Below are 72,089 nucleotides of genomic sequence, written 5' to 3'. Positions count from 1 at the left end.
TTATACTGATTTGCTTGAAAGTGGTGGCTCTGAATCTATTTTGAAGTTGCTAAAAGAAGAATTAAGAGCAAGTATCCTGGTGTTATATTGTTTAGAGACTAATACATGGAGGACCAAGCCTGATCATGCTTTGGAACTAGCACTACATGATATTTTCACCTCTGTAATTCCTGTGAAACCGTGTCCATGTGCATTTGTGCATCTGTCCAGTCTATTTTTACACAAGCAGATATCTGTAGTCCTCTCTCTTGCCTCTGAAAGACCCAGATAAATTATTTCCTTTACTGAAATGCTATAAAAGCCATGACAAATTTCTTTGCATTTTGGGTTCAGATGAGAGTTTGCAGCCAATATTGAACCAACCAAAACCATTTTAAGATTGGCATATTTCAAGGAGGGAAAATGGGCTCTTTGAGACATCAGAGGACAATGTGCTCCTTTAAAATTGCCTTTCACTCTTGTTTTACAGCCAGCTCTTTGATTTATCTTTGATTCATTCACCAAAGCCCAACAGAGCAACCAGCAAAACACATTTTATTTGTGAGAGCCCTGGAATATTAGAGACTAAAATGTGTTCCTTCCATCTCTCCTTTACTTTCCTTTAGAGAACCTTAGATGAGGTACCCATCTAAAGCTTGTTTTCATGAAACGCATGGGTTCATTCCAGATTGAGACAGGTGCAACTGGCTGGTAGAAGCAGACTTTCTTGCTTCTTCAATACAGCAGCTTTTCCACTTCCCTAAAAGGGTGACAGAGAAGATACACTTTCCATCAGCCAAATACCACTCCTTTTTCTGCTGACAGATGCCTTCCTCAGTGAAAGGACACTATTGGGATACCATGCAAAAACTCAAAGTTCACAGCAGCAAAAGAGAAACTGCTTGATGTATGTGACAATTGATCAAAAGCATAAATATTCATTTAAAGCAAGGAATTAACTTGTTTATAGGAAATTCAGAAGTTTGACATAAGAGTAATGTCCTGATCATGTTCCCAAGCAAGTGATGGTCACCAATTTGGAGGGTTTTAAAAGGGAATTGTATACATTCATGGAAAAGAAGGCTATCCATGGCTACTTGTCCTGATGGCTATGTGCTACTTGCCTGTGTACACCAGTTCCTGGGGAACCTAAGCAAAGGGTGCTGTGGCACTCACAATCTGCCTGGGGGATCCCATGAGTAGCAAGTTGTCACTGTGTGAACTGGATGCTGGACTTATTTTGCATGGCTCTTCTTACGTTTTTATGATACATTCATTTTATTTATTTATTATTATATTGTGCCTTTTTCATCTTACAAGGAACCTAAGCTGGCTTATGTACTCCTTCTCTTCATTTTCATCCATTGTATACAAAGGCATTCTGTGTCTGATAGAGGAATGAGCATATAGCTACTAGGACTAGTAGCTCTTACGTGTTGCACCAACCTACCCTGGCAATAAGCCACAGCAGATTGGTTGTTGTGCAGAGAACCCAAAAGACAGTAGGGCTTACTGTGGGTTGTTCAATTTCCTCCCTCTCCTTTTCCCCACAGTCTTCCCTCTGATATTCCAGGTGACTCCACAACTGAGCTGGCTTGTCTGCTTTTCACCTCCATCTTGAGAGCCACTGATAGCCTCTTCAAAGTGCCCTAAGTGGCACAATGGAAAGATTCTCAGTGGCAACTGAAAAGAAATCATATCCCCACAATGTATGAAATATTTTCATTATCTTTAGGAAATAGTCGCACTTGCCAAGTGCAGCAGGTACCACCTGGACATTGACTGAAGGAGACTCCATTTCTCCCCTTTCCTTTTGCTTGACATGGTGAAAAAGTGAAATCTCAGGGGAAAGCAAGGACATGAGGGACTTTTGCTTCCAAAAAATGTGAGATTTACACTGCCTTTTTGCGATGGTGTGATTTATACTGCCTTAATGGTGAGATCCTAATCTTTTCATTATTTGCCTTGATTCTCCTTAGGAAACTGAACCTTTTACACTTTTCTCTGCAAAACTAGCCACTGGGGAAAGCACCAAAGTGCACTCCACTCCCATTTTGACAGTTAGCTGTTGAATGGCTGGCTGCATGTTAAATTGGGAAAAACATTGCCCTGTCAAATCTAGATTTAGAGATGACCAAGAGTTTTGATGGATAGGTCTAGTGACCAGAACTGTATACAGGATTCCAACTGTGGTGACACAATCAATCAGTTTAAAGGCATTTTATTTGCAATGACTTTCCTTATGATTCCTGCAATGAATTCTGCCTTTTTTTTTACAGCAGCCACACATTAAGACTGGCATTTTCATTGAGCAGCCCACCACAACCCCAAGATTTCTTTCTTGCTCCTTCACTACTAGCTCTGATCCTGTTAAAGTATATGTGTTGCTGGAATTTTCTGCCCCAGCATAAATCACATTACACTCACTTAAACTGGATGACTTGTACAGCATTTGGAGAGCTGAGAGGGAGGATTTGCCAGTTTGTTCAGAAGTGTTCAAATACCCATTCCCAATTAGGTGGGGCTGGTTTATATGCCTCCTCTACACTAATGGCTTCCTTGCTTTTGGTAATTCAGGCAGGCACATCTGTGACAACATCTCAATTTCTCCCTTTCACCAGTATTTCCTATTAGAGTACCTACCTCATTTTTTCCTCCTTGAGCCTTCCCCCTCTAAGGATTAGGTCCTCCTTCCTTCTTCCCTTCTCCCAACATCTTCATCATGTCTGTTCATTTTTCCTTCATCTGCTGTCCTCTTTAATTCCACCTCTTTTACCTTGCACTGCCTTCCTGCTAGTCTCTTGTCCCCTTTAAACCATAACTCTGTCTCCCAACTATCCTGTCTACAACGCCAACATTTAGCTACAAACTGACTTCTGGGTTGATCGGGCTGGTGTTCAAAATGCAAAAATTTGACCAGGTTTCAAGGACCTCCTTGGAGTGGCATCACTTCTGAGGGCTTCTCTACACAAGAATTTTATTCCAGATCATATATTGCATTATTGTACATGGGATATAATGCCAACCACTGCTTTCAATGTTTGTGTGTGGCTAGAGCTTCCTGAATGTATTACCACAGTTCATGGGTTGTGATGTCCATCCTTTGCCCCCCTCCCACCTGAGGAACCCAGCATCTGTGGCTGAGCTGAGGATGGCAGCAACTGCAGTATGGGATGCCTTTGGAAACCCAGCCAAGCATCCCTTTATTATACAACACATGCATCTTCTACAATGCCCTGTGCAAGTTTCTCCTCATTCCCATAGTCACCCAGCAGATATTCTAGGAAAGTTTAGCAGCTTCTCCCACCAATTTCCCATATGTATTTGTGTGAGGAAAGTTTTGTGTAAGATATTTCATGGTGATATTTCAATAATGTGCCATTTTTCAAGTGTAAGTTCTTACTCAGATGAACCTTCATGGGGTGGGAAGCATTTGGACTGTATCATTTGCTGGTGCTAACATTCCCTCTACTAAAAACCAGGAAGCACAGCTATCTCCCCTGAAGAATTCTCCCCACAAGTTGTCCAATTGGCATCAGTGTGATTTACTTGTGAACAAGGCTACTGAAGATGTCCTGCCTTACTTTAGAGTAGACAGGCTGTTGTTTCCTGACCAAGAGAACAAAGGAGGCACTCAGGCAGGGTTTAAAAGACTCCTCTTCCCTTTTTTTCAGAAGCTGGGGAGGGTCCATATGCAACTTAGACAGACACAGAAGGCTTAAAGGGCAGAAGCAGGAGGACAGTAAAACAAATGAAGAACCCCAACTTTGCCCAAACCAGTGCTCTTGTGTCCTTCCTCCCTGCTCCTTTCATCCCAAATGTCCAGTACACTGGGGAATTCCTATTGCTACCAAGAAACACACACCCATTGAGTGCTGCAGTGAGATCAGTCATGCAGGGGGAAAAAGGGAGAAGGACACTGGTCTACAAGGAGAAAGCCTCAGAAATTAAAGTAGCTAAATTTTACCAGAATTTGGTCACTATTAAAGGAAAGGAAAGTCCTGAGTATTAATTGGCTCCAGTTTCCAAGATACAGCTTCAGGTCAAAATTGCAACAAAATAATTCAAAATTAGGAGATGTACAATTATGGTCCATAACTTTTCTGCAAAATGTGATATAGCATTGAGAATGGTGCCACACCAGTCATTATAAATTTATCTTGTTATTGATACCAATAGCATAACTTTCCATCCATCTTTTGGTTTTTCATGTAACATTTTCATGTTTTTTGCATGAAAAACTGACAAGCTCATTGTCTTTGTCATCATCTGAGTCTAGAGAGTAGGATTCTGGTGAATCTGGAATTGGCAAGTCCTCAGAGATCCCTTTCACAATTGAGGGAACCATGCAAAAATTGCAGTCGCTAATATGATTGGTGGGTTCCCTCCACACCACTGGGACTGCGAAAGGCATGGACTTTTTCTTCCTGTTTAGCCAATGACGCAGATAAGTTGCACATGTAACGCAACAATAATGAGGCACCCAACTCTTGTCCTGATCCGCTATTTTGCATCCAAAATAGAGGTGGTATGCCTTTTTTTAACCACTGCCGTCATACTGCACTTTTGAGATGCAAATGTAACCTCACCACATATGTAGCAAGAGTTATCTGCACTGTTTACACAGGTTCGAGGCATCTTGGTGTCTGAGGGAAAATATCATGCAACCGTTCCTTGGAAATGTTAGGCAAGCCACCAGATGTAACTGCATGATGCGTTGGTCTGACCAAGACAAATGTACCTTGCAATAAAAGAACAATAAATTACAGTTTGGTAATAATTGTTAGTCTCAAAGTGAAGATAACTTTATACACTTCCATGTGGTACCATTTTCATTGTTCTACAGTATTTTGTCGAGAAGTTAGAAGGAATCATGATCATCAGACACCTCTCTCCTTTGTAGGCAAATATACTTGCCTATGTATAAATCCTTATTGTGAAATATCTTGAAAACTTTAGCCAACCAGCACCTTTACCACCTGTTTTCTAATTCATCTAATAAAAATATGTAAAAATTTGCATATTTTATCTCAGAGGTCAATAATTTCCCAAAATTTGTAGACTAGTGAAGTAAGGAAAAACTGCAGCCTGCTTCCAGCACATGGAGCAGCAGTGACAGAATGTGAACAGGAAATCCAAACCAAGGCAGAGTCTTGTTGTCATTATTACATCACATTTATATCCCAACTTTTTCCTCTTGTGAGCAACCAAGGCAGCTTACATGGCTCCACTGTATCCTTACAACTACAACCCTGTGAGGTTGGTTAGGCTGAGAGTGAGTTACTGGCTCAAAGTCACCCAGTGAGCTGTTTTACATTGCAATTTGGTGTGAAAGGTTAATATTCTGATTGAAAAAAGGCTGCCACTGCAAGTGAAATGGTTTTACATACAAGTATTGCCCTGAAATGGTCTTATGATCTATAAACCACCTTGAAAAATGTTTGTTTTGAAAGATGACATATATGACCCCTAAATATATAAACAAAGGAAAAGTTCAGGCGTTGGCAAGTCCCTACCTAGAATGTAAAACTAATTATAATGTTTTATCAGCATATGGACATCTTCTGAATTTGCTGTGCATGTGGAGCAGACAAGAAACCATTTTGATTCAGTCCTGAATAGATGAAAGATGATCTTTCCTGCTAGCACATATGTTGCCAGACAGGGTCACTGATGCAAAGAAAACAGTGCAAGCAAATGTTTTTCTACTCAATTTCCCATTTTACACTTCAAAATGTTACACACTTTATTTTCCCTATTCCATTCTCTTTCTCTCTCCCTTTTTCTAAGCAAAAGAATGGAGTTGCTTCTTTTTCATTATTATGTAATGGTATAATAGATTCCCTGTTCTGCATAACAAATATATAGATACATTTACATGGGTACCAAGCATCACAGCATTCTTATTCACAGTACCGAGAATGAATATATAATTTCAGATTTTTCAGAAATGAAAAACAATCTTGATTTCCTTAACAAAGTGAATCTACTTCTTTGTTTGTTTGCTTAGTCACAAAGTCATGCTTGACCCATCATAACCCCATGGACAACATTCCTCCAGGGTCTCCTGTCCTGCACAATCCCTTGGAGTCCACACAAGCCCACGCCCACTGAACAAGTGACTCCATCCAGCCACCTCATCCTCTGCCATCCCCTTCTCCTTTTGCCATCAATTGTTCCTAGCATTAGGCTCTTCTCCAGTGAGACCTTCCTTCTCATTAGGTGGCCATAGTATTTGAGTTTCATCTTCAGTATCTGGCCTTCTAAAGAGAAGTCAGGATTGCTCTCCTCTAGGACTGGTTGGTTTGATCTCCTTGAAGTCCAAGGGACTCGCAGGCGTCTTCTCCAGCCCCACAATTCAAAGACCTCAATTCTTTGGCACTCAGGCTTCCTTATGGTCCAACTTTCACAGCCATACATTGCAACTGGGAAAACCATAGCCTTGACTATATGCACTTTTTAGTATGCTGTCTAGATTTGGCATAGCTTTCCTCCCAAGGAGCAAGCATCTTTTAATTTCTTGGCTGCAGTCACTGTCTGCAGTGATCTTGGAGCCCAGAAAAATAAAATCTGTCTCTAGATCCAACTTCCCCATCTATTTGCCAGGAAGTGAGAGGACTGGATGCCATGATCTTAGTTTACTTAATGTTGAGTTTCAAACCAACTTTTGTGCTCTCCTCTTTCACTCGCATCAAGAGGCTCTTTAGTTCCTCTTCACTTTCTTCCATTAGAGTGGTATCGTCTGCATATCTGAGGTTGTTGATATTTCTCCCAGCAATCTTAATTCTGACTGGTGATTCATCTAGCCCCGCCTTTCTCTTGATGTGCTCGGCATATAAGTTAAATAGGCAGGGCAACAGTATACAGCCTTGCCAAACTCCTTTCCCAATTTTGAACCAGTCAGTTGTTCCATGTCTAGTTCTAACTGTTGCTTCTTGACCAACATAGAGGTGTCTCATGAGACAAAAAAGATGGTTTGGTACTCCCGTCTCTCTAAGAACCTGCCACAGTTTTTTGTGATACACATAATCAAAGGCTTTAGCATAGTCAATGAAGCAGAAATAAATGTTTTTCTGGAACTCCCTATCTTTCTCCATGATCCACCATATGTTAGCAGTTTGATCTCTAGTTCCTCTGCCCCCTCAAAACCTTGCCTATACTTCTGGTAGATCTTGGTCCACATACTGCTGGAGCCTAGCTTGTAGGATTTTGAGCATAATTTTGCTAGCATGTGAAATCAGTGCCATGGTATGGTTGTTCAGACATTCTTTGGTATTGCCCTTCTTTGGAATTGGAATGTAAACTGACCTTTTTCAATCCTGTGGCCTCTGTTGAGTTTTCCAAATTTACTGGCACATTGAGTGTAGCACTTTTACCACATTGTCTTTTAGGATTTTGAATAGCTCAGTCGGAATACTGTCACCTCCACTAGCTTTGTTGTTGTTCAGAGTTCCTAAGGTGCATTTGACTTCACATTCCAGGATGTCTGGCATGAGGTCAGAGACCACACCATTGTGGTTATCAGGGACATTAAGCTCTTTCTTATATAGTTCTTCTGTGTAATCTAGCCACCTCTTCTTAATGTCTTGTTCCTCTGTTAGGTTGAAATTTTTAGGTTGAAATTTTTTATTTAAATAAAAACATACTACAAAGGTACAAAAAGGCCCAAAATTGCAACATTACAAAAATAGAAAGTACCCCATCCGTTATTTACATGGTTTCAAAATGCCAAATGTACACACATTTACAAGATTCCCAGGCTTTACAAATCAAATGTACAAAAAGAACTTTGTATAGACTTCTCCTGATAGGTTCATGCCATGTGTCTGAGCAACATGTATGAGTGATTTACGGACATTACGTGATCGGGGCATGAGCCCCACTCAACCACGGCCACAATTTCCTCCACTGACTGGGCGGCATCCTCCCTTTTTCCTCGCGGCTCAACCAAAAAATCTTCTCTTGGACAAATTTGACTGAGCCGGCCACGTCAGCCACCTTTTGTGTCTTTATCTCTCTGTTAGGTCCCTGCCATCTTTGTTCTTTATCACCCCGATCTTTGCATGAAACGTTCCCTTCATATCTCCAATTTCCTTGAATTTTCTTTCCTATTCTATTGTTTTTTATTTATTATGTATTTATTATTTGCATTTATATACCACCCTAGAAGGCTCTCTGGGTGGTTTACAAACATTAAAACCTACCAATCCTAACTAATAAATAAATTGGCTATTCCACGACAGTATAAAATAACATAGTTAAAATGAAATAAATAAATAAATAAATAAAGCATTAAAATTAACTTTCCTCTATTTCTTTACACTGTTCATTTAAGAAGACCTTCTTATCTCTTCTAGCTATTCTCTGGAATTCTGCATTCAGTTGGGTGTATCTTTCTCTTTCTCCCTTGCCTTTCACTTCCATTCTTTCCTCAGCTATTTGCAAAGCTTCCTCATACAGCCATTTTGCTTTCTTGCATTTCTTTTTCTTTGGGATGGTTTTAGTTGATATCTTCCATACAATGTTGTGAACCTCCATCCATCGTTCTTCAGGCATGCTGTCTATCAGATCTAATTCCTTAAATCTATTTGTCACCTACACTTTATATTCAGAAGGAATATGATTTAGGTCATATCTGAGTGGCCTAGTGCTTTTCCCTACTTTCTTCAATTTAAGCATGAATTTTGCAAAAAGGAGTTCACGATCTGAGCCACAGTCAGCTCCTGGTCTAGTTTTTACTGACTGTATAGAGCTTCTCCATCTTTGGCTGCAGAGCACATAGTCAATCTGATTTCAGTGTTGACCATCTGCTGATGTCCATGTGTAGAGTCGTCTCTTGGGTTGTTGAAAAGGAGTGTTTGCTATGACAAGCATGTTCTCTTGACAAAATTCTGCCAGCCTGTGCCCTGATTCCTTTTGTACTCCAAGGCCAAACTTGCCTGTTATTCTGGTTATTTTTGGACTTCCTACTTTAGCATCCCAACCCCCCATGATGATAAGGACTTCAGTTTTTGGTGTTATTTCTACAAGGAGTTGTAGGTCTTCATAGAACTGGTCAACTTCAGCCTGTTTGGCATCAGTGGTTGGGGTACAGATTTGGACTACTGTGATGTTGAATGGTTTGCCTAGGATTCAAACTGAGATCATTCCATCATTTTGGAGATTGCACCTCAGTACTATTTTCCTACTCTTTTATTGACTATGAAGACTTCTCCATTTCTTCTGAGGGAAATTTCTTCTTACCCACAGTAGTATGCATGATGATCATCTATTAAATTCACCCATTCCTGTCTATTTTAGTTCACTGTTTCCTAAGATGTCAGAGTTCAGTCTTGTCATCTCTTGTTTGAACACATCCAGCTTACCTTGATTCATAGCTCTTACATTCCAGGTTTCTATGCACTATTGTTCTTTACAGCATCAGGCATCCACAACTGAATGTCCTTTCAACTTTGATCCAGTCACTTCATTCTTTCTGTCACTACTAGTACAAGCCCTCTGCTCTTCCCCAATAGCACACTGGACACCTTCCAACCTGAGAGGTTCATCTTCTGGTGTCATATCTCTTTGTCTTTTGGTACTGTCCATGGGCTTTTCATGGCAGGATACTGGAATGGGTTGCCATTTCCTTCTTCAGTGGATCACCTTTTGTCAGAGCTCTCTGCTATGATCTGCCCCACTTGCATGCCCCTGCACATCATAGCTCATAGCTTCATTGCGCTACAGAAGCCCCTTCACCACAGCAAGGCAGTGCATGAAGGAGCTAACTGTTGTACTTTCACTGAATCTGAGATCATCTGAAGTTCAATACTGGATCAGATCTTTGCTCTGATCTAACTCAGTAGTGGTGGCACTTTCAAATAGCCAGGTCAAATTTGCCATGCTGACCCATATTCCAAACTGCAGCCAAGTTATGGGCACAGAAGGGCAGGAAGCAACCAGGTTGAATGAGCCAGCACTTATGGCAATTGAGTTGATTCCAAGCCTGAACTTAAAAGTCTGGAGCTGCTAAGTATGAACACCATTGAAATAGGAGTGGCATTCCTTGAATTGCCAAACTCTTAGAAGAACCAAGGTTTTTTCTTCCAGGATGTCATGTGACCCTCTTTCTGCTCACTCAGAATGAGATCAGAATGAGAGGGGATGCTCACTTTCAGGATTGGGAGCAGCACACTGTGGGTTTCCTTTTGTAACCCAGGGAAACTGGAGAACATTAGGGGTAGTCTAAGTCAGATGTTCTCATTAGCTCTGATTAAATTTTGGAGCAAGCACAAGGATTCTTTTTTGAAACAGGATTGTAGCATGCAGAAAGTGGAGGCTTGTTTATTTATTATATTTCTATAGCACTCTCTAGGTGCATCACAAAGGAAATTTAGTAAAATATAATATGAAAACCGTAAGTTTAAAACCAAGTTAAGACATAGCAGCAATACAAATATCTAAAAATTCACTAATGTAACAGGTGTAAAAGATTACCTGTTAGTGCAAACGAGAGGGGAACGTTTTGGTCACTGATTGTCGTATGGGAGAATAAATTGTCAGGATTGTGATGGGGAATGGATTTCCCTTCCCAGCATGCTAATGTCCCAATTCAAAATACACACAAATGTACAATGTTGTGGCTGCTATTTAAAACTCTCTCACAAGCCTGGAGAAAGATTGAGTTTTCAGAACTATGGATAGATCACTGAGATCTATGGTCCCAATCTAACTGGACATACTAGCAAAAACCTTTGCTTTTGTTCATGGTGTAGGATCTAATCCATAGATTTGATTCTGCCTTCCCTGCTAATTACTGCTCAACATCTCTGTAAAATAGTGCTGACTGTAGCACTTGCCTCCTGTATGTTGTTCTTCATGACATGTATTTGTACTTCTGCATGTTGCACTTCTCAAGTTAGCTTAACTACCTGTTCTATTGACAGACATATGAGGGAATGAGCTTGTAATATTAAGCATGGGTTTACCACTCAGCTATGCTTTTGTCCTCAAAAGACAACTACAAATTAATTTGTACCCAAATTATAGGAAAGAATTGCTCATCACCTGTGAGCAGAGGTGGTATGGTGGCAACAAGGTCATACCCTTGTTCTTTGTTCTGTCATTTATGCAGAAACTCTACACAACATGCTTTTCTTGGAATTTGCATGAATATCCCTCCCAATGCAAACATACAATGATTGACATCAATAATGACAGCTTTCTCAGAAAGTCCCACTGTCTTTAAAATTTCTGACTATCCAGTGTTTCTTAAACATTTAATAGCAGCTGCAGAAATGTCTCTCACTTCTGGTAACTCAATCCTGCATTATCATCATATATACAGGGGAGTAGGATTGCACTCAAAGACCTTGTTGCCAGCTTCCACATACTCATCTGTTCTGTATTCACAAATCCGCATGCCTGTTGAGTTGGAGCCAAGATTAACATTCCACCAGCAAAAGGATCCCTCTTGGAGGACAGGACTGCCAGATCCCCTCCTCACCCCTGCAGTCTCCCCATACTGTCTCCAGATTGCCTTTGGAGCAGTCCTTAGACTTTCAGACCAGATGTTGAAGGTGCATAGATGAATGGAGGGCATTGAGATGAGGTGAAAGAACTGTTCCACAAGTGGTATCCTTCCACTGGTGGAGCAAAGATGCTGGATCTAGACCACTGTATGTGCATAGGTCTTTTCACTGAAGCCAGGATCTTCTGAACAGCATTCCTGACAGTCATGCAAAAGGGGTCTTTGTATACACAAAGATTTTGTGAAGCGCCAAGAACTGCATTGATGGGAACAGCAGTATCTTCCTACATTTCTTTATACACAGCTCTACATCACATAAATGCGATAAATGGCCAAGATGTCTTTTAGATAAAAATAGGTGCCTTTTTCAGTGTGTTGAAGTAATCTAAATTACTGGTTCTTGATTTTCTTATATACATTCATGGATAACAGGTCTTTACTGAAATAATCCCTTTAGTATCAGTATGTATATCTGCAAAAGGATAGTGATGTTATGAATCCTCACAGTGGTATTCTAAATACTAGAAATATTGACTTGCAACACACACAAATGGTTTATAAGTCTTTGCTGAATAGCTCAGACTACTGTGTATAAATATTTAAATTTTAACTTCCACAGTAAATCTTCACTCAAACAGAGGAAAAGTATGATGTAAGAACCATTAGTAAAAAACATGTATTCCACCTTTTTCTCAGGGCATGTTACATTCAATTATTGATATTATTGCTACTAACTGAATACTTGAATGCTAATGTGTTGTAAACCTTGTACCTGTACTTGGGGTTTTGGTGTTTGTTTGTTTGTTTGTTTTGGCTAAGTCTTGCTGTCTGGGCATCGGATTGCATTTTCCTTAGCCTACTCAAATTATGCGAACTTTGCTCTGCATAATTCTCTAATGTTCTGCAGTTGCATCCAACTGATCACTTCAGCTCATTCTATTTTAGGCATGAATGACATTCCTAACAAGCTTATTGTTACTAACCTATTTACTTTATAATTTGACATAGCATTGTTCTGTGTCTGAAACAATGGCATAACATATGCACAGGCCAATCATTATATCATTGATTGTGTACTAGTGAACAGTGACATTATTCAGTATTCATTCACAGATTAGGCATTGTTTAATACAAAATTAAATGCTATGTATGAAAAGCTAGAGAAGATCAGCATCTCATTGTTACTCTCAAAGCAATATAGCACATTCCAAATGGGCTGATTTTACTGACCAAAAATCAGCACAGAAGCCAGCTTCCATAATAAAAAATTTCCACTAGCAAAGACCTAGTGGTTTGCTTAAAAAATAAAAATTAATAAGTGGAAGGATATTAAATTAACATGGAAACTGGGTTACCTTAACATAATTTTTTCTTCATGTGGCATGTCATGCCCCAGGCTTGAAGCATTAAACATTGCACTGTTCATTCTCTTTCTGTCTGTTCTGTATAAATTTGTCAGATTCAGAGAGACTTCAGAGTTATAGGCTGCCAACATGCATAAAGTAAATTAAATAGAAAAAGACAGCAGTCGTCTTGTTGAGCTCACAGTCAACTTGAGTGAAATCTGCCAGAATCAGAGGAGGGGTGTTGTGATAGTAAATCAACAACTCCCATAAAGAAAGGGTTTTGAACATGCTTAACTTTCACCATGACAAAGTACAGGCTAATATCCCAAAGAAAGTGCATCTCAGCATCTCAATAATTGGATTTGCTATTCTTGTATAGGCCCAGATGATAGACCTTTCTGGCAGTCTAGTTATATTCAGACTATAACCAACATTTCTGTATGAATCAACCTTCATCTGACCATAAGCATACCAAATTAAAGTTTTCTAATAAGGGTAATCAGTGTTTCAAGATTAATAAATAAGAAGAGGTATGCTAGATCAGACTATCCAGTTAAGTGTTGGAACCTTGCAGTACCCAAATAAATGCTTAAAGGGAGCAGACAAGCAGGACATCCAACCATTGAAAGGAAGAAACAAGACCAATTATTCTGGGCTAAACAGTCACAATTTTTAAGAATTTGCTTAAGAAAACATTAGGGCCAAGTAGAGGCACCCATTCCCTATGCAAGAGGATTGAATAAAGACCGTTGACACCCTACAGAGCAATTCCAGCATGTCTCGATGCAGCATGTCTGAAGTCAATCAAGAGCTGTTCCTTTCATAGCTTGGTCACCATGAAGGTATCCAAAGGGTCCTTGACTGTTCCTACTGTATAGAGTTCATTGGAGCAATGATTCCAGGGGGCAAAAGTGGCTCCTCAAAATCTGTTTTTGAATCCTTTCTTTCCTGTTTCCATTTCTTTTCTGCAAGTTTGAGTTCATTCTTTTCTCCAACAGCTTGCTTGACACTGATAGCTAGCCATGTTTGTGACTTTTTGGACTTGGTGACATCTTTCCTGACCATGGTGTACCTTCTAGCTGAGTTACTACGGGTTTGGGAAGTCTTCAGGTTTAGTCTGTTGACTTTCCCTTTCAACTTTCTTTTTACTACTCTCCTCATTTTAGAGAATTTACTTCTTTGAAATTCAGTGTCACTATGCTGCACTTCCTTTGTAATTTTCTTTTTACATACAAATTACATTTGATAGGACTGTGGTCAATGGTCCAGGGCTACCTCTCCTTTGGTCAGTTTTAGGACATAGAATAATAAAACCCTAAACTAAAATTACTAACTAGAATATGCATTTATCCCATCTACAAAAGGGTATTTGAAGTTAGCCATTACTACGCCACTTTATATTTTGGATGCCTTGTTGAATCCATCCTTCTTCTCAAGTTCAACTTGAGCATTTTGATCAGAGGGCAAAGAACTTTGCCCCAACACTGAATTACTTTTAGGGATGTGATTACTACTCACAGTGATGTTTTAAAAGGTTTTGACCCCTTTGAAGTTTCTTGATCTTTTAGTATTGTGTCCTCTTGTATAGCAGGGATAGGCAATAAAGGCACCCACTAATTTTTCCATGTATCCCTCCCACTGCTGCCACCATCATCCAGTACTCCTCAATCTTTGAAGTTAAAAAAAATCCATAGACACTACAGAGCATCAAGAGCTAAAATTAGTCACCACTGCATTATGTAGCACTCTGGAGCTGTTGGCAGCAAACCGGTGATTTCAGGCTTCCACCTCCACCTTTTCTTTTTTGGGGAAGTACCCATGGACTGTGCAATACCCTATGAAATTAGGCCTGCAGCAAGATCAGATGGGTAAAAATGATTCCAACAGTTAACCCTGGTGTATAAAACAACACACAAACCTCCAATGTAGCCTCCCTGTTGTTCTATAAAGTTTGCATTCAGATTCTAGTGAGCATCTTCACTTGCTGGTACCCAATCAGTAGCTGAGAATGTGTGTTAGAAGTTTACTATAAGATCACAGGAAATGCAGAATATGTCACTTATTTAGTAGACCTTAGGAAAACTGCTTGCAGAATTTTCAGAGAATCTTTTAAATTCTCATTATTGAGTTTTAATAATCCACTCTACAATAGCAAAAATCAGTTCAGGCATAGGGGCATTAGCTAATCTTGGACAAATCACCATCTGAACAACACACCTCAGGGTAAAGAGTAGCAAAGATAAGAAAACAAAAAAACTGCCCACTGGCTAAGAAAAGAGGAGGATTTTTTTTACACCTTTACTATGGCAATTATGGAATTCCAGATAGTGATGGCATTCCACAGAATAGAGGGAATCTGTGAGACTTTTGTCTAAGAAAAATGGTAAAGCTTACACATGATGTGCTAACTGGTTAAAATAGAATCCATAACATTTTAACCACAGATGGAAGTCTAAAGGTATGGAACAGACTTCCATGGGACATGCACATGGTAGGCATGTCATGAGCAAAGCAAGCTGGAGCTGGGAGTCAGATTAGATGACCTGGGAGGCCCCTTCTGACTTGCTCTGTTTCTGTGTTCTCTCTCTCTCTCTCTCTCTGTGTGTGTGTGTGGTGTGTGTTGTGTGTTTAAGACTGGTGGCTATAGAAACCTGGTTAAATTCATGTTGTACTGAAAATTTCTTTCATATTTTTAATATTCTTAACTGAATTGATAGAAAAACAATATCTTCTGAAAATAAATTCAAAACAGAAGAAAAATTGGAATAAATTATTGGGTTTGTGGTTCTTGTGCCTCCCTGATTTATGAGATGGCTGGGATAGGTGCATGAAGATTCCCTCCCTGTACAATAATCTCTCCAGTAGCCTATAGCTTACTTGGTTTCCCAGACTTTAAGTAAAGGCCAGCAGAAGATATTGCATGGTAATTCCTCTCACAGGACATTTTCCGATCAGGAAATGCAGGCCGGTTGGATGCTGCAGAACAGTGGAGAGATGGGTCATGCAAAGAAAACACACCAAACCCTTTGCCACTTCACAAAGATTAGATAAGCCTATGAACACCACAAAAAGCACTTCAAAAGAAATTATAGAATACATTACACATAAGGCAAAAAAAATTGGAAGCCCCTTTCATGGGGGAGAAAAACTTTCAGAAACCTGGAGGAAAGATTTTGACATGGCACTGGCTCCACCTCTTCCCTGGAGTGGACACAGCACTCCCCCTGCCCCCATCACACATATTTGTTACAAGATTTTCTGCCAAAGTTGAATCTTACCTGTGAAAAACTGCTGGTAAAAATTTCTTCTCTCTGGATAAAAATTCAGGGAAGTTTTCCATCTAATTTCTTTTCCCACAAATAGGGAAGACAATTTTGAGGGGAATGGGGTACCCTCTGTGGACTTTTTTTAACATATTACTAAAGTCCAGAACTTCTGATTCTACTGGAATTAAATTTTTCAAAAATTGTACAGCAATGGTCATGCTCCAGGCTACAAAATTAGTATGCAGGGGTGAGAGATGGCTCCAAAGTTAGTATTTGAATTTCTCAGACCTGCAAATGGAAGCAAATGGAATTCAACACAAAATACATTCTATAGTATATTGCTTAATTCTTCTTATTGTCATCATCTAGACTACATACTAAAGTACATTCTTGTTCAAAACCATTCCTTGTCAAAGCACCCAAAGTATTAAGGCATGTACCACACTGTGGCTCTTATGCACATGTAATGCCCCTCTTGGTATTTCAGCAGTTATCTAGGCAGATCTCTCCCTTACTTTCCCCACTTTTGATTTGAAGAGCAAAAACCTAGCAGCTGACCCTCTTTAATATCTCAAGTTTTTTCTAGGAGATAATCACTGCTGCCCTGATCTTTGGCAGGAAGATGAATGCCTTCCAGCAGTTAACATTAGCTTGCTTGCTTTTGACCTCAAAAACATCCAGCACATCCTTCTGCAACCCAGACTTTTACTGAAAAATTGTGTTCCCCAGTCATAGTACACTTGAAGCTTGTAGAACAACACAGCAAGATGATGCAAACATCTTTGATATTGGTTTGGCAAAATGCACATCAGAAAGAATATGCTGCCCAAAAAGTTATTGCTGACAGAATCATATGAAAAGTAATGAAAAGCAGTCCAGCAGGGAGGACAAACTGCATAAAACAATTACACAGATGTCTTTAACTGTCATGGAAAGACTCCGTGAAATGCCATAGCTACAAACTCTGCTAGCTCCTGGTGATATTGAGTTTGTTTGCCTATTCCAGACTGTCTGCCACTGCTCCAACATAGCATAGCTGATCTCTGTCACATGCAAGAGCAGGCCTGTGCTTACACCCTATTCCCACAAAGGCACCATGGTAGTAGAGACTGATGGATCTGGAGGGTAGTCTCTAGGGCAGGACCATGTTAAAGGTTCCCCCACCCTTGCGGAAGGTAAATGGTGCCAATAGTCTAAACCTTACCAGAAAATGGTCAGGCCATGACAGTGGGATTAAAGTGAACCGCTGCACAGCTGAACCACCATCTTCTAGATCTGTTGAAAAGACCAGGTGCAAGGTGTGCCCCATTTTGTGGATTGGGCCAATGATATGTTGAAACAGCCCCCATGGTGGCCATGAAGTCGTGAGCTGCCCTACATAAAGCAGTCTCTGCATGAATATTCAGGTCTCCTAGACCCATGTTATCCTTCCTAAATGGAAAAAAGAATTTAATGTTGTTTTATTTATTACTTTTTTCATTTAAAATATTTATACTTTTCATCTGAAATGCCAATGTTGCTTACTTGCACTTTCCTGTGTTGCTTTTGCAGGATGTCTGATCAACACACCTTTGACATATATTTGCCACTGGGAATTCACTTGAGGAAAATAATGATATATTGTTTTTACTTTGGCATCATCTGTGCCCCAAACATTTGAAGAGAAGATATAGGGCTCAACTTAAATGGCTAAATACTAATGAGATCCTTACCAAATGGTCAGCATGTGTATGGAAAAGTGGCCAAGGGGCAGGTGAGTTTGTTTCATAGGTAGAGTTTGGCTGGGAACTAAAGGTGAAATCCTATGCATTTTTAACCACCCTCCCCAAAATCCCTACAATTCTCAACATTCCCCAGCCAGTATGTATCTAAATGTATATAAGATCACACTGTAAATTGCTTACATCAAGGGTTTGATGAAAGCCCTTCACTGTAACTTACTTTTGTGCTCAGAAAGTGAGTCTACTAGTGTTTGCTTATCTCTGTATGCACATGGTCATCCCTCCTGACTTTGTTTTTTCTTGTCTGGTACCTAGATAATGGCTCAGTTTGCACAATGACAACCAAAGTTATTTTTATAACCTGAAGAAAAGGCTGTATAAGTGGCAGAGTTCAAGCAGCATAATTTGATAGTGCAATTTTAGATTGCAATCTTGTGTAGGTTGGAATGGTTGGGATTTACCCATGGTTAATTTAACACACAATTGTCATCTTCATTTGCAAATACTACTAAACTCATGTAATTGAACTCAAGCTGTTTGTTGAATGAATATAGTACTTCTCATGTCATATATCATAGAGTCTTAATGTAGACACTCTCCAGTTCATTTAAATATCTGTGCATCTAAATGGTTCAGTGACAACTTATTAATTTCTGAGGGAAATACTGTGAATATTATCACAGTCTATGTAAATGCTAAGTTGTTTAACCTGTGAAAACAAGGATGCATTTGATCTTAAACAGCCTTCCCCCACCTGTAGTATACCCACCTGGTATACTACAATTTCCATTGCCTCAAAGCTATGCTAGCTAGGAATGATGGGATTTGTAGTTTAATACAACTGGAAGATATGGATTGAGACTTTTCTTTCCCTTGTGCTGTTAATTTACATGATCTACCCAACAATTTCCTATATGTGTAGCCTCGCCTGTCCATAAATAGACCTATATGGAACTGTTTAGGCATTGCTTCTCTGTAATTAGTTGAGAACAGAATTAAAACAGAGGTACTACCCAGCCATTAATACAGCTCTATATCATTCAACACTACCCTCCACCACAGCCAAGATCTTCCTATAATATTTATTCAAAAATGAGCTCCGCATAAACCTTATTACAGTAACAGTCCATTCTTATACACGAAGAGGCAAAAGTATGCCTCTTTGATTTCAAAGGCCTTACTCCTTGGTAGGTCTGTATAGGACTGCAGCCTATATGATAAGATTACATTATGGCTTTGCTGCTTTAATTACTTTTTGCTGAGCTCAAGAGAATAAACACTGGACAAAGGCCTTTTAATAACCCCTTAATATGAGTTCTTATTCCCCTGGTGTGGGAAAGGGAAATTTAGAACTGATTTCCTCTCATTTTTTTTCTTTTCATTTTTATATAGTAAAACTAACACAATAAAAGGCCTGGAAATATGGAACATGTATTTAATATATAAATAACTTGTATTATGAAGCAATTAAGAGAGGCATTCGAATTAGCATTCCTACAACTGTGAGCACAAGCAGGGGGAGATATGGCACTGGAGGGAAGGCAGACCAACAGGAACAGAAGTTATATATCTGCCCATCTTCCAGGTGCCTGCTTACTCTGCTACTCAATGATTATTGCTCTACTACTCAATGTGCCAGATCAGTGCAATCCTTCATTTGCTCATGGATGGGAGTCAGCCTGGCATATATTACCGGGATCTGGGTGTAATGGACTTGACCCACTTGTGCCTACTCAATATTCAGTTCTGCATCAGCCTAGGGTGGAGGTGTGAAAGACCAATAATATGTTGCTATCATAGTAGCCATTGTTAGACTTCTCCATGATGCCCAATTCATTCTTAAAACCTTCTAGATTGGTAACTAGCACTACATTTTATGGTAGTGAATCCCTTTGTTTAAATACAAATGTATTTGTGAGAAGTGCTTTCTTATTTGCCTCAAATCTTCCTCCAATCAGCTTCAATGGATGCTCCTAGGTAGGAACTCTACTTACAGAATTCAAGTAAATGCAAGTAGCATTCCCTTTCAGACTTTGTTCAACATGATTGGTTTAAATTGAGATAGTCAGATTATCCTCATGTGTTCAAGATGAATGCATGAATAGGGCTGGAGATATAGAATGATGTGGGATGCTAATATTTGCTAAACAGGTAGTGGCAAGAATCACCATAGAAATGGCAAGGCAGAAGAAAAAGAAGTGTTTATTTTAATCCCATGTTATTTCCTCACTCAGAATCATTCCCAGACACTGTTTTCTTTGCAGCTATATTTGTCTGTTTTGGAAGGGAAGTGAATTGTGAATTTGATTGGGTAATTGGTGGAGTTTCAGGTTTGGTTTCTTTCAAGGTAGCTGGTTTTTTCTTTAATCTACCCCCCCCCCCATCAGTAGATACTAGTCTTGATGACTATGCTGTATCAGAGGCAGTTTGCTTACATACACTATTTGCTGGAGAAGGCACCTTTGAAGTCATGTCCCACAGGGAGCTGGTTGGCCACTGTATGAAAAGAATACTGAACTAGATAGGTTTTGGTCTGATCCAGCATGGCTTTCCTTAGGTTCTAATGTTATATTCTCATATGCAAGTCTGCACATGTGTGTGAGTATAGGATGTCAGCAACACTGAGAACATCCAGTGAACAGAGTCAACAGCTAAAACACGATCATTCTCATTTTCTGGTAAATCTCCAAAAACTGCAAAATGCATTCTTTATCGATTTACAAAATTAATCTGGAATAGTCAACATTGACTTTCACTATAATATTAATATATAATTTTCTCACCCCCACATACAGAGACAGCAGCACTATCCTTACAGTAAGGAAATCCATCTTTCTGAAAGGTTTAAATTAAGTTAATGAAGCTCAATACTTTATGCAGCTTCTCAAAAGGCTTTTGATAAAATTATTCACAAGAAACATTCAGGAAACATAATGCCCATAGTACAATAGGAAAGTCTTATTATGGATATGAAAACAGGTTAAGAGCTATGAAATCAACTGGAAACAAAATGGTCCGTTTTCAGTATGGAAAAAGGTTAATAGTGAAGTGCCCCTGACACCAGAACTAGGCCTGGCATTTTTCAATGTATTCTTAACCATCTGAAAGTGATTGTGAACAGTAAGATGACAAAATTATTTAGGTCAGCCAAGGGCTAAAGAAGAATATTGACCCCCAAATGGATGAAATACTATTCAGTGCTCTCATATCAGGGTTAAATCTAAGATAACACACTTGAGAAATCACTATTTAATTACTAACTTGAATTATCTATAGCCTGGCAATACAACTAGCTTGCTAAAGAGTAAATAGAGAGTTATCTGTAGTATTAGCTCTGTAGATATGTGCTCTTTGTGGTTTTCAATTATCTCCCAGCTAATTCTCCCAGTCTTCTAAATTTCTGACTGCCCAATATTTGAAAAAGGGAGTTGATTACCTCGGCAAGGCTAAAGGCTAGACTAGTGAGCAGCCAACCCAAAGGGATTAAACCAGCTGATCCCAGTTTCCTGTAAATAGTCAGGGCTAGAATCAAGCCCTTGAAGACGGTCTGGATACTTCACTTGGTTCAAAATAGAGCTGCCAGGCTGCTGATGGGGACTGGGTGTTATGTTAACATGACTCCAGTCCTCCGTCAGCTTCACTGGCTTCCCATTGAAGTCCGGGCCCAATTCAAGGTGTTGGTGATGACCTATAAAGCTCTTAATGGCGTGGGTCTTGGTTACCTGAAGGAGCGCTTACATCCATATATGCCCGCCCGCCCCTTGAGATCAGTGGGAGAGGCCCTTCTCCGGGAACCCTTCGTGAAGGAAATTAGGAGGATAAGTACTCGGAGGAGGGCTTTCTCTGCAGTGGCACCCAATCTATGGAATGCGCTCCCCAGAGAGGTCCGCCTGGCGCTGTTATTTGTTTTTTGGTGCCAGGCGAAGACCTTTTTATTCAAATGTTATTTTAATTGTTAATATTATTTATTCATTTTATTCTTTGGACAGGGTGACTTAATTTATACTGTTAATTTATATTGTTTTATTGAATTCTATTTATTTATGGTTTGTGAGCTGCCACGAGGCTTCGGCGAATGGGGTGGCATAGAAGTCCCCTAAATAAATAAATAAAGCAAGCCAAACTTCCTTGTTATTATTTAAGATTGTCCATAATGCCTTTTTCAACTTTAGTACAAGTGTCTCCCCAATCAGCCCTGCCATTCCATCCTCCTTGCCACTGTGTTGAAATTTAAGAACTACTATAGCACAAAGCCTTGGCAAATATATTGCTGCACAATTCAGTCTTGTATCAGCACATTCAAAGATAATGCTTATATTTAGTTATCTTGCAGAAATGGTAGAAGTCACCTGTTTACAAAGGAGGAGAATGATGTCTCATTACCTGACACTTTGAAAAGGAGACCTTTCTGCTTTCCAAGTTAAAATCTGTCCCATGCCAAAGGTTTTAAGATCACACCATTCATTCAGTCAGTTTGTTTGGGGCATACCTCTTCTAGGTAACTAGATCCTCTAGTGTTCAAGTATTGTCTTTAATCACCCACCTACATTAAGTGACATCACTAAACCAAAATAGGGGAGGGGCTAAGATGGTGATGGAGTAACATCACCCAGCTATTGCTCCCATCTATGCTGGGAAAATTGAAGCTGCAAATACATAATTTAAAGAGTTGCCCTTAGTCAAAGGGAGAATGGAGACAGTATACCACAAGTCCCAGAGAAGAGAAGTTGGGAAAAGAAAAGGAAGAGTAAACAACTTAGAATTGAAAGCTTCCTTCCTTTGAATGGGGCAATGTATACGGTGGGTATGAAGAACAGCACTAAGAATAGACTTATTACTTTTGCCAGCCCCCATCAAAAGTTCAGTTTGCCCCTGCCCTTGAGAAGGGGAAAGAGAGAAAACATAAATCTTTAGGATGGAAAGTAAACAACCAAAAAGAATATGCTCTTCCCTTACAGTCAAATTGCCCCACTCAACAGTTGGGTGAAATTTGTTTTATACCTGCAGAAACTTTAATTTTGATTTTAGAATATTTAAATAAAATGGAAAGGCAATTAGATGCCTTAAATGGTGTTAGAGCTCTTGTTAGAATTAGAAGGGTTAACTGCTTCACCACTGATGATTCAGACAGCTGTGGAGGACTCTAAACTTGACAGTAAAGATAACTGCTAATGGACAGTCACAGTGAGCCTGCTGCTAATCAGGCTGAAGAGTTGAATGGGCTCCTAAAATTAAGGAATAAATTGGATGAGCTATTGATGCCAAGGAGAATTAGATTATGTGAAGATCTGGCATTGGAGAGAGAGAGAGAGAGCAATTCTTTACATCTTGTCTCCTATATACAGACAAGTTTAACTCATATGAGCTGCCTGAACCAAATTGGGTATCCCTAATATAGTGACATTCAACCAGCTGATAACGTTAGGCTGGAGCATAGGCTGCCCCACTCTCCACTGACCAGGGAGAAGCTTATGATAACGAGCACCAGTCCAGAAACAATAATAAGCTCAAATTCACAAATGGACAGCAGAATGGCCAAACCCAGCATTGGAAACTTATCTGAGGAAAGTATCACAGATTGATATAATTGATGATGCAGAAATGGAGCAAGGGATGGTGGTACTGATGAGGATAAGAGAGTTGATTCCAAAAAGGCCATCTCCTGTAGTGGAAAGGAAGAATTATAATCTCTCTGCTATAAGTGAAACATATGTTACAGACCTGGAAAGGATGCTGGATGAAACTCAGACTCAGAAACCTCAGATCTTTACTGAAGAATTCATAGAAGGTTCACAAAACTTAAGCATTCAGCCTAGTACAGATTCTGATGATGTTACAAACACTTGCAGCATGTGAGGGAAGTATTTTGGAGAATTCAGGAGGCTGGTTTGATAAAGCCCCAAAATGTTAATTCAGATTTGGGAAAGTAGTGTACCTACGTTATTATGTGGGAAATGGGAATTTGCAGCCCTTGGAAGCTAAAATTGAGGCAGTACAGCAATGGCCTCAGCCCCGGACCAAGAAACTGGTTCTATCTTTCTTGTGGCTAGCAGGATACTATTGAAGGTTTTTTCTCCACATCAGCCAGCTAGTAGCCCTTTAACTGATATATGCAAGAAATGGAATCTGATACAGGTAGTTTGGATGGATGAATGCCAAACATTCATCCCTCCAATAAACATTTGAAGTGGTAAAACAGAGTGTTTCATCAGCAGCCATACTACAAACTCCAGATTTTGATGCTCTGTTTGTGTTACAAACTGATGCCTCAGAAGCTGGGATCAGGGTTGCTTTGTTACAGGAGAGAGATGGGGGAGGGCTGAGAACAGTGGTTAATTTGAGTTGGAAATTGTTGCCCAAGGAAAAGGTACTCCTGCCATTAAGAACTCTTGAATGGTAATAGTATCACTGAATATTTTCCTCTTCTTTGGGGTGAATCTCTCCGGTCAGGTTTTTTATATACTTCTCCATCCCATCTTCTGAAATTGTTATTTTTATATAGGTTTGAAGAAAAAAAAAAGGTAAATTGCTCATGGATTTCTTTCTCAACATATAGAAACAGAGTGAGTCAGAAGGGTGCTCTTGGGCCATCTAGTCTAACCCCCGGCTCCAGCCAGATCCACTCATGGCATGCCACATGTTATGCCATTGTCTTTCTTTACCCCTGTTTATAGATCTTCTTTCTATTTCTTTAAAAGAATACAGTAAGTATCTTCCAGGTTTGTTTGCATGTTCAGAATGTTTTTGTTTTAGAAATTTCAGCTTCTTTTGTTTATCATATCTAGCTGATTTCTAAATTGTCTAAGTTCAGTTAAAATTAATTTGTCTTTGTGATGATCCTATAATATTTGAATTCGACCCAAAAGTCTTTTTCTTTGTGCCAAAAATATCAAAGGTTTTAAAACAGGTGGAGAAGAATATAAACTGAAATGCTATGCTGATGACATAGTTTTGGCTATTGTGGATCAACATAAATCTATACATTACATAATGGAGCAAATTGAAAAATTTGGACTTTGTTCAGGATATAAGATCAATAGGAAAAAAACAAAAATCATATTAAAAATTGTAACAAAGTAGATCACTGAAAGTCAGGCATTAAAAGAAAATTGCTGCAAGATGTTTTATTTGGTGGTACATCAGTCCAAAAGATATTGGAAAAAATAAACAGGAATTACAAGGGAAAATGCTGGAAGTATAGCAGAGTGGATGGGACTTTCTATCATATGTGGTGGACTTGTGAAATAACCAAAAAAAAAAAAAAAAAGTTTAAGAGTATTGGAGCTCCCATGGCCATTAAGTCTTAGGTTACACATTCTGACCTCTTACAATGAAGAAAAAAATGCACAAAAGCTGGGAAACCATGATTTGTGATCAGAGTAAAATGGCTGCGGTCAGAAGAATAGGCTGTAAAAATCTATAGAACCCTCTTGGTCTGACTGTAAAATAAAAACTAAATTAAAACTAATTTAAAGAATGGAGTGTAGGAATGTTGGAATGGAGCATCAGAAGGATCCGATTCAGCTCCAGAGACACAGGTTCTGCTTCCCTGCTGGGTAAGGAAGGATATTAGTTTTGTCATACATGTTGCTAACAGTTTGAAAGTTATGAAATTAAGCAATTCCACCTAGGTTAACTAGAACTCACATCCTCTTCTTAATGAATTAGAGATGATTATTTAGAGGGTAAAGAGGTTTTAGACTCGGGGCTTAAAGAGTGCCTCTTCCTGTGGTTGTGTGCATTGTTTCACTCACCTCAAAATGTGGTGTGTCAGCCCTGTTGTGTTGGTTGGGGCAGAGGCAGTCACATAGCTTATTATGCTATGTGTGTTCCTGCATATTGGCCTCCAAATACTCCCTGAATGTCCCACTACACCCCACTGAAGGGGGAAAAGCAGCTCCACCCACTGCATGGAAGCAGACATTTCTTATGCTCTGGAACACACAAAGCTGAGGTTGACTGGAACCTTTATACCAGTGGTGGTGAACCTATGGCAAGCGTGGTTACAAAAACAAGGTGTCCTTGCATGATTTTGATGGTTGGAATGTGTTTATAATGGGCAGAGATGATGAGCAGTGCAGAAAAAGCTACTCAAGGAAGACTTTTTCAAAATCGCCCCTTTCAATGTATTTTACCCCTATATTAGGGTTACGGAAGTGCAGCAGGGTAGGGTTAGGGCAGTGGTGGTGAACCTATGGCACGCGTGCCACAGCAGGCACGCAGAGTCCTCTCTGTTAGCACGTGAGCCAAGTCACCCCAGCATCACTCCAGCAGCCAAGCATTGGATAGCAGTGCACATAGGGGCCATGCGCATGCTCATGAAGGAGTAGCAGCACCTGGCAATGATGGCACAAGCCACGACTTATTAGCCGCGACTCATCCAAGCTTTCGCATGGCTGGTCAGTGTGCTGCCAAGGATATATATATATTTGCTTGGACTGGCTGTGGGTTGTTTTTTCTAAACTAAACCCTCAGTTTTCCAGTTTTATTGCAGTGTTGGCACTTTGCAATAAATAAGTGGGTTTTGGGTTGCAGTTTGAGCACTCGGTCTCTTAAAGGTTCGCCATCACTGCTTTATACTAACAACAACAACAACTCACCATTAGAAGATTCAGAGGCTTTCCACACCACATCCTTTTGCATTGCAAATTGCTCTTCCACAGTGAACTAGAAATAGATCTTTCATTGTACCATCACATGGTGCTTTCACAGTGTGACATTTCCCTTGGCAATCTCAAATATCCATTTCCATGGCAAAAGCAGACGTGATTAGTGCACTACCATGCCAACCATAGCAATATTTTCTCCTTTGTTTTTTAGCAGCAGACTGCAGTTTGGCACCAGTGCAAATCATATATCAAAACAAATGAGGGGGAAAGGCTGTTTAAGAGTACATGTGGGTAGGAAACACTTGGCAGACATACAATAGCAGACGTGCAAACAGCTGATGCAGGTTAAAATCCCACTAAGCCACTGTTTGACACTGGTCTGAAATGCTACTCCTTAGCATTTAACCTCTTTGAAAGATGTCTGCAACCAGGATTTGCAGAGGGACAAACCATTTCCCAGACCAGTGATCTCTACTACATGAATCAATAATGTTTTACTGTCTTCTGCTACAATGAACACTAGAAGAATGTTTTATACAATGAATATTAAATGATAACATGCAAGTCACACAAAAATAAAAGCAAAACCCAGAAATATCTATCAAACAGGTTGGCAGCCACAGCAACTGAATTTATTGAAAGACCTGAATGCAGAAATATGTCTGTTTGGGAATGAATCACTCGTTTTCTTCATAGGTAAGTGTGCATTAGGTTTTTTTCTTGACAATTTGCCCTTAAGCTTTATAATATGTGAACACCTCGAGCTATAAAACGGAAATACTTGATCTTACCTAGCACACTGAAGGACAGCACTTCTAGTGCAAACTGTCCTATGGTGACATCCTGTGGTGACAGGCATTTTGACATTCATGTGCTTATTTTGATGCTATATCTGGAATGATGGTATGCAGCACCCTCTTGTGGAAATTGAATATAATTTTCCACCAACTTGCAAACTAAACAGTTCTAAATTGTTCTGATCCCATCCACTAAAATGTCACTTCTAAGAAAAGAAATAAAACTACCTGACATTAAATCGTTTTTGTTAAACTTTTTAAAAAGCATAGTTGCTGTGTGCTGGAAGTTTCAGGCCTTTTTCTGTTTAAACGTACAGCATTTCCCTCAAAAGAGATTTTAACATATAGTATTTCCCTCAAAAGAGATTTTAGGTTCAGATTTATTTCTCCCCTCCCACTTATACATAAGCTAATGGATTTTTAAGGGGTTCGCTAACCTTTTTTTAGGTCTGTATCATTCTGTTTGTGGCTTTGTTTAGTCTCTGTAAGTTGTGCCTGAACTTTGGCAAAGGTGAGGGTTTCCTCTTCCAGTCCCCACAGCCAGCTTCTCTCCTCTGCATAATTTAAGCTTTGTCCTGCTTTACTGACTAGACCAAAAAGGCAAAGGCCTCTCCAGTGTCTCTCCACATAGTGGATGAATACATGAATATAACATGTTAATTCATCTAATCAAGAAAGCCACTCTCCATTTTCTTAGTAAAAGATAACATATGCACTAATGAATATATAGTGAATATCCTGTTGACCTTGGAGAGCACAAGTCTGCAACTGCTTTTGCTCAGTGAGTATGCTTGGAATTCTGGGAGTGTCTTGGACAAGGACACTTAATGGTGGTCATGGAAGTGCGGCTTGCCCATTCATAAAATGTTTCCCATGCAAGCATGGCCAGTTAAAATGCATTCATCTCCCAGAAGGCAAACTTATGAGACTAAAACAGATGTAATTGGACCAGGAACCTAAGTACAAGGCAAAGATGAGGTCTGATGTCCAAAACAAGCAAAACATGTTTTGAATCCTAATAAAGATCCTGTTAGAGAGCAGATTTTTACAGCATGCCAGCCTTGCAAGTTAACCTCCCCAGTGAGATCTTCCATGTGCCAACACTATCCTTTTGGTGCCACGTTAAGACTGTCCTCTACTCCCAACCATGTAATGGCATATGATGGGGCACTGAAGTCACCTGATTTGAGCAAGTTTAATATTTTACTGAAGTTGCATTTAGCTGTTTAAATTGTTTCAAATATTGTATGTTGAAATTTTATGCTGTATTGTATTATGTATTGTAAAGTATGCAGTGCTTTATCTAGGTCACTGGAGACTTGTATATTTATGAACAGGGAAAACGCTGGTGCCAGTAATGTTTACTTACTTTTATTTATTATAATTATATCCCATTTTTTCCTTCCAAGGAACCAAAGATGATCTGCCTCCTCTTCCCCATTTTAGCCTCACAACAACCGTGATGGGATAGGTTAGCTTGAGTGTCAGTGACTGGCCCAGTCACCAAAAAAGCTCCAAAGCCAACTGGGGACTAGGCCCTGGATCTTCTTAGTGCCATTCTACCACTTCAACTGCACCATAAGGACTTCATGAACCATTCCTAGATAGTAGGTCACATCTGGTCTCTGCCTTTCAAGGTACCTTCAAGCACAAAAGTGCACTCTTGCTTTCCACATTATAGGAAGTTTATAGCCAGGTTAGAATCAGTGAAGTATAGGGCCACAAGGATGGTGACCGGATTGCAGGGAATCTGTATGAGACGAGACTGAGGGAACCGAGTCTTTTCAGCCTGGAGGAGACTCTGAGGGGATCTGTTGGTGACATATAGGTATGTGAGAGGGTACCACACGGAGGTGGGTAGAGACCTGTTTTCCCCTGCAGAGGAAGGCAGGACACGCTCCAATGAGCAAAGCTCAGGGAGCCAAGGTTCCATTTGGATGCCAGGAAGCACTTCCTGACAGTCAGAACTCCTAGAGTATGGAATGGGCTTCTACGGGAGGTGGTTGAAGCCCCATCGATGAGTGTATCTAAAGATAGGCTGTACATGAACATGGTAAGCATGTCATAACTGGAGCCAGCTGGAGCTGGGGGGTCAGACTAGATGGCCTGGGAGGTCCCTTCTGTCCCACTGTGTTTCTATGTTTCTGTGTCTCTATGATGTCAGCTGCAGGAGCAGCATCAGTGCACTCTCAATGCTGGGAAGCGCTGTGCATGTTTGCGAGTCAGTGTGAGGTTTGGCCTGTTAGTGGAGGCAACAATGGCCAGGGTCTGACATCGAATAAGGTAAAGCAGGGCTGGGAAAATTGTGGTTGTGATCTGCATGGCAATGGTGATGGGGGTTGGTGGTGATGAACACATCGACTAGCACTATTGGGGCCCAGAGGTGAGTCCTCACTGGGCGGGCAGGCAACTCCCACTCCACTTGGCATGAATGTGAGGCCATAGAGGGCCCTGAGGCATCAATCGAGGGCTCAAATAGCTCCTTGGAATAAGTGGATGCCAGTGACCAAAGCGCATCATGGGCTGTTCCAGAGAGGGGAGAGCGGGGAGAGTTCTGGCAACCCCAGTGAGCCTCAGCTCTGTCCCTGGATGGCGTGAGCAGGCTGGGCAGTTAAGCATGTGGTGAGGCAGTGGTGCGGTACTCAGGAATTGTGGGAGTACCTAGTGATGGAGGCAGTGAGGTGCATGTGGCCGGTGGAGTGCTGACCTGGTCTTTTTTTTTCTCTCCCCTTTTTTTTTAACAAAACATGAATGCATACAATTGAGATACAAATACATATCCTTCAAAATACACCAATAATATTAACATCTGAAACCCAATGGAAACTAAAAATAATAAACAACGTGCACCCACTCCCCAGGCCAATTAATACCTTCATTTCACTTCATATATTATAACAATTAACAATATCTAATATACTTTAGTTATACCCATATCCTTCCAAAAATTCATATATTCTTCATTAGGCTTACAACTTTTCCCTTCCATCAGTACTGCTTTTACAAAATCTTTCTATATTTCATTATATTTATTTACTTTTATTATCCCTTTTTTGATTTTTATTTCTGTTGTCAGTTTATTATTAACTACCATTTTCCATATTTCGTTATACCATTCATTCCTTTGTATAACTCAATTCGGTTTCCAATATTAAACCTGGATGCCATTATAAAGTTTAAAATCAGTTCTTTCTTAACTTCATTTATTTCTTGTTTTTCAATCAACCTCAATAACACAATTCTTGGTGACATTTCTAAATTTACCTCTAAAATTCCTCTATTTTAGTTAAACACCATGGTCCATATCTTTTGTATATTATCACAATCCCACCACATATGTTTGTAAGTTCCAATCTCTTTTCTACCTCTCCAACAAGTATTAGAATATTTATTTATATTTATTGATCAATTTGGTTTAACTTAGTTGGTGTTAAATACCATCTCCATATCACTTTATACCCATGTTCTTTAATTCTAACTGACATATTCTTATATACTCTTCTATTCCTAATATTCTTCCAATCCTTGTCTTTTATTTCACCTATGTCAGTTTTCCAAATTGATTTTAAGCTTTTTGTCTGATCCCCTAATTCTATTAATATTTTATAAATTTTAGCAATTCTTCCTTTTCTTGTATATTCTTCCTTAATCTCACATTCTTTCACAATTGTTTTGAATCTTGTTGTCTTTTTTCCTCTTTAAATTTTATTCCATCTTTATCTATTTTTCTAATTATATTAAATTTAACCAATTTAATTTGGCTTAATTGTGCTATATTTTTACCTTATATTTCCAGTCTTCCCATTTATATATTTGATTAAACTTGTAAATGTCAGTTCCAACGGTGAAACACAGAAGACGCCTATGACTTTGGTGAATCGAAATATGGAAATAGGCATCCTTTAAGTCAATGGAGGTGAACCAATCCTCTCTCCTCAGCGGCAGAAGAATATTTTGGAGGGCAGTCATCCAAAATTTCTTTGGTTTGATGAATTTGTTGATACCCCGAGGTCCAAAATCAGACTAAGACCACCGTCTCGTTTTGGGACCGTAAAATATCTAGAGTAGAATCCGTACAGTCCCTCGGAACTGGAAACCTGTCGAATCGCTCCCTTCTGAAGCAGTTGTCGCACTTCGTTCACTAACACTGGGGAGTGCGGTGTAAATTGAATCGGGCTCGATGGAGGAACGGTATCGAATTCCATTCTGTATCCGAGCTGAATAATTGACAGGACCCACCGATCAGATGTAATGGACTCCCAAATGGGGAGTCGGCCTTGCAGCCGTTCCCCAAGAGGGAGGGGGAAGGGTGGGTATGGAGGTGGAGGAGAGCTTCGCACGTCCCATCAGCGTTGACGCTTCTCAGTATCGAAATGTCGACAATTTTGTGGAAAACGCTGATGAGGTTGTTACCTTCTGCGTTGTGGCCTCTGTTGGTACTGTCGCTGCGGCGGCTGATAGCAGTAGGATGGGCGTGACCATGACCACTTACGTTTGTTCTGTCCGGGCAGTTCCATGCGTCTGGCCATCATCCGGGATTCATGGATTGACTTTAACTTGTGATCGGTGCAGAAGTGAAAAAGCCCGGAGCCGTCAAAAGGCATTTCCTCTATTCGCCACTTCATTTCATCGGGGAAGTTGCAATTTTGCAACCAGGCATGCCTTCTCAGTGAGACAGCCCCCACAAGCGCTCTCAAGTCCGTATCCACATGGTGGCATACTGTGGTTAATTGTTGAATGGCGACTTGCATCCCCTCTTTAATGAAGGTTCTGGCAAGGTCCCTTTGTTGCTCAGGCAGGGGAGTGATGATATTATTCAGCCTCTGCATAATAAAGAATTGATACCTAGCGAGGGTGGCTTCATAGTTGGACATCTGAAGCCCGAGTCCTGCAGCCGCATAGACCCTGCGTGCCAGGGTATCAATCTTGCACCCTTATCTCTGGGGGTGGTATGGCCTCTAGCTTCCCTGCCCTGAGATGATTCGACCACCACAGAGTTTGGCTTAGGGTGGTGAAGCAGAAAGGGGATGTCACTCTCTCGGACCCAATACATGGACTTGTATCTTCTCACCGTAGGTTGAGTTTGAGAAGGCAAGTCCCATGGTTGCGTCATCGCCTGCCACAGAGTTGTAATAAGCGGCAAGACGATTGCTGGTGATTGTTCTCCCCGAACAATGTCATAGAACTTGTCAGTGCTCGGATCTGGCTGATGTTGCGCCTCGATCTCGAGCGACCAAACAAGTCTAGACATAAGCTCTCCGAATGAAATGTGGGGTTCTTCAGGCGGGCCTTGAGATGCAATCATGCCGTCTGGGGAGGTAGAGTCGGCATCCGAGCCTGAGTCAGGTCCGGGATGGTATGGTTCCGATGAGAAGGTCCCTGGAGAAGTGGGACGGTCAGGTTCAACATGCCGGGAAGTAGACAGCAGATCCTCATGAACAGAGGGTGAAGAACGATCCCGTGGGTGAGGACAAAATCCAAAAGAATGGTAGTCCTCCCAACCCCTCGGGTAGTCATAGTAGGGTCAGAACCATCCTTCTTCCTGCCTCTCGTCCATCCGGGTCCGAGGTGGTGGTGATGGAGATCGGTCTCTAGCTCTTGCTGTAGGCATAGGAGTCGGGGACCGGGCCCTCGAAGAATCCTGAATCTCCCCATCGGACATTGACTCACGATGCTGCTCTTTGGGCAGTGGAATAGGCATGCCCTGTTGAGGAGCAGATTGCATCGGTGACCCCAGAGGAGTAACCTGCATCACTGCCTGAAGCATTGGTACCGATGGTGTTGGTACCGAAGCTGCCATCGGGATCGATGGGGCTGTCAAACCTGAATCCCAATGCCTCTTACGAGACGGTTTTGCTGCCTTATCTTTCTTCGCCTTTTTGTGAGCCCTGTGATTTGATTCCCTGTGCTTCCTCTTTTCCCATTGTTTACAAGGGGGGGAAAGAGGTAACTGAGCCCCTGGGGGGGGAATTTCCACCATTGGATGGTTGCGGCTGCGGCATAGGCGGCATGGGCGAAGGGCGTTGCCCAGACATGCCTGCGGAAGAGGCTGGGCGTTGAACCAGCTCGGACGAGGCTGAGGCCTTGTGCTTAGCAGATGGAGCATGCGCTGGCCCGGGTTTTCCTGCAGGCTGATTGGATTGCATCAGCGCTTGATCCCAAAGGAGTTTGCGCAGCCGGTTCTCCCTATTCTTTCACGCTTGCTTAGTGAAAGCAAGGCAATGACGGCATTTATCAGTCCTGTGCCCCTCACCGAGGCAGAGGAGGCACAAGTCATGTGGGTCTGCCGGAGACATTTTGGACCCACAATTCCGCACATTTGCGGAAGGCCGCTCGCTGCGCCATCGCAGAAAAAGAAATAGAATATAGAAAGAGGGAAAAGTAATATATTTTTGGTTTTTTGTTTTCTTTATAGGAACAAGTAAAGAGAAAAAGAAGATATAAACTGGAACGAGGGAATAACAACTTGGAATAAGAGTAAGAAGATAAACGGCAAGTAATGAACAATACTGAGTCAAGCGAGAGACGAACAGGCACGAGGCACAGCGAACGGCGGCCACAAAAGACTGGAGAAAATGGCAGACACTCTGCACTATATATACTACCGAGGGGAGGGGGAGGGGAGTTTTTCCCGCCGAAACTGTTAGCTTTCAATCTTTCCGGCCTAGGCACTGCGCAGGCGCAGCACCCATATGTGTGATGCACAGAGGCCACGACGAAGAACAATGAGCTATGAGGACAGACTGAGAACTGGGCTTGTTCAGCCTTGAGAAGACTGAGAGGAGACATGAGATCACTCTATAAGTACCACAAAGGCTGTCAGAAAGAGGAAGGTCAAGATCTCTTCTTGCTGGTACAGAGTAGAACACATTTAAGCTGAAACTGGACAGTCATCTGAGTGGGATAGTGTAAAATGGTGTACTGCAACATGCTGGTCCTGATAGTCCTCATGGCCCCTTTAAACTCTACTATTCTGATTCTATGATTCCCAACTATTCCTTCCAATTTGTTCCAGATGGGGCAGAAACACCCTATTCTGTACTATCAGCCAAGTTATTTGTTGAACAAGCATATATTGCAAACAAGCTTGCTACCATCAAGACTTGTAGGGGCCTAAAGAAATATGTCTCTGTGATTTGAAGGGGACCTTGGGCTCAGTCATTTCCTCCTAGTCTGGCCTAAATATAGAAGCATGAAGGATAAAAATATTGTCTACTCTTCCAGGAATTAACTTTCCTCTCATTTAAGCCATGCTTGCTACCCTTCATGGGATCTGGACAAATACATGGAGTGCTGAAGAAAGTTGGAATATGCTTGAATGAATTTGAGGGATTATGTTGGGAAAGGTTTGTTAGAGTAGAAGAAAGGGGAAGATAATGAAGCACACTGATAAGAGTTCCTATGACAGGTAAAGCCTATTTATCATTAGTTAAGAATCTACCCAATCATGCCATCCTCCAGAATATCCCATTCTATTCCCCTCTCCCTGCTTTTCCATTTCTTTGGAGAGCAGGTGTCCCTTATGCATTTTCACTACTGCAAACTTTGGAGTTCATCTCAACCATGCCAATACTTTACCTCATTTTTTGCAACTGATCCATATTAGCTCAATTTGTCAGTACGTACCACTTACATTCAGTAATAGAGGAAATACTCTTAGTTCATTTATTTGTAATTGTTTTAGCTATCTATTTGGCAACTCCTTTAATCTTTATTAGTACCTAGTATTCCAACCAGAAGGCTCAGAATATTTCCACATGAACATGCAGGATTTTATATCAATAAGAGGCAGCTTCCACTAACAGCTGGGGCAGACAGATAACCAAATTTGTTAATATTGTATGGGCTCTACTGGAAGAATAGCAAGGAGCTTATTACAGTTCACAACGGGAAATAGAATATCCCAATGACCAACAAATTGGATAGTTTTTTGGAGCCATTACAAGGCCTTCAGCTTAGAAGAAACATCAGTGATAATTGCCTGCAAGTATAAAATTGCTTTACTAAAGCAGCTGTGTCTCCTAATCTCCTAAAAAGTGGGGTTAGACCTTGTGTGCACTTACAGCCTCTGAAACACTAGAACAACTTTATAAAATCAATGGCAAAAGGCATTGTCTTACCAACACCACCACTAACACTCTGCTTGGGGAGAACTGATGTGTTACTCTGTTACTTGTCCAGGTAATTGAAGGCCTATGGAGCACTCGTTTTTTTTTTTTCTTTTTCTTTCCAGGGAACCAACACAGCTACACACAGAGAGAATATAAACTTGCTTTTGCTTGCTCATATTCTGCAAATATCACTGTATTTAATAAATAACATTCATCATTCAATAACATATTTGACATGAGTGGTTTCATTTCTTCCCAAGTATCCTTGAATCTGAAGTGGACCAGGCCGCAGGGCTTAAAAGGGTGCCATTCAATACGGCTGCTTGCAACCCACAAACATGAAGGATTACAGGCATCCAGTAGAAGCACAAAGTGTTTTAGCCTGCTTGTGAGGAGGAAGGGCTTGAGGATTAACTAGGATTCCTTGTATTCTTCCCTCTCCAGCACCAGCTCCAAAGGCATGCTTGCAACTTTGGAGCCACATCTGACACAGAAAGAACCACAAGTTATGCAAATTGCCACACTATCTGCAGGGGCAGAAGGATGGTGCACCAAATTCAGAATGCTTTCTCAAGGCTGGAGCTGGAGCATCATCTAAGCAGCTGTACAGGCTTATGTTCTTCATCACTTACGGTCAGCTGACATTCTCATTCTTGAATCTGACCTGTTGAATTCTACTGGCATGCTGCTTGACCACATCATCTTTCAACCTTACTGGAGCTTGTCACTATACAAAGCACATCCCAGTATAGCCAAGGTACTGGGTGAGAACTACTGGAGATGACACAAGTCTTTGTGGTGACTGAAAGACTAGTTGTCCAAGCATTTAGGACAAGTTAACATTCTTATGTGGAAGGAGTAAACACAGGAAGACTACACACACATTTTTGAATTCCAACTTTAATTCATTTTTTGGATGCTTCCAACCTTACTTTTGGGCAAAAGCTGACATTTCTACAGACCTTTAGCATGGCCTTGTGAAGTATGAAGAGAAAGTCAGAAATGGCAGTCTACTTCCCTCAAGGACAAGTCATCAAGAATTCTAGTGCATTAAACAATCTTTTTTATTAGTAGTATCTTCATTAATATGTTCATTTGCATTAATTTTCTCCTTGCAGGATTGCTGACAACTCACCATTTTCTTTCAATTCCTGGAAATAGAGAGAGGAAGAAAACATTTAGAAACTGATGTCATAAGAAATCTGTAGCAAGTCATTCAACATTTCTGCTAGATAAAGTCCATATTCAACAGTGTTTTGTTGTTTTTCATTCAGCTGTTTTACTGTACATCTACCAAGAGGATGGAAATAGAAATTAAAGCTTCAATTTGTTCTAGAAGTCTGGCATGCCTGAGCTTGGCAATCCTACAACTAGATATCCTGTTTGTTCCCTGATATTTTCAGCTGAACAACAACCCTCTCCAGGCAGTGTTTAATACATTAAAAGTACAGTATACATATTTAAACAAAAAACACAGTGCAAAATTAAACCAAAAAGAAAAATTGCTCTTAAAATGCCCAGGAGAACAAGTTTTCACCTGGCACCACCCCTTCCCCCCTGCAGTACCTACCTCTCATTTTCATCTAATCCAGGTGAGGCTGTCCTAAACCAACACCTAGACTCAATAATAGACTCCATAAGAGTCAATAAACTGAAACTTAATCCAGACCAAACAGAGTTGCTGCTGGTAGAGTCAGCCCGACAGGATGGAAGGACATTTCCCTGTCCTTGATGGGGTCACACTCCGCCTCAGGAAAAGGGTTCATAGTTTGGGGGTCTCTTGGATCCACTACTGTCCTTGGAAGCACAGGTGCACTCGATGACCAGGGGTGCCTTCTTACAACTATGTCAGATCTACCAACTATACCCCTACCCGGATAAGCCTGAAAACAGTCACCTGTGCCATGGTAACATCCAGGATAGATTACTGCAACATGCTGTATGTGTGGCTGCCCATGAAGATGGTTTGGAAATTGCAACTAGCACAAAACAGAGCAGCAAAAATGGTAATCAGTAGCCTTTTAGGACATACATCACTCCAATGCTGAAAGAATTGCACTGGGTACCAGTTGCTGCCTGGGCCCAATTCAGGGTGCTTGCTATGACATATAAAGTCCTAAAAGGCTTAGGACCTGGCTACCTAAAGGACTGCTTCCTCCCATATAAGCCTGCTAATCCCTTAAGATCAGGACAGGAGGCCCTTCTGCAAGTGCTATCCCTCAAAAAGATGAGGGGAATGGCAAGTAAAAGAAGGGCCTTCTTGGTGCCTGTTTCCTGCCCTAGGGACAGGATGGCTGGCACAGTCTCTATTATTTTTTCAGTGCCAGGCAGAAACATTCCTTTTAAATGACTTTTTAAATAATTGATCCTGTCATCCCATTAATTAAATTAATCCTGTCATCCCATTCACTGTCTTATTATGTTATTATAAGGATTTATATTTTTGATTTTGGCTTATTAATTTACTAATATATTTATACCTTTTATTGTGAGCCACCTTGAGGCCTTTGGGTAGTAGGTGACATATAAATGGAAATATAAACCAACAAAGGTCCCATCTGGCCTTCTGCTCAGGCTGTCAGCTGTCCTGTTGTAAATCTCAGCTAAGTGGACTACTACAATGGTGGTGTTCCTTTCCAAACATCAGCTCCAAATCTCTAGTGTGAGGCAGGTTAGGGAGATGGATCATGTTCCACCCTGCTTGTTTAAATAGACCACCACAGTGTTGTCTGAAGCTATCTGAATGTGCTCATTCTTGAGAAGCTGTTAGGAGGACAGTAGTGCTTTTTGCAACACAAGAATTTCTAGTAAGTTGATATGACTGCTGCGTTCCTGCCCATTCCATAGTCCATGTGTTTTCTTGCTGGCACAGTGTATTCTCCATCTCCATAGGGATGTAGTTACAGTTAGCTCTGGCTCTTGGGTGTAAAGGCAATTCCATTGGAGAGGATGTTGCCTATAGTTGACCAGATGAGGCTTGTTTGTAGAGAACAAGGGAATATCAAGTGCTTCTGAATGGAGTGTCTTCAAGGATAGTAGGTATGTAAGAATCGTAACTGAAGAGGTCACATTCGCAGGTGTGTGAACTTTATGACCAATATCACTGAAGCCATCAGTCCTAGAAGTAGCTGTACTTGCTGCACAGTAGTCCTGTGCTCTAGATGGAGGTGTAGGACCAACATGGTTACAGTTGCTGTTCACTCTTGAGTAATTATGTATGCTCAGGCATCCACAGAGTCCACCCTGGCACCAATGTAAAGGATCAAAAATAGAAGGAAAGAGTAGACGTTTCCTCATTAATGTAGAGTCCTAGTGTCTCCAACAGATAGCAAGTAGTGTGGATAGAAACTACCAAGTCCTCCAAGGATGGGACAGTCAAGAGCTAGTTATCCAGATACAGGAATATTCATTTCCCTTAAACTCAACGATGTGCACGGACTACTACCATGCATTTGTGATCACCTGAGGGGCTGTGGATAGGCCAAAGGGGAGCTTGCAGAATTTGAAGGCTCCAGGGCCAATACAGAATTGACGGAAATGTCTATAATCTAGCTGTATATAGACAAGAAAATATGCATCCCGTAAATAAAGCCAAACCAGTCCCCTTGAGACTGGTCCAAAGAGACCATGCAGAACTTCTTATGAGAGATGTAGAAGTTCATGCTCCTTAGGTCCAGGATGGGATGGAGGCCACCATCCTTTTTCAGAATGGTAAAGTAACAGGAGTAGAAACCATGTCAGAGATTGGATGGTGAAATGGGTCAGAGTGCTCCCTTTGCTCCAACTATTGCTACCTCATTTGTTAGGATGGCTGAGGCTGGAGTGGTGGGAGGCTTGCAAATTCTATGTGGTATCCAAATTCTATGATGGAAAGAACCCACCTATCCAATGTTACGGCTTCCTGTTGGAAAGGAAAGTTTTAAGATGGCCATCAAACCAAATAGTTGATGATAAGAGACTGGTTCAGCTTAGCAGTCAGTAAGGTTGCTTCTCAGCATCCAACCATTTCTTTGTGGACTGCTGGATGCAAGAGGGAACATCTTGAGGTTGCTGTATGAGAGGTTCTTTCTTGGGCCTTTCAAGGTTCTTTCATGGCATTTAGGAGAGTTGGAACAAATGGAATGACCACCAAAACAATGTCCTCCATCCAGACACCATTGTATATTGGATTGATTGGTGGTTTGGTTAACTGCTGGCTTTCCAAACCAAGTGACATTGCTGTCCAGAGGACCTGCTCAGAGAACCTTCCCAAGTCCTTGGAGGGGTATCTCGGAAATTGTGTTATGATAAAATCCTCCAGGGATGTAGAAACTGGTTCATCATAGAGCAACTGGTCAGAGTGCAAGGCATAATCATCAGTGGTAGACAAGGAGGAGCAACCTGATGGCAAGAATGGAGAGCAAGCTAATGCTGACTGGCAAGAAGGTGGAAGTTGAAGGGCTGAGATGAATGGCTGGCTGGCAGGAATCAGTGTCCTTGGATGTTGTGACAGTGCTGGCATATGAACTAATGGAACAGTAGCCCATGAGTCCTCTGGAATATAGGTGGAAGTATTCCAGTGTAAGTATCCTGGATCCCTTGGTTTCAGTTTCCATGGATATATCCATAAAGAACAGCTAGTGACTGAGGCATCCACTGGGGTTTTCTTCCCCAGACATTAATAGGAGATTGAGATGGTTCCTCTGGGCATTGACTGGAGGCTGAGGAAGGAGCTGAAGAGATTGGTTCATATAAGCGGCTAGGAACTGGTTCACAAACTGGTCTTGGAGGCAAGAGTGGTGGTGGGATTAACAGTGTTGAGGCGGAGATTCCCGTATCTCGCCTTTGAGAGGGACAGAGAGGTTTTCTGCTCTACTCACAGCATCAAGCCTGATGGTGGATGCAGCACAGTAACCAAAGAGCCTAGCTTCTATTGGTAAGACTGGTGTTGGAACAGGCAAATGGTTCGTTTCAGATGATAAATGGTGTTGAGCCCATTTCTTCAACTTTTCCTTTGCAGTCTTAGTCGCTGTTTTGTCACCACTTTTAGCTGCCATTTTGAGGCTCCTTTTGGGCCTATCTTCGACCATTGAGTGCCCCAGCTTGAGTAATACAGCTGGTGGGACCCCAGGAGCTGCTGATGGTGGGAGAGACATCAGAGTTGTCCCAGAGGTAGAGGGGAATTCTGATAAAACCGAGGTTACTATATTGACTGATGCAAGTGCATGGGTCCACATTTTGTGCTTTAGGCAGCCAGCTGGGTTCTTTCTAGCCTGCCTGGTGAAGGCTTGGCGTTGCAGACAAGTAGCTACTTTGTGGTCTTCACCCAAGCAGAAGAGAAAGATTGAGTGTCCATTGGTTGAGGGCATTTTTGTGCCACAACATATACATTTCCAAAACACTGCCATGAGTGTCATTGAGTTGAGAAAGCGGGGGGATGGGGATGGGGGGACACTAGTGAAGAAATAGATTACTGAGGGAGACAATAGAAAGATTTAAATATATATATATAGAGATGGATATAGGTTGGAGAAAATATCAAGTAATTAATTAAGGAGACAGGGTTTAAGAAGTAAAACTGTGAGAAAATAGGGAAAGAAGGAAATGAACAAACCTGAGGCACCCAAATGGTGGACAGAAATGAACTGGGAAAAATGGCAGGAGCCCCTCTTTTATATACTTCAGGGGGAAAGGGTGGGAGTCCTGCCAGAACACTTAGCTAGGAAATCTTCCTGACAACAGGCCCCATGCAGGCAGAGAGCCCATGTGTATGATGCAGAGACCAAGAAAGCAAAGACTAAATAGATATATGGAGCATTCTTTTTCTTATTAAGAGTAACAAAGGAAAAGAGGTTGCTTGATGTCGCCAAATGTTCAACAATAACTAAAGTGCAAACACAATTTGTCCTCTAAAATAAATTTCTCAACTCTCAAAAAGCAAATTGAATAGGAGAAACATTTGTGTGCACCAAAAATATTAATTTTTCCAACCTTTAAAACTATATAGGTCATAAACTAAAAGCAGCATCTGAATACAGTACTGTGCTAAACATCTTTTGCTAAAAGGGGGGGTGGGTACAGGAGCTAAGCAACATCAACTTATTTTTAAAACTTAATGAGATTTATTGATTCTGTCTTCCCAGGAGTTAAAATGCCTATGGTACTGGCTATAAAACATTCAAGACAAGAAGAGGCTCAAGAGTATTTGGTTGAGAAGCCGGTGCTTGTTCTATTATGTGAGCACACACACAAATATCAAAAGATGCAGTAACAAATGCAGATCTATTTTTGTTGCTTTGGGGCCTTTTGAAAAACAGTACACAATAAAACCTTACCTTTCTTCAGGAGTGAGACAGTTTGCTAGGCAAAATGTCATCACCTTATCCGAGAAAAGGCAATGTCAAGAACAAAAAGTAAGACCCAAATGAAAGCTGTAAATGCACCCACTGGGGAAAATGATTCTCACAGAAAGCCAACTGACTGCTGTCAAGAAGATACATTTCAGTGCTACATTAGCAGGCAATACAGTTGCCCACTGGAGACTTGAAGCTCCTTGCACCAGTATATTAAGCTAATGACAAAGTCACAGGAAAGCCCAACTAAGTCAATTTCAGATAAAAAATGGGGGGTTATAATAAAAGGAAAAAGTTACTAATATTCTAAAATTCTCACACACAATTACACCAATTTCATTGCCTGAATTAAGAGAACAGAAGCTAGTGTTTGGGACAATAAGGAAAATTCACTGTTTTACGAATCATAAGTAACGCACAAGGAGATCAAACTATATGTAAGTAGGAATACCTAAGAGTCATCCTTCCAGTGTGTAAACATTGCTCAGGGCAGCTTGCAACAATTAGCATTAAAATAAAATAGCATTAACACTTAAAAATGTTCATATTATCAGCAGATAAAAAAATGAAAAGGAGAGATCCATAAAAGTCATCAGCCTAGCAGGTCAAATGCTTGCCATAAAAAAAACATTTTTTCATTATTGGGAAAAAACAATGCAAGGGAAAGCCAAGCAATCTCATGGGATGGGGCATTCTCTAATCTGGTCATAATCTGTCAGTCTGACCCATTGTGTTTTGGTACAGGAGAGACTCAAAGAAAAGCGTCCCCAGTGAATCTTAAGGAGCAGACAGTCTGGTATAGGAAGAAATGGTCCCTCAGGTGTCCAGAGCTACTTAAGGCTTTGAAAGATGATTACCAACACTTTGAAGAATAAAAAATTAGTAAGAAAACCAAAGTATAAACTCAGTACATACTTTTCAACTACAATTCTTTTGTTACCTTAACAATATCCAGGCCTCCAATGAGTTCACCTTTGACATACAACTGTGGGTAGGTTGGCCAGTTTGAATACTTTTTTAATCCTTGTCGCACCTAAGGAGAATAGTCCTGGTTAATGTGGTACACAATGGATTTCAAAATTGGTTAATATAAGAAGAGCACATAAGCAACATACCTCTTCATCCTCCAATATATCAAAAGTTTCATAATCAATACTAGAAACAGAAAAAAGCTATGTTTTATTATCCAGGCTACAAAGTTTCAGCCACTTATTTCTGTTACTTTTTAGCTATGAAGTCAGTTCAGAGACTGAATCTAAAAACAGCAAAAAAGTTAAAGATAAGTTATCTTATGATAAGATTGTTACATAAGATTGAATATATTGTTGAAATATCCTAAGAAAGAGGAAAATGAACAAACTGAAGAGCTTTTCTTAGACAAAAGAGCAATCTATACAAACCAATTAATATGTCTAAATATATTTTAAAACACAGATTTAAATATGCATATATTTTTAAAACAGTTTTACTATAATGATCCTTTGGGGTTTGGGGCATGGAGAAGACCGCTGCCCTATATTCTATTGGAGGAATGAGCTATATGAAACTTTTGCTGTTGATGCAGCTTGTTCTTCAGCACATGTTCTTCAGTAGTCATTCAAAAATGGAAGCAAGCAAGCATACTGGCTCATGACCACTCTCATTTTACAAGCCAGGGATACTACATCTCTATGTACTGTGACATCCCAACCTGGAATGGGAAACTGCAATAGGAGAAAAACCCAGAATGAATCATGGTTACACATTTGGGTTGCTCTTTCTACAGCAGCCTCCAATTGCAGGTCTTGGATGTCAGAACAAACTCGGGGGTGGAATATCCCTGTATTATTTAACTTAGCAGAAGACAGTGGGTGCCAGAACATAGACTGCAATTTCATTACCAACAATGTGAACTAAGTCTTAGTAATCAAACAAGGGGTTGCTGGAAAAAGTGTCTGATTCAGTGAAGGTGGTGTCTACCGCTTTCTCTGTCGGCTTACCGTGGGATCAACACTGACTTTATATATCATGATGCAAATATGCAATCACATGGAAGCAGCTGTCCATTATGTATGAGGTCTTGTAATTAGGGCCAGTAGCATAAAACCCTGCAGATGAAAGCAACCTGGAGGGTAAACAGTAGTAAGGGAAAGCAATAGGGGGAAATGGGAAATGGGAGACCCAAATACTCTGAAGACTGAAAAGCAGAAACCAGGTTTCTTAAATTAGAAGCACAACTAGCACAAATATTTGAAGAAGGGTATGTTTAAGAAAGAATACTTGCATACCTGGTATTGTTTAGAATTTCTAGAATTTGCTTGCTGAACCCACACTTTGCCATCTACAAGGGAAAAAAAAACACGACTCTAGTATATTACATAAATATTATAGCAATTTCCAAATAGAGGTATATATTAATTGCAAATATATATTTATAACCTATGAACAGAATCTTTGGATATTCAGGTTTTCCTTACACAAACCTAGTGCCCTCCAGATGTGATGTCCAATTAACTTGGAGAAGACCATTGAAAAATGAGACCAGGCCATCCAAAAGTCAGCAGGGGTGGGGAACCTCAGGCCCTCCTGTTTGGACTACAAATCTCACCATCCCTGAGCAGCATGACCAGTGATTGGGGATTACTGAAAACATATGCCAACATCTGGAAGACCCCAGGTTCCCAGCCCTGCCTGAGGAACTCCTTGTAAACTACACTTCATTTGTCTTCATGTGCTTAAGAACTTTTTCAACAGCAGGATATGAGCCATTTTGTGCAATCATAGCTGCGCTTATTCTTGCACTCACAATTACAGAAGAGGCTGCCAGACCACATACAAAGTCTGATTTAAACAGACCTTTCCCCACACTTATTTATTTATTTATTTATTTATTTATTTAAAACATTTCTATGCCGCCCCCATCGCAACAAAGCCTGGGGGCAGCTCACACTTGCCCCCCTGAACACACCACTGAACCATGGTATATAAATATTTTAACTAAATAAATATTAAATCAAGGATTTATCTTTCACTTTGTTATAAGAAGTCTAAGTAATTAGCAAAGCATTTTCAAGCAGCTTACCTGCTTATTTCCCTTCATAAATAGCATCACAGAAGCTTTGTTTATCAGGTCTTTGAGTCTAGAGCAGCAGAGGGAAAATACTGATCAAGCAGAGCACTCTTAATAAAAGAATTAGGAGCCAAAAGGAGATTTTTAGCCATTTCTGTGAAGTACTACAGAAAACTTAAAAGTGTATACCTCTTCCCTCCCTAACATTGATACTGCTTTCAAAAATTAAAGAAAATCCCTTCAGTAAAACTCTAAATATTGTATTACATTGCCAAAACTCTAAAAGCCAACATACACAGAAACATAGAAACAGAGTGAGTCAGAAGGGGCCTCCTGGGCCATCTAGTCTGACCCCCAGCTCTAGCCAGCTCCACTCATGACATGCCTACAATGTGCATGTCCAGCCTATCCTTAAACATCCTCACCGTTGGGGCTTCAACCACCTCCTGTTGAAGCCCATTCCATACCCTAGGAGTCCTAACCTTCAGGAAGTACTTACGGGCATCTACCCTAAATCTACTGCAGGGGGAAAGAGGTCATGACCCACATCTGCATAGCACCCCTTCATGTACCTGTATGTTGCTAACAGGTCCCCTCTGAGTCTCCTCCTCTCAAGCCTGAAAAGACCCAGCTCCCTCAGTCTCTTCATACAGCTTCCCCTGCAAACCAGCCACCATCCTAGTGGCCCTTCGCTGCACTGATTCCAATCATGCTATATCCCTCTTCTACTGAGGTGCCCAGAACTGAACACAATACTCCAGCTGCAGGTGCACCAGACAAAATCTTAATGTCTCACCAGTGAGAGATATAGCTGCTGTGTTGACACTTTACAGTAGAAACTGTAAGCTCTTCCCCCATCAGCTTTGGTTTATCATGAATATGTCTCTATCTCACAACTCATAAAATTTCTTTGGAAAGAAGAATACAATCCAACACAGATACATGCTTGAGCATACTGATTTTGACTTTATTTAAGCATATATTGTTTAGCTGAGGCCACGAAAGTTCTGACGTTATCCCAAGTTAACCATTCTCCTAATGAACGGGAGGATGAGAAGAATACATCCCTCCATTCTTGGAATACATGACATGTGGAGAAGGACTGTCTTCACAGGAGAATTACTTCCCAGAATTTTTAGAAAAGTGGGGTTCTAAGATCTCCGCAAAGCCTCCACAGAGAAAACTTTCCTCTGAAGACAGTCTCCATATGTAGAGGGTAAAAAGAACAAGGAAGAGGTGGATTTAGTGTATTCACCCTTGCACTTTCTTTGCAGGTACCGTTTACATACAAAGAAAGAGCCATTAACTAAGTATTCTCAAATGCGTTTTTGTCTTATAATTCAGTCATTGTGTCTAAAATTCTATGCACTTTCCTGTAATTCCTATTGAATACAATGGGGCTTACTTCTGAGTAAAGATGGAAAGGATTGTGTTGTTAGGTCTATTGTAATTAGAATTATTTTAATAGATTATTTTAAATGTTATTTAAAATACTGCTTAGGAATGTATTATGTTAAGTGATCTGTAAGTATTACTCATACAAAAATGCTTCATAAAATAATGCCAAGTAAAACAATGAACACCTGGGCCCATCAGAGTGAGGAGTTCCCTGATGTACAAAGCATGTACAAAGTAATCAGAAACCAGACTAGCCAATCTTTGTCTGGATGTCCCAAAAGTAAGCTGTTTTTCAAAGGTTAGAAAGCTCCACAAGGTGGAAACCAGAAAAAAATTAGAGGAAAAGGATTTGATGGTTGTGATACTTGATCTCTTTACATATTCTACCAGAATGCAAATGCCTGAGCACCAAGCTAAGACCTATTTATTTCCCCATACTTTTAAAATGTTCTTTATGATGCTGTCTACTATGTAATGAAGAGCTCTTGTAATTTTTCATTTAGTAATAAAATTTGTTTTCCATTTTTGTTCAATTATATGACACCTTCAGGGAACATAAAACCAAAGGTGGGGTAGTAAGTTTTAACAATATATAGAATATATACATCTGGAATGTCTGAGCCTATAAGCGTAACCAGATATATGTTGACCCCTACAATCTAGTACAGGGGTGAACGACCTATAGCCTTTCAGATTATTATGAATATCAATTACCACTGGTCAGTGGCCAGGGGTTATGGTATCTGACCAGCTGATCTGGAGCAGCTGGCTGCCTTTCACAAAATCATTGAAATTCCAAAACAGCAATAACTTTAATTCTGAAGGAATAAATGTAATTTGGTAATGGAATGCATGCCATTTCTCCTCATGATAAAAGAAACAATAGAAGGTAATATGCATCATACCTGTCCTCTAATTTGTGTACCTTGGGGCAAATTGTATCCAGTTCTCCAGAAGCCTCAAGTTCCTGAAAATGTTCATAAGTTCTCAGTTCATAAGAAAAGTACAGGTTGTCCCCAAGTTATGAATGTCCGAGTTACAAACAACTCATACTTATGAACAAGCTACCATAAAGCCTATTAATCTCTAAAATTTACTGCAGAAAATCATCATTAGGATAGAGAAAAAGGAAACAAAAAGGGTAGAGAGGGAGGCCTCTAAAGAGGTAAATCCCTCCAACATTTCCTTGCTGCAAAGAGGTGGCACTGGTGAGTTTGGGTAAAGGGGTGGTCTTAATTTTCTTTTTATCCATTTTCATGGGGGTCCGGCACCCCTAACCTCCAGGAATGTGGAGGACCAACTATACATGATTCAACTTACATACAAATTTGACTTAAAGACAAATTTCTGTTTTCTCAGAAGCAAAACTCATTTGTAACCTCAGGACTGCGTGTAAACTCTTGAAAATAAACCAAAAAAGATGAACAGATGAACAGAAGGTTGCATTTTCTGACCTTGACAATATCCAGTCCACCTATAAGTTCTCCGGCCACATATAACTGTGGATAAGTAGGCCAGTTGGAATAAGTTTTCAGTCCCTGGCGGACTTCTTCATCAGAAAATATATCAAAGCTGCTAAACACAACATTATGCTTGTTAAGGATTTCCACTATTTGTTTGCTGAAGCCTGTACAAAGGGAGGAAAGAAAAAAAAACCACTCTTTAATTAGGCTGTATCTACTTTTCAACAAGGCAGTAGTCCAGTGTGTACATTGCAGCTTATATTAATGTGCTGCAAACAATCCCCCAAAGATTAAGCATGTCCAAGTTATACAAGCTAGAAATAAGTACAGAGCCTACTTTGTGTAAAACAAGACAGTCTAATAAACTAGGATTTGTTATTATGCAGCATGTGAGGGAAGAAAGGAAAAGGAGGAAAGGGAAAGGCACTTGCTCCCAGCTTCATATGCACAAACTTTGGTTGTATCTATCACTTAGTACCCCTTCATGGATCACTGCCTTGCCATGGCGAAGGCGCTTGAGCAGCACAATGAAGCTATAAGTTATGCCATGCAGGAGCACCTGAGATGGACAGGTCATAGCAGAGAGACCCCTGACAAAAGGTGATTCACTGGAGAAGGAAATGGCAACCCACTCTAGTATCCTTGCCATGGAAATCTCATAGACAGTATCAAAAGGCTAAGAGAGATGACGCCAGAAGATGTGCCCCTCAGGTCAGAAGGTGTCCGAAGTGCTACTGGGGAAGAGCAGAGGGCTAGTACTAGCAGCACCACGAAGAGTGAAGTGATTAGATCAAAGATGACAGGACACTCAGTTGTGGATGTATCTGGTGGTGAAAGGGAAGTCCAATGCTGTAAAGAATAATATTGCATAGAAACCTGGAATGTAAGATTTATGAATCCAGGTAAAGTTGGACATGGTCAAACAAGAGATGACAAGACTGAACATCAACATTTTAGGCATCAGTGAACTAAAATGGACAGGAATGGGTGAATTTAATTCAGATGACATACAAACATAAAAACAGAGCGAGTCAGAAGGGGCCTCCCGGGCCATCTAGTCTGACCTCCAGCACCAGCCAGCTCCGCTCATGACATGCCCACCAGGTGGACGTCCAGCCTATCCTTGAACACCCACACCAATGGGGCCTCAACAACCTCTCGTGGAAGCCCATTCCACACCCTCGGGGCCCTGACTGTCAGGAAGTGCTTCCTGGCATCCAAATGGAACCTTGGCTCCCTGAGCTTTGCTCATTGGAGCGTGTCCTGCCTTCCTCTGCAGGGGAGAACAGGTCTCTACCCATCTCCATGAGACATCCCCTCACATACCTGTATGTCACCAACATATCCCCTCTGAGTCTCCTCCAGACTGAAGAGACCCAGTTCCCTCAGTCTCACCTCATATGGCATCCCCTGCAAACCGGCCACCAACCTTGTGGCCCTACGCTGCACTGACTCCAACCTGGCTATATCCTTTCTGTAATGAGGGGCCCAAAACTGAACACAATGCTCCAATTGCGGGCGCACCAGAGTCGTGTAGAGTGGTAGTAATACCTCTCTTGATCTAGAAGCCACACTTCTGGCTATGCAACCAAGGGTGGCATTCGCCCTCTTGACCACGCATCACACTGCTGACTCATGTTTAGCCTGCAGTCAACCAGTACCCCGAGGTCCCTTTCACAAGTGCTGCTCTCCAGCCACTTATCACCTGACCTGTACTTATGACAGCTATTCCTATGCCCCAAGTGCAAGACCTTGCACTTATCTACATTGAACGCCATCCTGTTGTCTCCTGCCCACTTCCATAGTCTGTCCAGATCCTTTTGGATCTGGAGTACCTGCTCCTCAGTTGTGGCCACTGCTCCAGTTTTAGTGTCGTCTGCGAATTTAATCAGCAGACTGTTCACCCCTTCTTCCATGTCATTAATGAAAAGATTAAACAGGATCGGCCCCAGGACAGAGCCCTGGGGGACCCCGCTTGTCACTGGCCGCCATCCCGATGATTCCCTGTTAATGGTTACCTTCTGCTTTCGGTCAGTCAACCATGCCCTAATCCACCGGACAGTGCTTTGGTGTATCCCAAAACTCCTCAGTTTCTCCACCAGGATATCATGGGGCACTTTGTCAAAGGCCTTGCTGAAATCCGGATATACCACATCCACTGCATCCCCACCATCTAGCCATCGCAAAACCTTGTCATAGAATTCCACAAGGTTTGTCTGGCAGGACCTGTTTTTGCAGAAGCCGTGTTGTGTGACTGTCAGCCTCCCTTCCCTATCTAGCATCACTAGATCTCTCTCTATTATGAGCCTTTCCATTGTTTTTCCTACAATGGACATAAGGCTAACCAGCCTATAATTCCCCATGTCCTTTCTACTACCCTTTTTGAAAATTGGGACCACTGATGCCACCCTCTAGTCCTCTGGAACTTCTCCCATTCTCCACGAGGTCTCAAAAATGGAGGCCAGCGGGCGTGAGAGAACCCCTCCCAACTCTCTAAGTACTCTCAGGTGTAACCCGTCAGGGCCTGGCTCCTTTGTAATGTCCAATGCCCTGAGAAGCCCCTTGACTTCAAGGGGGGTGACTCTAATCTGTGCCCCGAAGTCCGCAGCCTCATCTAATCTCCTATGCGGATATCCCCCGTCCTGCGTTGGGGAGAACACAGAGGCAAAATAGTCATTTAGCATCTGTGCCTGTTCCCTCATATCAGTCACTGGATCTCCTTCCTCCTTATTTAGTGGTCCCACCACTTGTCTCCCCTTCCTCTTCCTATTTACATGCTGAAAGAAGCCCTTTTTATTGCTCTTGATATTCTTGGCAAGTCTCAGCTTGTAATCAGCCTTAGCCTTGCGAAGAATCCTTCTGCAACGGGCCTCCTCCTCCCGGTATACCCTTTTGTCTATTTCCCCCAGTACCCATTTCCTACAGAGGTTCCTCTTTCGTCTAATCCCTTTAACCACCCCCTTTTGCATCCATGGCGGCACTCTCCTCTGCCTCCCCACCTTACTGACTAGAGGTATCGTCAAGGTTTGCACCTCCAAAACCTCCCTTTTGCGTGCTATCCACCCCTCCTCAACTCGCTTACCTTCCAGTCACTTATCTCAGGAGACTTTCCCAGTCTGGCCTTCAGTTGGCCAAAGTTGGCCCTCTTGAAGTCCCAGCTTCTAGTGCTCGACCTACTGCACGTCCCCAGTCCCCTGATCTCAAAGCAAAGGATGGAGTGATCACTCGCATCCAGAGCTCCCCTAATCTGTACTTCATCTATCAGCTCCTCCCTATTGGTCAACACCAAGTCAAGGATGTTTCCCCCCTCGTCGCCTCTTGGACCCTCTGTGTGAAAAACCCTCCCTCTATAGCTTCTAGGAAGCGAGGTGACCTGGCTGTCACCGCCGAGTGAGTCTCCCAAGTAATATCCGGGAGAGTGAAATCTCCCATAATTACTGTGTCTCTCCCCCGAGATATCCTTAGAATCTGGCCTGTCAGGACATCATCCAGGGTCTCAAGTTGACCTGGAGGGCAATAACATACCCCACTGTAAGGTCTCTTTCCCTGTCAAAACCCCTAAGTTTCACCCAGATTGCCTCTATCGAATCCCCATCTGTGCTGCATTCTATCTCACTGCATCCTATCCCTTCCCTGACGTATAAAGCCACGCCCCCATCTCTCTTTCCCTTCCTGTCTTGTCTAAAAAGGTGATACCCTTCTATGTTCACATTCCAGACTTACCTTTCACCCCACCAAGTTTCTGTGATTCCCACCAGATCATACCCTCCTATTTCCAGGAGAGCTTCAAGCTCTTCCTGCTTATTACCCATGCTCCTAGCATTGGTGTACATGCACCTCAACTCCTTACCACCGCTTCCTTTCCCTGGAGTTCCCAGCCTCCTCCTTCCTCCTATCCTCCCTGATACCTGGCCCCTCTCTGTAGGAGTCCTGTCAGTCCCTGCAGTATCTCTAAAACCCTGCTCCCAGAGCCCTGATCCCCCCCCCACACTTGTCCAGTGCAGACACGTTACTGGGGGGCCTGAACCCTGCCCCCCGGCTCAGTTTAAAGTCTTCCGGACGAAGCTCGCTAGAGCATCTCCAAAGGACCTTTTCCCCATCCTCGTGAGGTGTAACCCGTCCCTTGCCAGAAGTCCATTGGCAAGAAAATGAGTGCTGTGGTCAAGGAACCTGAAGCTTTCCTTCTGGCACCACACCCTAAGCCAGTCGTTCACCTCGGAGGCCCTCCTGTCCCTTCCTGGCCCAAATCCTTGGACAGGTAAGATTGACGAGAAGGCCGCTTGGGCCTTCAGTTCCCTGAGTTTCTTCCCCAATGCCTCAAAGTCCCTGGTGGTCCCAGCCACACTCTGCCTGGCCACATCGTTTGTGCCCACATGGATCACCAGGAGCGGCTGGTGACCCCCGGAGCGAACAAGACGCTCCACTCTGTCCTTCACCTGCCAGATGCGTGTACCCGGCAGGCAGCAAACCTCCCTTGTCCCCAGGTTGGGGCGGCACACTGCCACCTCAGTGCCCCTCAGCAGGGAGTACACAACAACAATCACCCGCCGCCGTACCTTCCCGGTGCTGGTGGGCAGCCGTGCCCTGGCCCTCGTCTCTCCTGCAGCAGCCCCCTTGCCATCTGACGTCCCAGACTGGGGGTCCTGCTGGTCCCCCAAGGCCTCATCAGCCCCAGCCTCCCCAAGTGGAGAGACCCTGTTTCCCAGCTTCAGATTGGTGCCAGGAGAAGGAGGAGGCCGTGCAGGCCTCCTCCTCCTGTGGGTGACATACCTCCATGTTTCTGCAGCTGCTCCTCCCGTGGTCTCTCCCTCAACCCTCTGTCCAGAGGGGGGCTGCTCTGGGGGGGCCAGGAGAGCTCTCTCGGCCCTCAGGCACCTCACCTCCTCTTCTAGCAGGGTCACCATCTTGCACCGAGGGCAAGTGTATCCCTGCCTCTCCTGGGGGAGAAGGGCAAACATGTCGCAGCTCTCGCAGCGGACAGCAACACCCGTGACTCCTGCCAAGGCCATCTCCTGGTCTGCCATTGGGATCCCTTCCGAGACCTTACCTTGGTCCCCTGCCTTGTTTCTCCTGCAGTTCCTCTCACTCGCCCAGTTATTCCAGACAAAAACCCACTCGCACACACACACAAGGATAAAAAAAACTTAAATTGGAGGAAAAACAAAGCAAAGCACAGCACAAACAAAAACAAACAAACCTCAGGCTGGTGGCCCCGCCTGTCAGCTTCCTCCTGGCTGCTCTAGCCTCTCTGGCCCTGCCCCCTTCCTCTCTGCTGCTCCTGGCTCTCTGCTCCCCTGCCCAGTTCCTACCTTGCCTTCGCCAGTCCCCTGGCCACTCAGCACTCTCCCCTAGCCTGTGCCTCTCCTGTTCTGCTGCTCTGCCAAGAGGCCAGAGCCAAAAGGTATACTACTGCGGGCATGAATCCCTCAGAAAAAATGGAGTAGCCTTCATAGTCAATAAAAGAGTAGGAAAATCAGTACTGGGGTACAATCTCCAAAATGACAGAATGATCTCAGTTCGAATCCAAGGCAAACCATTCAACATCAGAGTAGTCCAAGTCTATACCCCAACCACTGATGCCAAAGAGGCTGAAGTTGACCAGTTCTATGAAGACCTACAACTCCTTGTAGAAATAACACCAAAAACTGAAGTCCTTATCATCATGGGGGGTTGGGATGCTAAAGTAGGAAGTCCAAAAATAACCGGAATAACAGGCAAGTTTGGCCTTGGAGTACAAAATGAAGTAGGGCAAAGGCTGGCAGAATTTTGTCAAGAGAACATGCTTGTCATTGCAAACACTCTTTTTCAACAACCCAAGAGACAACTCTACACATGGACATCATTGGATGGTCAACACTGAAATCAGATTGACTATGTGCTCTGCAGCCAAAGATGGAGAAGCTGTGGTCTGGGTGGATAAATATATTGAAATAGGCATCCTTCAGGTCAATGGAGGAGAACCAGTCCCCTCTGTTGAGGAGAGGGAGGATGCCTTGGAGAGTTACCATTCTTAATCTCTTGGGGGCTGATGAACTTGTTGACTCCCCTGAGATCCCGGATCAGATTGAGGCTCCCATCCCATTTAGGCACTGTGAAGTACCTGAAGTAAAAGCCTCTATGGGCCGATAGGAGGATGCACTCTATTGCTCCATTCGCTAGAAGGGCCTGGACTTCTGCCCAGAGGGTGGGGGACAATGGTGCAGTCTTGGCACGACCTACAGGAGACAAAGCGTCAACTTCTATTCTGTATCCCCTGTAGTCAGTGGTAATGCCTTCCCAGGCTGGGAGATAGTGGGCCAGATGTTCTGTGAAAGTGGGGGGGCTGCCTTGACTGGGGCATCAGCACCTGCGCCTTGTATCCTGGTGCTTAAGCGGAACCTCTGCTGGGGTTGGAAGTCCCGCCTTTGATTGGTGGGCAGCGCCCTAGGGTGCACAGGACAGTCAAGGAAGGGGCAGAGGTTGGGGGTGACAGGAGTTCCTTGCCACCTCCTCTGCACCGTACTCTGCCCAAACCCCATGCATTTGGCATTGGTGCATGCCTTGTGGAGGGAAGTCCATATTCCCATCCATATGGGCATTAAAGAGGCCTTTGCCATCGAAGGACAAGTCCACAATGTGGGCCTGGGTCTCGGAAGGCAAGGAGGCAGAGTGCAGCCAGGCACGACGGTAGGGGGCTATGGCACCCACCATGGCCTTGCTGTTGCAATTGATGTGGTGTTGAGTTGCCTCAAGTTGGAACCTTGACAGACCTTCTGCCTCAGTGTGTATAAGGCAGATAGCAACCCAAAGGTGGTCTAGGAGCTGGTCCACCATGGCACCCATTTTCTCCCACAGGAAGAGCTGGTATCTGACCATGGTGGCCTCGAAGTTGGAGACCCTAAAACCCAAGGCAGCAGCTGCATATACCTTCTTGGCCATGATGTCTAGGTGGCAACCCTTCTTGTCCACCAGGGTGGACTGACCCCTCTGGGGTGTACCCTGCATAGACTCCACAATGATGAAGTTAGGCTTGGGATGCTGGAGCAGTAGAGGGAATGCCTTATCACCTGGTAGGCGGAATCAAACTCATGTGAGGTGGCCAGGGGTCCCACAGGGGCCATCGTGGACTGCTGGGCTGTGTAGAACAGCGTGGGCAGGGAGGGGATGGACACTGGGATGGCATCCCCTGACGCCAGGGTGTCATAACATGGGTCAGCCTTGGGTTCAGGTGGGTGGGAAGTTTGGAAGCTGAGCTCCTTGGCCATATGGAGGACAAGGTCAGAGAAACCACCCTGTTTTGCAGGTGAAAAGGAGAGGTACTGGTCCAGGGTGTGCCTGTCTGTGAAGTGGACAGAAGTCAAGGGGGAAGGAGAGTGTGCCGAATCTGACCCAAGTCCCTTGAAGGTGAATGGTGATAGCGATGGTTCCTGCTCTGATGATCCCAGCATGGAGCAAGTGAGCAGTGGCAGCGAGTCATTGCAGGGCTGTGGGAATGGTGGTGCTGGTGAGCAGGCCTGGTGTAGGCCACATCTGTAGAGTGGTGGCGGTGCTGATGGTGTTCACAGAATGCTGAGTCATCGGAGCAGGAGGTAGGGTTCCAGGCGCAGCACTCGTGGCGTGGCCTGCAGTGCCTTAGGTGGCCATGGGGAGCGCAGGACTCCGAGTAGCTGGAGTCGGCTGGGCAGGGCCGCCTCGTGAATGGGGTCAAGGCAGGAGACGTGCTGGAGTACAAGAAGGCTGGTGAGCACAACAACAATCCCCCGCAACCCGGCGGGGGGGGGCAGTTTCCCAGGTGACTCCTGGGCAAAGCAATGTTGCCCGTGGGCAACGGCTGCAGCGGATGGTCCCTTGAAGGGGTGGAGCCGCAGTTCGTGGCTGGCATGGTTGAAGGGCTGCGTGCTAGCAGGGTCTCAGGCACAGGCAGCAGGTTCCTGGCCGCAGAGGCAGGGTGTACATCTGGGGAGTCCAGAACCAGGACCGTGGGGGTCATGTTCAGTGAGGCCCCAGGGTGTGGTGTTCATGAATGATCCTGGGTGGTCTCTGATGCTGGTGGAGGGGGGGCAGGGTCCTTCATGGCGCACTGCTTCTTCTTCCTCATGGCGACCCCGTTGCCGGAGGGGCCCTCTCCCAGGGAGGTAGGTCTTTTTCCCAGACTTGTGAGGCTTGGAGGTGCCCTTGGCTGGGGGGTTGTCAGCCTCTGAAGGGTTGACCGTCATAAGTGCCCCCTGCCATAGGGCCTGGCAGAGGCAGGCGGCCCTCTGCCTGCAGGTCTGATTTTTAAAAGCCTGGCGGGGGGGGGGGGGGGCAGGTCTTGACGACACGCCCCTCACCAAGGCAGAGGAGGCACTTGGAGTGCCCATCAGTGGTGGGCATCTGGGCTGCACCAGAGGAGCAGCAGCAAGGTGCCGAATTGGTCACGTGGCTCAAATGGGAGTGCACGTGGAGAGAGAAGCAGGGCAAGGAGTACAGATTCTCCACGGGAAAGAGGGAGGAGAGAGGCAGCTGGCTTCTCTCTGAACGGCAGAGGAAAGGGGAATGTGGGGGGTTGTTTTTTGTTTTTGTAGAGAAGGAAAAAAGGAAGATGGCAAACCAGGTAAGCAGGGAGTGGAACTTCTGATCAGCGAAGCACGTCGGAGCACAGTCAAAAAGGAACTCAGCAACAACAAAGCTAGTGGAGGTGACAGTATTCCAGCTGAAATTCAAAATCCTAAAAGATGGTGCAGTTACAGTGCTACACTCAATATGCCAGCAAATTTGGAAATCGCAACAGTGGCCACAGGATTGGAAAAAGTTTACATTCCAATCTCAGAGAAGGGCAATGCCAAAGAATGTTCAAACTACTGTACAATTGTGCTCATTTCATACACTAGCAAAGTTATACTCAAAACCCTACAAGCTAGGCTCCAGCAGTATGTGGACCGAGAACAAGCAGAAGGACAGGCAGGGTTTCAAAGAGGCAGAGGAACTTGAGATCAAATTACCAACATATGCTGGATCATGGAGAAAGCTAGGAAGTTCCAGAATAACATCTACTTCTACTTCATTGACTACACTAAAGCCTTTGATTGTGTGGATCACAACAAATTGTAGCAAGTTCATAAAGGGATGGAAGTACCAGACCGTCTTATATGTCTCTTGAGAAACAAATGGTCTTGGTTCAAAATTGGGAAAGGAGTATGGCAAGGCAATAATTTTCCCTGTTTATTAACTTATATACAAAGTACATCATGAGAAAGCCTGTGCTAGATGAATCACAAGTCGGAATTAAGAATGCCGGGAGAAGTATCAACAACCTCAGTTATGCAGATGATACGACTCTATTGACAGAAAGTGAAGAAGAGCCTCTTGATGCAGGGGAAAGAGGAGAATGCAAAAGTTGGCTTGGAACTCAACATTAAGAAAACTAAGATCATGGCATCTGGTCCAATCACTTCCTGGCAAATAGATGGGGAAGAATTGGAGGTAGTGACAGATTTTATTTTCCTGGGCTCCAAGATCACCACAGACAGTGACTGTGGCCAAGAAATTAAACGACATTTGCTGCTTGGGAGGAAAGCTATGGCAAATCTAGACAGCATACTAAAAAGCAGAGACATCACCCTGCCAACAAAAGTTCATATAATCAAAGCTATGGTTTTCCCAGTTGTAATGTATGGCTGTGAGAGTTGGGTCATAAGGAAAACTGAGTGCCGATTGATACCTTTGAATTGGGGTGTTGGAGAAGGCTCCTGAGAGTCCATGAGAAGGAAGGAATCACTGGAGAAGACCCTGATGCTGGGAATTATTGAAAGTAAAAGGAGAAGGGGACGTTTGAAGGGGCTAGACAGGGTCACTGGGGCAGTTGGTGTGGGCTTGGGTGGACTCTGGGAGATAGGAGAGGAGAGGAGAGCCTGGAGGAATGTTGTCCATGGGATTGTGATAAGTTAAACACAACTTTGTGACTAGACAAAACCATCAGTAAAGCAATGTGCACAGACCAAATTAGAGAGATCATACAGCACAGCAGTGTCCATGCAGGTACAAGGATATTTTTTGTCCCAAAAATTGTTGTTATTTTAATATCAAGGAAGATCATACATTTAAATATAGCATTCAAATAATTTCAGATGCTGCTATAAGTTTTCATTGCAGGAAAACATTCTAGAATGCTGATTCTAACCACAAGAATTCACAGAATTAGTCCTTTAAATAATTTGTGCAGGCTAAATGGATCACTCCATTAAAATCTTAATTACAATGGGCCATTTTTGTGTTTCAACTGTTTGATGCACTGCTCAGACCAAACAGGTGGCACCTTTTATTGTGGAATTAGCTAGCCCACTTATATAAAATTCAAAAAAGCTGTAAAGTGAACCTGTGCCTAAATTACTAAACAGTACAAGTATCATCCTAACTGAATCAGCAGCCTATGTAATTTCTTTTTCTCTACTATTGTAACATTCTCTCCACCAAAACAGAAACATCTTCCTTAGGTATCTGTATGTACATTGCATATATGATTGTGTTTGAATGCATGTGCACACACATGTGTGGCTTTAATTCCAACTAATTTTCAAAAGGGTCTAATATACAAGTTTTAAAGTGGCAGGTTTGAAAGTTTCAGGAATGTACACACAAAAGAACTGTTGACATGATTTCTGTCTGGCAAATTCATTCATAGCTTTTGATTTGTATTGTAGCTTGAGGTCTCCATGATCTGCATTTTGAGCCATGAGCAAACAGCATTTATTTATATGGCATCTAAGTTGCTTTTCTTCCCACAACTGAAGCATTAAGTTCTTGTACAGCCTTGAGTGAAACATGGATCCAGGATTTCTTTTCCCTCATTCATCTGGGAGTTCATTAGTAAACAGCTACAGGCTGATTGCTGATGGTTATTCTGCTGCCAATATATTAACTCATTTCTACTGTAAGGGGCTGAGGGGGAGCATACTTTATTTTTGCTGTAGGCAAGTACATGTAGAGGAGAAAAGATTGATTGGTGGTGTTTCATTTTTAAGGGTTAAAGTAGCAGACTGGAAATGTTATGCTTAAGGATAAAGTGCCAACACTGCTTTATTCCCATAACAAAAGATTTAGGCTGACTTTCTGAACAAATAAATCTGAGCAATACAAAAGGTAATGAAAGCACAGTTGAAGTGCACATATGAGAACATACAGACCAGTATAATAGTGGTGCAGATGCTGGGCTGCTAGTGATTGAAAGCTAAGTACAATTATAATGCTAATAATGTAAGCAAGCAACAAGCCTGTGAACACAGAGCCAAGGGGATAGACCTCATTTAACATTATTATGAATTGGCTTTCCATTGGAAGTGGTGAAATGCAGAACATAACAAGGATTTCTGATTCCATACCAAGATCCAATTACACTCTGTTACAATTGACAATCTGCTTTTATTAGTATGAAAATTAGCCTGGACACAAACTATCTGGTATTTCTTCTTCACAAACAACACCAAGCAAAACCTCCCAGTTGATCTCTCTGGAGCCTAAAGCTGCTTTGGAAGCACAGATATGCTGTGTGTGAGCTAAGCCTAGCTAGAAAGCTTGAGGAAACTAGAGCAAAAGGGGTTGCTTCCTTCCTCTAGGCCTTCAGTTCACCCACTCAGGCTATTATCACAGCCGCTTTTTAAGGGATCCCCTTCAAGGAAGTGAGAAACAAGAACCAAAGGCATCATTAATGTGCTATTTGTGCATGTGTGTGTGTGCGGGGGGGGGGGGGTGAGAGAGAGCAAGAGAGCTTGAGCTCAAATGAGCGTGCATGCTGACTGAGGCACAAAATGCAGATCACCCACCAGTACGCATGCCTTTAGGCAAATACAGGTCACTAAAAAAGGCAGACCTCACTGTGGTTCTTCTTGGAAAGCATACACCAAGATCTGATGTTGTTCATCTAAGGAGATTAGTGCAGGTAGAATAGAAATTTATTTTTCAGCCTTTCTATTATATGCTCCTTTTAATTCTCCTCTACTATATGCAAATCATGCCAGATGTATAACTCGCTGCTCAGCTACTGCAATTAGTAATAGTCCTCAAAAAGCCACCCAACTAGAAAAGTGTACCTACCTCATTAGAGATACACTCTTGCTCTCTCTGGAGAGCCATACAAGCACACTGCACAACACAAGACTTTAGCAATACCACATACATAATTCAGGTTCTGTCACTGGTACTGCAGACTTTGGATTTGCAGATTTTTTAAAAACTAAAATCACAAGATCCATCACCTTTGGCTAAGTACAAACAGTGGCTTGGAAGGGCAGACATTCTCTAAGAATTAAGACCAGAATGTCTTTAAGTGCATGCCTGGCCCAAGACCAAACATCAATCCTTGGGTCACCAGAAGGTGTTTTTTTTCCTCACAGTGGCTTAATTTAGGGTAGGGAGCCTTTCATTTGGTGCTAATGTTAATGCTAATCTACTGCAGATTTCTCAGTAGATTCTGAACTAACTTTGACCTGCCACTGTTGTAGAGAAAGCAACCAGTACTACAATGTAGTGCTGTACCGTGGTTCTTACATATACAGTTACATAGTAGAGAGTATTAACATTTAGCTCTTTTGGCCTACATCAGATCATGGAACAGGAAATTAATTTGACCCATTTTCAGAAAGTTGAAAATAAGTAAGCAAGGGTGTGTGCTTGTATGGCTCTCCAGAGAGAGCGAGCGTGTAACTCTAATGTTCAAGGACACTACCTTTTTTCCTTTGGTTAGTCTACTAAAGCATCAGCATATCCTTCAACAAAATCACTAACCTGTTACATTCACTGATGGAAAGCTAATGTTTCTTCACCATGAATGCTAACTACAGGTTTCTGGTTCATGTTATATAGGAGTTTTATAACAAATGGCTAGGTGTTATCCATTATGTTATATTTTCTGAAGCAATCGCATTCAGCTCAATGTGATTACTCCAGCGCAGTGGTTCTCAAAGTATGGGGCATCCTGTCCCCCTTGAGTGATACAGAGTAGCTGAAAATGAGGATGGGGCAGAAAGTTCCAAGAGAAGAGCAAGACCCTTATCTAGTTTTATTAACCTCACCAATCAAAACATATAGCTCAGCTGAATACCCCAAAGCATCTTCAATTATTTATGTTGGATTTATAAGGGCAATTGTTCCACCACCTGGTTCATCTTTCCCACCCAAAAAGCTCCTCTCTTAAAATATCTCCCTTTCTATGGTTTTAGGAGAGACCAAATATGTCCTATTCTATTCTCCTTCTAACGCTGGTGTTCATCCTACAGGAACTCATAGAAACAGGCTGTGTGGACGACCTACGGACATATGCCCTCTCCTTTCTTCAGCTTTCCACTCTGCTGTACTAAAACATAAATTTGAAATGGTTCTTACCACAACGAGGATCCTGAGGTGTTCCCTTCATAAACAACATACAAGGTGCAGCATTTGTCAGTTTCTTGAGTCGCATACCGAGATCCTCTTTAACACCATCAGTGCAACCAGTTGGAATGGTCACACTAGATACAAGGCGCTGAACTTTTTTGGTCAATTCTGGTGCATGAGCGCCATCTAGTTGATCAATTTTTTGGAAATTCTGCCAATAAAGAAAAGCAATGCTAGTAAATGTTATGAGTGCCACAAGAACTGCATTCTGAAAACTAGTAGGACATTCTTTTGAGGTAATGTATAACTGTTTATCCCCAAATAGGCACAAAGTGAACTAAATTCTGTTAAACCTTATTATAATAATAAACACTTGCAAAAATATTCTGAACAGGTCACCACAATGGGCAATTGATGGTCATTTTCATGTCATTACTAAACTGTGCACCACTAAAAACAGATTTAGTAGCATGCACTCCTCTACAAACATTTTTGTGAGCTTCAGTATAGAGGATCATCAGATATGTGAACTGGGCTTTACCCACTCAGTTAAGATATACAAAATTCCTAGCAGCTTTAAATCAAATGTTATCCCACACCATTATTGTTGCTTGTATTGGGCATATCCATACATGCATGCAAGTTAAAATAAGCCTACCTTAAAAAATAGGAACGTTGGAACAGAAGTAATCTCATATTTTTCAGAAACTTCTGGAACTACTTCAGCTTCCAGCTTAAAAAAAAGGAAAAGAAGTAATAAAATACGGTTTTATTTTCATTCTCTTATTTATAGTTGAGACTGTGCTGGCTGATCTTGTCTACACTGTTCTTTTAGTCACGTTAAATGTTTAAAAAGGATTTCAGTGCAAAAGTTTGTGACACATTTGCATTTAAATGAAACTCACAGGGCAGGCTTGTCATCCACTGAGCCTGCAGTGTCAAAACAGGTTCAGAGGTTTTTATTTTGTTGCACATTTCAAAAGATGCCTGGAGGCTGTGAATAAAATTCTTGGTGCACTGGTGACCTAGTAAATTTTCAATCATATGCAGCTACTACTATATTGAAATCCATAAATCACTGACCCCAGTTATGTCATGATTACAGTGCTTATTTTCTGCCCACAGCAATTCTTGCTGTTTGCTCTATTGACTAATTTCAGGAGGCAGTACATCATGAATGACATTTGGAGCCTTCTGCAAATTATGAAGCAAAAAAAGAGTATTTCACCAATAAACTATTGATGTCTGCTAAATTTTAGTGGTTAACTCCTGCAAGACTGCTAGATATTAGTATGCTACTGTCCTCAAACATAGATAATCAAACATGAAACTGTAGGAAACTCAAACAGTGCACAGATTTCCATTTACCGAGTCAGTAGACTCTGATATACTCAGGAATGACCAATGGCAAGACTGAATAGTTGAAAGATGGGAAGTAAATGTAGATATTTTGCTTAAGAGATTGGGAAGTGCAATCCTATGCTCCTTTGACACTGTCCAAGGGGACAATGGACACTGAAAGCTTTTACCTCTGAGGCCTTAACAGAGCTATGACCCCAGAGGCTCTTCACCCCACTCCGCCCCCAAACACAGCAGAAAGTTCCATGGCAGCTTTCCCAGTGACCTCAAAAAAGGAGGAAAAGGGGGTTCTCCAGTGAGAGAAAAGGAAGGACTAGAAGCCAAGAGGAAAGGAAAGTCCTATCTGCACACCTGGCCAAAGAATTCACAGGATCAGAACCTGCAGGAACAATTTTCCGCTGCTCTACTGGCTCTGCAGTAGGAAACATTAAAGCTATGCTATATATGGTATAACAGGGCAAAATTTAGAAGCTTTATGGTTCTGAGCTTTTCTAATCTTCCTGAAGGCAGCTTTGTTTTGTCCTATGTCTGGAGGTGATCCTACATTTTATGCACTCTCTAGCAAGTACGCTCAGGATTGCAGCTTAAATCATGGTGTTGATAATATTTGGTAATGTATGTTAGATCCACTGTCATCTGGCCTGGTCTCTGCTCAGACTACCAGCTTTCATATTTTTGAACTCAATAACTTCATCCCCAAAGTTTATCTCCAACCAAAATTAACCCAGAGGGCACTCCAAATTTATCAGTGCTCTGCTGGCATATAAATCACCTGAGCATAAATGTGAGATACTATTCAAAAGCTCCCCTATACCAACAGGCTTTTATTTATGTATATATTTCACATTACTGCAGGACTCTGAGAGCTGAAGATTGTGGTGGGATTTAAAGAATTGTATGCATTTTAAAATAAATGGTAGTGTTCATTTATTTTAAAATGCATACTATTAATACAATGCATTTTAACATTGTTATCATAAATGATAATGACACTAATGTATCCCATTACAGGAAAAACTTAACTAGCACAGGGAATGCTGGTCCTTCCAAAGTGGCAAAACCACTGATCAGCTATATAGGACAAATGAAGCCAATAAACTTTTCATTTCTTTTTTCAAGTTATTATTCAGCATAGCTTAACTGATGCTATATTTTCATGTTTCTTCCATCCTCATAATAATTCATGTAAAATCCCATCAATTTTCTATGAATTGCTGCTAATAGTATGCAAACAGCTGAATTTTGTAATTAATTTGATTTTGAACAATACGGTTATAGATTATGCAGCTTTACCTCTACAGCGAACCTAATGCCATATTACTCCAGCACAAATAATACTAGTATTATCCTAACATTAGTTCTACTACAAACCTTTTAACATGATCAAAGCTGTCCTGCTAAAATGTGGTGCTCAGTTACAGATACTTAAATCCACAGAAATGCATCACAGCAAAATCTTTTGGGTGTAATCTAGAGCAGTGGTTTTCAAGTGCTGGTCCACAGGAGATTCCCTGACGGTATGCGAAAAAGCCCTGAGGAGGAGCTGCATATAAAAGCAGCAACCCAAGCTCAGTCTGCTTTTTCCACTTGCTCAGTGCTGCTGCCGTCACTAGGAGAACTGATCTGTGCCAGCTCTTTCCCTCTTCCTGCTTCAATCAGCTCAGTTCCTGCTCTTCCCACTCACTCAGGGCTGCTGCCATCAACAGGAGAACTGGTCTGCACCAGCTCTTTCTCTTTTCCTGCTATGATCTGCTCAGTTCCCTTGGTGCCAGCAGCAGCCCTAAGCAAGTGAAAAAAGTGGGTTGTGTGAGTTGCTGCTCCTATATGCAGCTGAGAATACCACTGCCGCCACCGCCACCCCCACAGCATGCTGTGCAAGCAGTCCCAAGCTGCCTGGTTCTGGTCTTTGCCACCTGACAAGGCAAGCGGCATGGCCATCTTCCAGGGATTCCTGTTGATCGTAGTTGCTTGATCAGAGCCATCAGAAGCAAGGGAAAGAGCAGCAAGGTGGTATGTGAAAAGGAAAAAGACCTGGAACTACTTGAACCGAGAATCTCTCCATTGTTCATTCTACCCACCATGAGGGATGTTCTACTTCTGAAAAATAATTTCTGGACAGCAAATAATAATGGGAAAAAGGCCAAATACAAAAGAATGAAAACACTGAAAATCAGATTTTATCAATAAAAGCATGGCTGGTCAGAAATGGCTCATTTTAAGGAAGTCTACCACAGATGCCAAAAATAGAATTATCATATAATTTTGTACCTTTATCATCACAAATTCATTTCATCATTGAACTACTTTTAAAATGAGCACCATTTAGTTGTAGTCCATTTGTTCTTTCTTGCTCATTGGAGCTCTCTTACCGGGACACGTACACATCCCTACTGCCTATATGCTGTATCAAAGCAGTTATGAGGCATAATTATGAGAACTCAAAGTAGTGGTTATCTATCCTAGTCCATTACAGTACATACAAAACAATAAGGAAAGAATCTGTTTGCCTAACCAAAAGCATCACTGCATCAAATCAAGTAAGTAGTAGGAACTTTTTTTAAAAAAAGAGCAGTATTGCTAACTTAATCTCAAATCCCTGGGATAAGAAGATCAGGATTTAAACTAATTGCCAAATGCATTAGTTGTGGACAAACCATTGACTATTACATGGGAAAACCTAGCTCAAGTAACTAAAAAGGCACAATATTAACTTTAACCGGTGCCTGGCCAAGGTGATGGACTGAATGAGGGCCAATAAACTGAGACTCAATCCAGATTAAGATGGAAGTCCTTTTGGTGGGCAGTTTGGATTTCCAGGTAAGTGATTTTGGCCCTATCCTGGATGGGGTTGCACTCCCTCTAAAGGACAGGTTCTGTAGCCTGAGAATGCTCCTCAACCCAGAGTTGTTCCTGAAGGTTCAGGTGGCAGCGGTGGCGAGGAGTCCTTTCCTTCAGCTTCGGCTGATCCATCAGCTGCATCCTTACCTGGATGAGCACTGCTTGGCAATGGTGACACATGCTCTGGTGTCAGTTGGATTCCCAGTTGGATTATTATAACATACTCTACATGGGGCTGCCCTTGAAGACGGTCCAGATACTTGAAATGGTTCAAAACGGAGCTGCCAGATTCTGATGGGGGCTGGTCATTATTCTCACATAATGCAGTCCTCTATCAGCTGCACTGAAGTCCGGGCCCAATTTATGGTTCTGGTGTTGACCTATAAAGCCCTAAACGGCTTGGGACCAGGATACCTGAAAGAACGTCTTCTTCCCTATATGCCTTCCTGCCCCTTAAGACCTGAGGCAGAGGCCCTGCTCCGGGAACCCTCCCTGAAGGAGGTTAGGAGGGAGAATACCCTTCTCCACGGTGGTGCCCCAACTGTGGAATGTGCTCCCCAGAGATGTTTGCCTGGCACCAATGTTATATCCCTTTTGATGCCAGGTAAAAACCTTTTTATTTGCCCAGTATTTTAATATTTAAATGTTTTAACTAGGTTTTAATACGGTCATTCTCAGTCACATTCCGTTATGCTTGTTATGTTATTGTATTTTTGTCATATTTATTTATTGTTATGATTTATTTATGTTGTAAGCCGTCTTGGGACGTTTGTATAGGACTGGGTAAAAATATTGTAAATAAATCAATAAATAAAATATTCAAATTCTAATGAATGCTTTGGTAGTCAAAGATATTTATTTATTTATTTATTATTTATTAAAACGTTTTTTATGCCGCCCCATTCACCAAAGCCTTGGGGCAGCTTACATCACTAAGTTAAAATAATTATAATATAAATTAAAAATATAAATATTAAATTAAAAATACAACAATACAGTATAAAATAAGCCGCCCTGGCCAGATAAAATTCAATAATATTAACAGTTAAAATGCCGCTTGAATAAAAAGGTCTTCGCCTGGCGCTGAAAAGCAAATAACGATGGAAAAGCAAATATTGATGGTTATTTCAAGTCAACTTATGGAATCCTAGGACTCCCATGTTTGTTTGCATCCTCAGACCCTTTCTGAGGATTCTTTATCTCAAATTCTCTTATTATGAAAAGTACTCCCTTACTACCACTATACCAAGGCTTCCACCGAACCATCACTAAAGTTCCACTGATCAAAAGTAGTAACCATTTCACTAACAGTCAATTCTTCACAGAGCACAAGCTTGGATTTTAAATAACTGTGTGCATAAGCAAGTACACATGTAAATATCTCACCCTCTCCATTCCAAATCCATTTTTTTAAAAATGCATATATTAAAAGTATAGCATGACAAGAATGCAAGGGCTGGAAAGAATTATCTCACATTCACCCATGATGAGCTCAGCTCTCACTGTTACAGAAGAAATTTATGAAATTTTCTCAGCTGCTGAGCATTACACAGACCTCAACAGTTTCCATCAGTTTTTAATGGATGAAATTTTAATGGGTGAAAGCCATATATACTTCTACTAAAGAAAGTCAGTACAGCACCAATCAAGAGAGGACAAAGCAGTAACTGTAAAGCTGAAATGCTCCCAGTTACACAAGTTTTTAAGCCCTATCAAGAAGCTGGACCAGTATGTCACATTTTCACCTTTTTCCTTAATGCACATAGCCAGCATCCATGCTAGACCAAAAGTATATTATATATGATCAGTTGAACTTACTTTCACAAATGTAACCTGTGGGTGCTCCTTTGCTAGTTCAGCCATGACATTATTCATCTGGACACACTGAGGAGCCCATGGGGCCCAAAAATGAACCACCACTAAAGACCTGTGACAAACAGGGATGAACACAGAGGTCAGGCATTTATGCAGAACAGGTTGAAGATCAACAAAGCAATGCAAAATAAAAGCAACTGGCACCACAATAAATGTTCTCAGGGTGCAGAGACAAATATGGTCTATCTATACTGAGGAAAATGGATAGGAAATGGAGATCCACTGTCAAAGTAGTAGACAGTGAAGGGCTAGATCAGCCTTATCCCACAATGATACCCTCCAGAAGTTTTGACTACAACTCCCATTATCCCTGTCCATCAACTATGCTCATTGGGCTGGTGAGAATTATAGTCTAAAGTCTAAACCTCTTCCTATAGATTGGCTGGCACACACTGGTTCAACAAATCAATGTTTTCTTTATCCTTATATTGCTTGTGATCTGCATTCTGATTCTACTGAAGGCCAGGGAGTGATCTACTCACTGCTACTCCCTCTGTATCCCATCTAGAGAATCTGCAGAAATACACTCCCAAAGGGTTCAGGTGGGTATATTTATAATTAATTGGTTAAAAGCAGGAATTTACAGATCCTACCCACAGGAATTACACTGGTAAGTGAAACATCCTCTCTCTGAGAGGGTTCTTCCCACATTTACTTGGCTCTAGCTTTCAAGCATTATAAGAAAAGTCCTTCTTCCAAAGACCCACACTTGTACTGGAAAGGTTTCAAAACCAGAAAGAAAAATTCTCAGAAGTAGAGAGCTGCTGCCTCTCTAACCATTACTCCACAATAACCACACTTCAGACCAAAAGGAAATACCAAAAGGGGTCCTTTTTGATGAAGCATGTGAGGGTCCATCAACCCATCTCTTGTTATAGCTACACATTTAAAACAGGAGTGGGTAGACTACAGGTTTGTTCAAATCTACCTTGAGGATCTACTAGTACACCAAGATCTACCAACAACAACAGCTAGATGGAAAAGACAACATTTACAAGTTACAGAGCCAAATCTGTATGTGCTGCTGTCTTGATCAGACATTATTTTGTAACATGCAGATCTAGATGCTAAGGCTTAATCACGGATTAAACAAACCACAGTGAAGTTACCTTTAATTCTTAACTGTGGGTTGCTTCATGTCTGGTATCTGGGCTTACATATTACATAATATTATTACATAATAAGTTTGCATATTCAAAATAGTTGGAGGCACATGAACCCGAACAAATCAGTTACAATCTGTCATCTTAACATAAGAGCACATCACAAACTTAGTATTATAGAACAGGGTGATTCTGAGCACTTTCTGAGCCTACAATTTGTTTTCAGTATCAGAACTGAACTGAGCAGAGTCCTTTCACATGGACATGTGCTCCTGGTTACCCCAAACTTTCTTCTTTTCCCACTGCCTAATTTAAGTAGAAAAAGAAATACTGCTGTTCGAGAACTGGGAATCTGAAATCTTTGTTTCAAACCAGCAAACCAGTGATCTACTTTTTCACCCACCATAGAAGGACTTACATGCAGTATTTAAATGTGGTGACTGTGGCCTCTTCAGACAGATATTAAAAGTAGTTTTTAGACATCATGGGTACACATCACACATAGCTGTGAACTGACATTCCTTTTTCCAGAAGATCAACACCTCACCAAATTGTATGGGAAACAGTCTTCTAAAAATCAGGACATCATGGACTGTTTTTTAATCCTTTATATATTTAGACAGCTGTAAGAGATCTTCCCTCTAGGAAATCTACTTCAACAGCTATTTAGGAAAGATGGTTCATTAGGCATTCTGAGAAAAATCACACAGGCACCACAGGGAGAGAAGAATGATGGATAAGGCCCCTTACATATCTATTCCCTAGTTGGACTCTATTCCTTAGAAATATATAAGTATATATTACATATATATTCTCATATGCATTTTTCAGTGTACTTCAGATAGGGAGTTGATTATCTAAAAGGAGAGTCTTAAGCCTGATTGGATATCATGGCCTTAATCCAGGAGTGGGAAACTTGAAAATTTCCAGCTGATGGGAGCTAAGTTTCCCTTTGATGTTGCTAGGCTACAAGTAGTCCCAACCTCTTCCCATCAAATCATCCTAATTCTGTGGAGGAACCATTACACACACATGTAAACTTTTATTTCTTGCTTTCTTTAATGGACTGGCCCTTGAAAACTCATATATTTGGAAGATAACAGCAGGGAAAAAACTTAACCCTGGAATCAAGGCTGGTTCCACTATTAGGCAGAGTGAAGCAGAAAATTTGGGGTGCCATGAAAGGGCTACAAAATGTCAAGTTACTAAGGGCACAATCCTAAACAGGTTTCAAATGAAATGAGTCCTATGACTTACTGCATTCCAGTCACATTAAGTGCTGAGTGCTGTGAATTGTAGGGCTTTCCAATCTGTCTAAGTATGCTTAGTACTGTATCCCTTAAATATTTACTGCATTTTTATTGATAGGGTGAGGTGGGGCTCTTGTGGGATCTTCTGCCTCAGATTCTCAAATAACATGAGCAAACTTGAGGTTAAAGTACAATGACCTAGGGGCAGGGGTCTTCATGTTGTCCTTTGGCTCAGCAGCAAATTATTTTGGGTCAGCCTGGAAATAAGGTCCATTGTGACAACGGCACAAGAGGCAGAATAAGGTTACAATCCTATACACGTTTAGAAGCAAGGCCACAAATCCTATCTATGATTTTTGTGTCATGTCATGGATAAGACTTCATCCTAAAACATCTTACTAATTCCCACCTAATATCATAAAGTTTATGGGGTAACTGAGGTTCCATTCCCAAGCAGGCGATGAACTTGGGAGCAACCCCCATTCAACGCAACGAAGCCTACTTCAGCAAAAACATGCCTGGGAGCCCACAGCTTGAGATCGTGTCTGTACAACCCGGAGAACGGGCCTAGCAACGGACGATGCAACCGTCCGCTTTCGGTTGTGGCTCCTCTTCCTTGGCCTCTCTGCCCACCATGCCCAAAGAGTCAAAGCGAACCTCGAGCAAGGCGCGGGAACAAGGGCGAAGGAGAAGGTGGTGGCGGCAGCGGCTCTTTACGTACCTGCCCGGCTGCTGAAGCAGATCCTGGAACTGGCCCGTAGATGCGGCTTCCACCACAGCTGGGACCGCCGCTGCTCCTCCTTCCGCCGCCATAGCTGATGTTGATCTACGCGCCGTGGCCAAGCAAGGAAGGAAGGAAGGAAGGAAGGAGACGAAAAGGGAGGCGCTAACAACACAAGCCGCTGCCGAGCCTGCCCTTGTCTCTAGACCACCTCATGGCGCATGCTCAGCCTTTCTCGCTTCCCCACCCCTTTTTTGTTTTTTGAAAAAACTCCAATTGCACCTTTGCTCTCGAGAATGGCGGCTGAAATCACGCGCGTGCGTGCTTGAAAACAGGAAGCCCTTGTTAGGGTTCTGATGTAAAGATATTTTTGCCCACAATTCTGCAGCACTTAAGAGGGTTCATGTGGAAGCAAGACTTTTGTAAGACTACACGTTTCTGTTCTCTTTTGCGGGGAAGACGGAGTTTGATAAAAAGTAGGACTGGACGCTGATGAGACGTGTTAGGGTCGGGCGATTCGTTTTTAGAGGCAGTGCGAAAAACAATAGGAGCCGGCAGCAGTTGTACTTCTCGCTAGTGAATGAACCGTATATTTCAAAGCTTACAGCTGTGGTCTTCGCTGCAACAGGAACTGCCCAAAATGCTGCTGGTACGTTCGTCACTACTATAAAAATAAATCAGGGCAATATCCTATGATTGTTTAAGCATGCATCTTTACTTATGGTTTGGTGAGAATGCCAGGAGTGGAGGGCACTTATCCTGGGCTACAGGTAAGCCATATTTCAGCCTTCATCGTGTTGCTGTAATTGGCAACGATCGTATCGTGGAAGCACCTCGACTATTTTGGGTACATCTCCTGGCCCCCGTTTATAGAACTACAGTTGCTTTTCTATAGTCGTGTAGAATCAACATGGGATGGCTTTTTTATTAGATGTTTATACTGGCCAACTGTCAACAGCCCTCAGGGTAATTTACAATCACAAAACCCAAATACAGTAACAATACATTACTAAATATTTTTAAAATGAAAAAATCGAGAAGCCTGCAGTGAAATTAATCTACAGATTGAAGACTAAATGTCTACTTAAAGAGGAAGGTCCTGACCTGATGTCTAAGGGTGAAAACCTATGGGTTGCACCCTGGGTACATGTAAGCCCCCAGACCTGGAGGTTTATAGACATCCTGTGCAGGGCAAGAGGACTAACAGAAGTTATCTTTGCCTACCCATCCTTCCGCACTCAAAGGTTTTTTCTGAACAAAACTGTTTCAGAGTGGAAGGGAATGATGCTTAAAAGGACTCATGTTCTTGCCTTTCCAATGACTTCCCATCCCCACCCAATGAAATACCAGCTTTTAACCTCTCTAAGTTTTTGTTCTGGACCTCAAAAAAGAAGCCAGACAGTTCTTTCTGTGAAGGAGAGAGTGATCCAGTTCCCATTCCTGAGGCCTCTGCTCTGTCTCTGGCCTTTGAGGTGAGGATCTGAATTATCCTAAAATGAAGTCTAGCAGCCAGAGGATTGTTCTGGCAATGTATACAAATGAAGACACCAGGTGGAACTCCTGGAAAGGGCATTCTGCAGAAAAGCCCCACACTATACAGAAGGCTCTTTCCCTTGTTCCCTGTGTGTGCCTAATGTCAAGTTTCTAGTAGAATTTATAGTAGTACTGTAATGGAGTAGCTGTTGGTGCTGCACCACGAGCCTTCCATATTGAGGGTGAATTGTAAAAGTGTTCCATTTTTAAATGTATTGTATAATTGGATGCCTTGGATTACACATGGATCAAATTTAACATACATACTGCTTATTAGAATATACAATTTTGATTGCCTGTCAGTCAGGTTTTTGTTGTTGATCTTCAAACAAAAGATACATTGTAAAAGGTTGGATCCCAAGTATGTTTATTCATACATATTTTTTTTCTATCTTGTACAAATGTCCAAGTAAAATTAAATCTATCTTATGCCCACTTAAATGGAAACAAACCACAAACCATTGGACTTTCTTCCAAGATAGCTAAAAATGCACAAGCTTTCAA

At 42.0% G+C, this 72,089-nt stretch overlaps 1 protein-coding gene across 3 annotated transcripts; it reads right to left on the bottom strand.

The window, feature by feature from the left end:
* Positions 1–36,220: 36,220 nt before the first annotated feature.
* On the bottom strand, positions 36,221–70,254 carry GLRX3 (glutaredoxin 3). 3 transcript variants are annotated; one of them, XM_044445628.1, is made up of 11 exons: positions 70,053–70,253; positions 66,922–67,030; positions 61,565–61,636; positions 60,916–61,117; positions 47,572–47,744; positions 47,023–47,084; positions 44,732–44,789; positions 43,938–43,990; positions 42,786–42,825; positions 42,611–42,703; positions 36,221–36,489 (listed from the first exon to the last, which is right to left on the bottom strand). In XM_044445628.1, exons 1-11 carry the CDS (start codon positions 70,142–70,144, stop codon positions 36,439–36,441), a joined length of 1,005 nt encoding a protein of 334 aa, XP_044301563.1. In that variant the 5' UTR covers positions 70,145–70,253; the 3' UTR covers positions 36,221–36,438. The 3 variants fall into 3 exon arrangements, 2 of the variants coding, with proteins under 2 accessions (XP_044301563.1, XP_044301562.1); XM_044445627.1 differs by having other exon boundaries at positions 61,565–61,639; positions 70,053–70,251; XR_006416224.1 differs by lacking the exon at positions 42,786–42,825 and having other exon boundaries at positions 61,565–61,639; positions 70,053–70,254.
* Positions 70,255–72,089: the final 1,835 nt, after the last annotated feature.

Source organism: Varanus komodoensis, unplaced genomic scaffold, assembly GCF_004798865.1.
Source record: "Varanus komodoensis strain SLA01 unplaced genomic scaffold, ASM479886v1 scaffold49, whole genome shotgun sequence".
NCBI classification, from domain to species: domain Eukaryota; kingdom Metazoa; phylum Chordata; class Lepidosauria; order Squamata; family Varanidae; genus Varanus; species Varanus komodoensis.
Note: the sequence above shows the minus strand (reverse complement) of the source record. Positions and strands in the feature narration are given on the sequence as shown.

Coding starts and splice junctions, on each gene's coding strand:
- GLRX3 (XM_044445627.1), bottom strand. CDS start 70,144: ATGGCGGCGGAAGGAGGAGCAGCGGCGGTCCCAGCTGTGGTGGAAGCC. Junction 42,826..43,937: donor GAAATTCTAAACAATACCAG/GTATGCAAGTAT, acceptor TTCTGTTTCTAG/TATTGATTATGAAACTTTTG. Junction 42,704..42,785: donor ATATATTGGAGGATGAAGAG/GTATGTTGCTTA, acceptor TATTCTCCTTAG/GTGCGACAAGGATTAAAAAA.